At 37.9% G+C, this 72,089-nt stretch overlaps 1 protein-coding gene and 1 long non-coding RNA gene across 3 annotated transcripts; one reads left to right on the top strand and one right to left on the bottom strand.

The window, feature by feature from the left end:
* Positions 1-16,021: 16,021 nt before the first annotated feature.
* On the bottom strand, positions 16,022-19,523 carry LOC140879872 (WAT1-related protein At3g28050-like). 2 transcript variants are annotated; one of them, XR_012149540.1, is made up of 8 exons: positions 19,271-19,523; positions 19,135-19,200; positions 18,891-19,004; positions 18,153-18,387; positions 17,725-17,883; positions 17,306-17,457; positions 16,306-17,231; positions 16,022-16,241 (listed from the first exon to the last, which is right to left on the bottom strand). XR_012149540.1 is itself a non-coding variant. In XM_073283820.1 (7 exons), the coding sequence occupies exons 1-7, from the start codon at positions 19,468-19,470 to the stop codon at positions 17,078-17,080; spliced, it is 1,080 nt and encodes a 359-aa protein (XP_073139921.1). In that variant the 5' UTR covers positions 19,471-19,523; the 3' UTR covers positions 16,022-17,077. The 2 variants fall into 2 exon arrangements, 1 of the variants encoding a protein (XP_073139921.1); XM_073283820.1 differs by having other exon boundaries at positions 16,022-17,231.
* Positions 19,524-21,120: 1,597 nt separating this feature from the next.
* LOC140879873 (uncharacterized) lies at positions 21,121-25,941 on the top strand. The gene is made up of 3 exons (XR_012149541.1): positions 21,121-25,092; positions 25,274-25,352; positions 25,625-25,941. It is a non-coding gene; the product is annotated as an uncharacterized lncRNA (long non-coding RNA).
* Positions 25,942-72,089: the final 46,148 nt, after the last annotated feature.

The following is a 72,089-nucleotide window of genomic DNA, read 5'->3' as shown; positions in this document are numbered from 1 at the left end:
GACAGAGATAATGGCGCACCCGCGCTGCTATGCATGCAAAAAAATACGTGGACAGAGAATATCGCGCCCGAGCGGCGCCTGAGCATGACTTTCTTCCGCTCGAGCGCGATGCAATTAAGGAAAATTATATTTTAAAGAGGAAACTTGGTTGGGAAGGATTATAGACTTTAAATAACTCCTAGCACTCGAATTTTAGGGGCTTTTTATCATTTTTTTTACGGCAGAAAACGTGAGACACCTCTTGCCGGCTACGTTTCTTTCCTCTTGTTCTTAGATTGAATTTATTTCTTCAATTTTTCTTGAGATTTCATGAATTTTAGTGGCTAAATTTTAATACATGGTAGAGGAAGATGAATCCTTGAATTTTTATTTTTCTCGTGAGATTTTTGATTTTCATTATTTGATTTAGTGTTTGAGTATCAAGAGTTTTTTTGGATTTATTTATCATATGCTTGTGTGTTTGATTATTAGTTTGATCAACTAATGGTTTTTCATACAATCTAAAGCTAAATTAGATATCGAATCCGTAATTGTTTGATCCCTCTAATTTGTGAGGCAACTATGGTTAATAATTTCTTCTTTTAAATTTATTAATTCGTAGGAACAACGATTGACTAGATTAAATATGACCGCTTGTGTTTATGTTGTCTAGATTCATCAATCTCACTAGTTTGAATGCTACCTTGGATTTAAATCTTAATCGCTTGTATTTTGGTTAATTCATTGGTAAGGGTTAATTTAGAACGCTTGTGTCTAATTAACTAAGATTAAGGTGAGATAGAAATTAAATTTTCAATGATGAATATTCAAATGTGAATTAATTATTTTTAGAGAATCGATGATCGAGTAAATAACTTCAAGGACGTAGTCGACCGATACCAAGGCTTGTTTAATTAATTGTTTCGCTATAAGTTTAATCTTGCATGCTAGTTAATAAAATTTTATTTTATTTGGTTTTAATTTTTAGAAGTTAATTTCAAATTCAAAAACCCCATTTTATTTACTTTCAGTATTTTTAAGAACACAATAAATTTCACCTTATTTGTGAAAACGATCTCTACTCTCGCTACTACATTTTTATTTGTCTGAGTTGAGTTGGGTTAATTTGGGCATGATACGACTAAGCACTACCATTGTCATGGAATTAGTACCAGTTTTCGTGTAAAAAATGTCAAATTTTTGGGGATTTTGATCCAATTTTGTAATTATGAATTCCTTCTTATTAATTTGATTTGTAAATTTTTTTGGAATTTTTTTTATGAATATTTGATTTTTTATTTTTTAGAAATGACCGAAAAAATTAAAATAGTAATGTTAGCGATGATGGGAGTCGGTCAACTGGAAAAAAAAAACATTCTCACATAGTTCTCCACCATTTTTTAGAAAAGTGATCGAAGAATTAGTTCCAAAACTCGGTGAAAGACAGCTGAAGAGAATTGAGGCTACGTCACTTGCGTCTTGGTTGAAGATGCCAAAACTATGCATCGGCACATTTAGAGTTGATGTTGTCCTCAAAAGATTCCAAGTAGAAACGTCGAGTTTTTGTTAAGGCTCAAATAAGATGTTGTCTTTTACTTCAAAAAAATTTTCTATCGTAATAGGATTTTAAAATACTTCTTGTTTTTTTATATATATGCTTGGGTGTATGAAAGAGTTCCTGTGCTTGGTCAACCATGTTTCAGACGTGATTTTTCAAGGTTGTTCAATTGGTGTGGCAGCAGAATTCCAATTAATGTTAAAACCACAGATTATGCATCCTACTCGAATACTTAAATTCATAAATCGAGTATTCTATATGACTCTAGGCATAATCCCGATGGTATTTGGATCGTCAAAATTTTTACTAGTGTTTGTTGTAGTGATAAATAAATGAGTAACACTCCTGTGAGACGGTTTTGTTCGTGAGACGGGTCAACTCTACCCATATTTATAATAATAAGTAATACTTTTGGCATAAATTGTAATACTTTTTAATGAATAACTCATACAAGATACCCGTCTCATAAAAATGACCCTTGAGACCGTCTCATAGAAGTTTTTGCCTAAATAAATTTATTATATTAGATTTCTTTGTAATTATAAAACTAAGACAATTTAGAGATGATCCAATATTTCTTCCTCATCAATGGGTACGACACTTTAATTCAAAAATCTATTACTATTTAAACCGTTTTGAGTACTTATGCATCCTATTTGAGTACTTAAATTTATAAATCGAGTACTCTATATGAATTCTAGGCCTAATTTCGATGGTATTTGGATCGTAAAAATTTTTACTAGTATTTGTGGTAGCGATGAATAAATTTATTATATCAGATTTCTTTGTAATTATATAATTAAGACAATTTAGAGATGATCCCAATATTTCTTTCTTATCAATGGGTACACACTTTAATTCATAAATCTAGTACTGTGTAAACCGTTTTGAGTACTTATGCATCCTATTCGAGTACTTAAATTCATAAATTGAGTACTCTATATGCATGCTAGGCCTAATCCCGATGGTATTTGGATCGTCAAAATTTTTACTAGTATTTGTGGTAGTGATGAAGAAATTTGTTATATCAGATTTCTTTGTAATTATATAACTAAGATAATTTAGAGATGATCCCAATATTTCTCAATCATTATTTCTCATTAATATTATAGTTTGTCATATTAGATGATCTCATTCTAGCAATCGTTCTCATAAAGTTATAGATTTTCATTAAGAATGAATGAAAATGGTATTAAATTCATGGAAATTTTATTAGTGTTTGTGATAAATTTTCTATCATATTCCTTTATAATTACATAGAAGTTAGGAAATTTAGATGATCTCATTCGTCTCAATTATTTTCATTAGTTGTAACACCTTCACAAGACACATTAATTCATATATAGAGTACTATTGAAATCCATTTGAGTAATGGTGCATCCTATTTGAGTACTGCAAGACCGAAATTGAGCATTAAATTCATTAAATTTTTATCGGTGTTTGTGATCTTTTCTATCAGATTTCTGTATAATTATATATTTGTTAGGCAAGTTAGATATCTCATTCCTCCCAATCATTCTTTTAAGTTATAGCACGTTGACAAAGCACTTTAATTCATACATCGAGTACTATTTAAACCATTGAGAGTACTATTGTTTCTTATTCGAGTACCGATATTCAGAAATGGAGTATTATATATGCTTACTCTAGACCTAATCTCAATGTTATTTCAGTTGTCAAAATTTTTACTAGTGTTTGTGGTAGTGATAAATAAATATTTTATATTAGATTCCATTATATAACTAAGTAATTTTAGATAATCTCATTTATCCTAAATCATTCTTTCACATTAAGATTATATTTATTCATGTTAGATGATCTTGTTCATCTCAATCATTCTCATTAATTAGATTTTCATTTAGAATGAATAACTATGCATCCTATTTGAGTACTGCAAGACCGAAATTGGGTATTAAATTCATTAAATTTTATCGATGTTGGGTATTTTTCTATCAGATTCATGTATAGTATAGATATTAGTTAGGCAAGTTAAATATATCTTTCCTCCCAATCATTATCTTAAGATATAACACATTGACAAAACACTTTAATTCATACATCGCGTACCGATATTCAGAAATGGAGTCTTATATATGCACTCTAGACCTAATCTCAATGTTATTTTAGTTGTCAAAATTTTTACTAGTGTTTGTAGAAGTGAATAGTGATAAATAAATATTTTATATTAGATTCCATTATATAACTAAGTAATTTTAGATTATCTCATTTATCCTAAATCATTCTTTACATTAAGATTATAGTTATTCCTATTAGATGATCTCTTTCATCTCAATCATTCTCATTAATTAGATTTTCATTAATACTGAATAACTATAAATGAGACAAAGTTCGGGGGAGTATAATTAGTGTTTGTGATAATTTTTCTATAATCATATTTCCTTATAATTACATAGGAGTTATGAAATTTATATGATCTTATTCGTCTCAATTATATCGAGTACTATTGAAATCCATATGAGTACTGGTGCATTCTATTTGAGTATTGCAAGACCGAAATAGGGTATTAAAAATAATTAAATTTTTATCGATGTTTGTGATAAATTTTCTATCAGATTCATGTATAATTATATATTAGTTAGGCAAGTTAGATATCTCATTTCTCCTAATCATTCTCTTAAGTTATAACACATTGACAAAGAACTTTAATTTATACATCGAGTACCATCCCAATACACATGAGTACTAGTGCATTGTATTTGAGTACTAAAAGATAAAAATTGGGTATTGTATATGTACTCTATGCGTAATGCCTACGGTATTTGGTTCATGAAATTTTTATTGAGTGTTTGTGATAAAGTTTCTATCATATTCCTCTACAATTACATAGTAGTTAAGTAATTTAGATGATCTCATTCGTCTCAATCATTCTCATAAGTTATAGTACATTGACACACATTAATTCATATATCGAGTACTATTCAAATCCATATGAGAGTACTATTGTGTCGTATTTGAATAATGAAAGACAATTTGTGTATTGTATATGTATTCTTGGGTAATTCCAATGACATATTAGTACTAAAATCGAAGTCAAAATATCGATATTGCCCTTGTCTTAAAATTGATAAGAAAGTGCATCTCCTTCTCCATCTGTAAATTCCAATCAACACCATCAAACCTATCAACGAGAGCATTTGAAGAAATTTTCACTAGGCCACATGCAAATTTGAAAACAAATTTGTCACGAGTTATTGGCAAAGGTAAACATCAACCAATATCAATCATTTCAACCAAGTCTACAATACTAAAAAAGTAAACCAATATTTATAACACAAACCAAAGTATATTACAAAGTTTAACAAAATACACAGAGATTGATTTATGACAAAATTACCTAAAGTATTATTATTTAGTTGATCAAGATGAGCTGGAGAATGAATTAATGAACAAGAAAAATATGATAAAACAAAGGCAATATAAATAAATTAAATTCAAAAAAATAAATAAACGATTGTTAGGATCTCGGTTCACCTACCCTTTAATCTTCTCTAATGATTGAATTTTAATTCTCAAACCATGCTTTTGACAGAATTCCCTAGCCTATCAATATACTCTGTCGAGCTATATTAATCTAATTACCAAATGCAATAACCAAGTGTTGGAATCCTCTAGTCTTCGACATATTGGACTATGACTATTAACATGTACCCAACCTCATATGTCTATGCAAATTGTAGATCCATGGATTAAATTACTCTATCATGTTATAAAATCTCTTTTCAGTCTCAGCTATAACATATAAAATTATTTTGAAGTTGATCAATCTCCAAAGATTCAATAAACACAATAATATAATCAAGAATGCATAAAATCAAATTCAATCTTCAAAAAAAAATCAAAACATAGTTTTCGGGGTAAGATCCCCTAATACCAAAAAATAGAAAAGATAAAAGAGAAAACTAGTGTTTGTCGTTCTTTATTCTTCTTGAGTTCTTCATGCGGCGTCCCTCTTCTCCAGTTCCTCTTAATGGCCACCTCTCTTCAATTCAGCCGTCCAAAAAATCCACCTAAGTGTTCTTTTCTATCTTTTTTATATGTCCTTGAAAGGTCGTCAAATAAAGCCCACAAATCAAGACTTTTAAATTTTCAAAACTGTATTTTTTTCTTTTCCGCGCAGCTCGCGCCTAGACCCCAAAAACTGGCTCCTAGGTGCCCAATTTTTCTCCCAGGGGCGCTGGAGTGCCCCTCCTGCAGCGCTGGGGTGCTGCAGGTTACTCTGTATTGGCGCTGGGGCGCCCTTCCTTCCGCCTAGGCGGAAAAAGTTCTGTCCGGGCCTTAGAATATGCCTTCCCAAGATCCGATTTCTATATTTTTCCTACAACAAGTCTTAAATATATGAGTAAATACCATAATGCTCAAAAACTCGAATTTCGGACAAAACCATGGAATACTCAAAATTCGATGTCTATAATGTACCAGATATTGTTTTAATTTTTTATGAAAATTCCAACTCTACAATTGTCTCACACGACACACAATAACATAGTAGAGCAAAATAAATGACAAATAAATTATCAGATTTATGTTTAGAGGCATATATCCTCCACTCACAATTAGTGTCAATACAAACAATAATAATCTTCTCAATATCATTTTTATGAAAAGACAATGAGCGTTTAGTAGCGATAGCACAATTTCTAATACAAATCCTGAATTATGTTGTGTCTTTAAATGTTTTCCCTACGCCGCGTATGCATTGAATCCATGAATCAATAGAATTGCTTACACTTTCAATTTCGAGCGGACTGTCACCGGTTTAATTTATGTCATCTTCGATTTCAACCCTTTATCATTTTAATATAAAATCAGTCTAACATACATTGATATTCATTTAACCAGAATTCAAATAAATAACTAAATAATTGATACTTAAGCATGTTTCGCAATCAATAACACAATGAATAATAAGTGTCTACATACAAAACATATATATGTATGAAAATAGACTCATGCTCAAAAACAATCACCAATAAAGAAGCATCTTACCCATCGACATTTCTACTGCCCTGACTCTGGTCGATTTTTCTTGCGGCCTTCAAATGAATTACTCTCAGTTTCAAACACATATAAAGATTTATCATATTTCGAACATTGTCATCGTCATTCAAAGTGACATCAATCTTTTCATGGGGAGCTATGAATTGCAATGTAGTTAATTGGGAATTAATGTGAAACTCGGAACTTGGCCTCCAAGTTTATTCAATTAAGAAATAAACTCTCAACATGAAAGCCAAAATCTTTCCTTCTTGTAATAACATAAGAATGGCTGAAAATTTGGACGCAAATCATCGTAATTTCAGTAAACAAATCAAGAATTAAAGTTGTTTATTTCCTTGCCATATACACGAGATCAAGACTGATATTATAGCCTCCTCTATAAGATCAAGGAAACTTCCTCATTCGGTCATAAATCTCTTCCAATCGATCACACAAAATCCTCCTTCACACCCTCAAGTTTCGAAGCAAGCTGCTATTTGGAGTCAAAGAATCAAGTGGAGACAAGAGAATTGGAAATAAAAAGAAGAATTTCTAAGGTTGGTGCTCGAAAAGTGTCAGAATTTGTCCACTTTCTCTGCCTAACTTTCAAACCTTATAATACTAATTAAGTTCACTAATCTGCCATTTTGTCCCTAATTTCAAAGGTTAGTGGCTTAGGAATTTGGGAAGAAATATTACTCGGGGATCAATCCAATTTCTACCAAATTCCAAAAATTCAAATCTGAATTTTTGAGAGATTTGCTTCTTATTTTTGGTCAAAGCTTCACATTTTCAAGTTACTGATATTTGCACGAACCATCTCTGTAAGTGGGCTTTTGTTTTAAAATATTATGTATGCATTAAAATTTTGATCCTTCATGATAATCTTTGGAATTTTGTTATATAATTACTATTCTTGATGAAACTCTGTTAAAAATATGTTTTGATACTGTGATGACTCGAATTAAGAGTGGAAAAGAAATTTTCGAACCATGTTATGTTATGACCCTGATGCGATGGATAATAATAAATGTTCCATGACCTCACCCCTTAGAGGGATTACATATAGGATATTGATCAGTTGGCCACAAATAATGAGAAGAAATTCAGTGTCTGGCCAAAATAATGTTATGTTATGTCATGTCAAATATGTTAAGATGATGTTCATGCTATGCTATGTTGGGACATGATATGAAATATTTACGATTTGAATTATGTTATGAGTTTTTGAAATAAATATATATATGTACATATTTTGGTATGATCGATCGGCCCCCCACTTGCTGAGTGTTTCCCAAAACACTCACCCCTTACTTTTCCCCTTCCAGATGATGAAGATGATGAGTTAGAGAACCGAAAACAAGATATGTTTTAGGGATGGTTATAGAGGAACATTAAGATTGAATTTTTTTATTTTATTTTTGGGATTTTTGCAATAATATTTTGTTATTATGTTTTGACGCTTCCGCATTTGTTATTAATTTTGGATTATCGAGTTGTAAAGACAATGTTTTGGAACTTTTATTTATGAGAAAATACTGGTTTGGTATACACTGTACTACGAGGCTTGTTGTTTTATAATTTGTATGAATTTGAAACGCGGGTGACATGACTCGGTCTCGGGACGTGACATTGAAGTGGTATCAGAGACACCAGGTTCATAAATCCGGATGGGATTCCGTACCGAAAAATTTGGCGTTGTCAAATTTTGACCCAAGCCCAGCGTATCCTGACCCGAAACGATCCTCTAAGTCAAACACATACTATGTATGACCAGTGATGCTTTAAGCCCAAATTCAGTCGTTTGAACCCTCGAATTCGCATTTTTTTTTGGAAATGTCTGTATTGCCTATGACTTTGTGTGGGAAACTCGGAATTCGATTCCGTCGATTGTCTCATACTCCTTATGATCAGTAGTTTCAATCCTAGGAGAATATCAAAATTTTTTATTTTTGGAAATTTTTTCCGAAAAATCCCCTATCATGAGAAATTGTCCACGAAATAATAATTTTCCTACTTCTGATATTATATTTTGTATCCTAAGTCTTTCAATTTGTACCTTTCAGGAAATGGCACCAAGTTTTCCTCGTACTCGTGCCCATGCCATCTTTCGCATGAGACAACTCGTCATTGATAATCAGAAGCTAAAGATCACCCGGCTTTATGCTAAATCAGTGGACGCTAGGCGTGAGCAAAAGGATTGGGAGAAAAAGGGCAACAGGTTCTTCCACGATTTGGAACAAGTGAGGGGTGATAACATCTATCTCCGAGATGACATTGACCTCAATCACTTTCGAGAGGAGGCTCTACGCAACCAGGTTATTAAGTCTGAGATGGAGCATGAAAAGACAAAATAAAAATGGAGGTGTTTGTAGTGGAGCACAAGAAAATGAAAGAGAGGATGGAGGCATCTCATGACACCATATCTGAACTCTCCGGTGTTGTGAGCCACTTGGCCAAATAGGCGGATCATGAGAAGCACATGAGGCAGCAGTTCGATGCCGAGCAGGTGTTGATTCGTCAACAAATGCAAGGTCGCATCCAGCAACTAGAGGATGAAGTTCAGCAACTACAGAACACGGTGGCAGACTTGAATAACAAAAATGCCATACTGATCAATGTTGTTAACCAGCCGCAAGTAGACGAACCGGAAGAGGATCCGAAGGAAAAATCGAAAGAGGATCCGGAGGAAGTAGAGATTGAGGGCCCCGTGGAAGCTGTGGAGAATGGAGAAAGCATAGATTAGGCTATCACCGAGCTTAGTTCTTTTATTCAGTACTGTTTTAATTTTTCCTTTATTCAGCATGGTTTTGATATCTTGGTATTTTTTAGAATTAGCTTGTTTGTTTCGTTCACCTTCATGACATTTTGAGAATCAATAAAATAACTTTTATTCTTTTGATTAGTTATTGATTCTTTTATTCCGCTATTTCCTTTCTTCATAAAATATCGTGTTTCGACAAGCTCTTAGAATTCCCTTCATATAGGAAATGGCCGGAGTACCCCTAAGAAACACGCGCAATAACACGAACCAAGGAGGAGGCGAGAATCCGCCGCCAGGAATCAATCATAGCAGAGAGGACCTTGCGGCTATCGCAGCAATAGTGGCAACGACCCTCCAAGGGATGGGAAATACTAATGGCAACGGCAATGGCAATGGCAATCCGTCACCTCCACCACCTGCTCAGAATGGAGTCAAATTTCATTATGAGTACCTCCGTAATTATCGAAATGAAATGTTTAAGGGAGATGCCGACCCAGAAATGGGAAGAAATTGGATGAAGAAGATGAAGGATCAACTGCATTTACTTGAAGTTCCTGAAGCACTAAAAATAGAGGTGACGATACCTTTCCTCGAAGACAAAGCAAGTAAGTGGTGGGAAGCTGTCTCACCAGCCATGTTAGCGGCAGGACCAATCACATGGCAGCAGTTCCGTACCGCGTTCCTGAAGCAATATTTTCCAGCCGAGGTTCGAATGCAGAAACTGAGTGATTTTGAAAATCTCACTCAAACTCCATACATGACAGTGGTGGAATACATCTCCAAGTTCAATGAGCTCGAGTCATACGCCCCAACAATGATTGGAGATGATGATCTGAAGTTGCACCGTTTCAAAAAGGGGTTGAACAGTCGAATCCAGTCGACATTAGAATTTTATCAGCCTGCCAACTTTGCAGATCTAATGGGAGCGGCTATCCGAGCTGAATCGGATATCAAGTGTCGTGAGAATAACTTCCACAACAAACGACCTCTGACGGGCCAATATTCTTCGAACGGGCAAGTGTCCAAGCGTCCAAAACAGTCTGGTGAATCATTCAAGGAGACTTATTCTGCTCCCAAACGCCCACCGATCAAGCTATGTCCTACCTGCAACTTCCAACACGAAGGGGAATGTCGTCGAAAAACTGGCGTTTGTTTCAACTGTGGCAAGTTGGGACACCAAATGTCTGATTTTCCTGAAATCGTGAAGCCAAGGATGGGGCCAATTCCTGGTACCACTTAGAATCCACCGAAGGAAGCTAAGCCCAATGCTCGTGTGCATTCCATCACACAAGAAGAAGCAGACGATGCAAATAAAGTTGTGGCAGGTACCCTTCTAATCAATAATAAGTTTGCATACTTTCTGTTTGATTGTAGTGTCACACATTTGTTTATATCTAAGAGGTTCGCTAAGAAGTTAGGGCTTATACCTGAGAAACTGACTGAACTATTTAGAGTAGCGACCCCTAAAAGCAAGTTAACTCAAGTTTCGAGGACGAAACTTCTCATAAGGAGGGAGGGATGTGAAACCCGGAACTTGGCCTCCAAGTTTATTCATTTAAGGAATAAACTCTCAACATGGAAGACAAAATCTTTCCTTCTTGTAATAACAGAACAATGGCTGAAAACTTGGACGCAAATCATCTTAATTTCAGCAAACAAATCAATAATTTAAGTTGTACATTTCCTTGCCAAATGCACGAGATCAAGGCTGATTTTATAGCCTCCTCTATAAGAGCAAGGAAATTGCCTCATTTGGTCATAAATCTCTTCCAATCGATCACACAAAATCCTCCCTCACACCCTCAAGTTTCGAAGCAAGCTGCTATTTGGAGTCAAAAAGTCAAGTGGAGATAAGAGAATTGGAAAGCAAAAAAAGAATTTCTAAGGTTGGTGCTCGAAAAGTGTCAGAATTTTTCCACTTCATCTGCCTAACTTTCAAAACTTATAATACTAATTAAGTTCACTAATCTGCCATTTTGTCCCTATTTTCAAAGGTTAGTAGGTTAGGAATTTTGGAAGAAATATTACTCAGGGATCAATCCAATTTCTGCCAAATTCCAAAAATTCAAATCTGAATTTTCGAGAGATTTGCTTCTTCTTTTTGGTCAAAGCTTCACCTGTTCAAGTTACTCATATTTGCACGAACCATCTTTGTAAGTGGGCTTTTGTTTTAAAATATTATGTATGCATTAAAATTTCTATCCTTCATGATAATCTTTGGAATTTTGTTATATAATTACTATTCTTAATGAAATTCTGTTAAAAATATGTTTTGACACTTTGATGACTCGAATTAAGAGTGGAAAGGAAATTTTCGAACCATGTTATGTTATGGTCCTGATGCGGTGGGTAATAATAATCTTTCCATGACCTCACCCCTTAGAGGAATTACATATAGGAGACTGATCAGTTAGCCACGAATAATGAGAGGAATTTCAGTATCTGGCCAAAATTATGCTATTTTATGTCATGTCAAATATGTTATGATGATGTTCATGCTATGTTATGTTGGGACATGATATGAAATGTTTACGATTTGAATTATGTTATTAGTTTCTGAAATAAATATATATATGTACATATTTTGGTATGATCGATAGGCCCCCACTTGCTGAGTGTTTTTCAAAACACTCATCCTTTACTTTTCTCCTTCCAGATGATGAGATGATGAGTTAGAGAACCGAAAACAAGATATGTTTTGGGAATGGTGATCGAGGAAGATTAAGATTGATTTTGTTATTTTATTTTTTGGATTTTTGCAATAATATTTTGTTATTAAGTTTTTGACGCTTCCGCATTTGTTATTAATTTTGGATTATCGAGTTGTAAAAACAATGTTTTGGAACATTTATTTATGAGAAAAGGCTGGTTTGGTATACACTGTACTATGAGACTTGTTTTATAATTTGTATGAATTTGAAACAACGTCGGTGACACGACTCGGTATCGGGGCGTGACAATTAATGTCACTCCATTTTTTTCCTAAACTCTGGAATACCTCCATTAACGTGACACCATTAGGAATTAAAATTAGATAAAGACCCTGGAGCTATCGACAACTACCAAGAAATGAAAAATTCATGCTTCCAGATCCGGACTCCATATTTGTGGCTCTGAAAAATTGAACAAATAATATGAGATTTTAAACTATGTAGAATGGATCTTAAAAGGTGTAAAAGAGAAAGGACACTAGTTAGAGTAAAAGCAAAAATAAAACATGCGAGATTTTTAAGCTGTAAAGAACGGAGCATGATAATGCACAAAATGAGGCAAAAATCCATAAAAATTAAACACAAATTGAAACTTTACTTCGAAAGAGGAACTGTGTTTTTTTGATCCACAAAATCGGGAGATTTTCAGAAAAAAAATCTCCCAAATGGTTTTCTTTGAGAAATGGTGATGGCAAACGAGAGGGATGAGATTACGTTATCATAAAATGTGTTTCTCACGTGCCAAAGAAAGGTAAAGATGTAATTTTTTAGCTTAGGGAGTTCAAACTAAGGTTTAATCTTTGTCAGGGACTGAGTTTTAAAAATATTTGTGTGGGGACTGATTAGTAATGAAACATATAGATGAGGGCTTTTTGAATAATTAGCCCCTATAAATTTCATTTTAAATGTAAAATGACTGACGCATTAAATAAGTTCTGAAACGCTTTTCTGCTCCAAATTTGTCTGTCATCTGTTCCTCTACTATATTTAACTTTTGTACTTGAATTGAATTATATTTATTTTTTTTGAAAAAAAGAAATAAAAATAAACTAGAAGCCAAAAATAAAAGTCTTGGATAATTAAGAGTAAGCATAAAAAAGTCAGGTGGATGTAGACTCTGGTCGTTTTAAAAAATAGAGCCGTACAATTGGGCCTGAAGTGGGCTCAGAGGGCAGATCTTCGAAACCCATCTGTCTCCATGAGAACTCGACAGCTATTGTACGAACTTCTGGGCCTTTCTGTTCAAATACCAGCTCCAAAAAGGGGCCCAAGTATCATCATTGCGCACCACATATTTAAATTCATTATTATTAATTTATTTGCTGTAAATTACTATCAATACTTAAATCCAAACATAAATTCATTTTTTAGAAAAAATATTTTTTAAACTCTCTGGGTCCACATAATTTTTTCGAATGAAATTCGGTACAAAACGTTTAAATTATGGTACGAATACATGATATTTGAGTATCAACTGTTTCAAATCTGGTTCAAATATATGATTTTTGAGTACTCAAATATGTAAATAAATATTGATATTAATGACCCATTATCTTCTTTGGACGAAAATCGGTACAAAATATCATAAATACGGTACTAATATATGATATTTGAGTATCAAATGTGTTAGATCTGATACAAATATATGATTTTTGAATACTAAAAAAATATTTATATTAATAAAGATATTCAAATTTTATACTCAAAATCTTATGTTTTATATCCGATCTTGAATAATTAGTGCTTGAATATCATGTATTCGTACCATATTTTCAATATTTTATACCGAATTTCTATGATTTTTGAGTATTCAAACATATGTTGCAAGTTCATATTAATAAAGATGTTCATGTTTTATACTTAAAATCTTATTTTTTATACCTGATCTTGAACAATTAGTGCTCGAATATCATATATTCGTACCATATTTTCAATATTTTGTATCGATTTCATCCGAGAAAAAAATGTGGGCCCAGAGATTTTAAACAAATTTTTTTCTGACAGGGGACTGAACGTGTATAAGTGTTTAGGTTCAGGGACTGAATGCTAATTTACCCTTGCCAAAAATTATTTAAAAAGGAAAAAAAACATTAATATCTTGTAATATTACAATTTAATAATACATATTGTGATTGTTATTGTATGAATAGAGGCATATATTGATCCATTCCCGGTAATAAATTCGAAAAATAATCATAAAACACAAAAGGAAAAATTTTAAAAAAATAACCAATATTATCCCAAATATCACAATTAAATATCAAAATATTCCGCTTAAAAGTTCTTAATTCTGATATATCAGTTGAATGTTCTCATAAAAAAGTACTTAATACCAAAAAAAATGTTGTGTATAAAAAATTTCAATTTATACACGCATGTGCATGGACTTATTAGTTCTAATTAAAGCAAGGGATCACTTGGGAATAACAAAACTATCGTGAAATAAAGTTATTAAGATGAAAATACTATATTTGCTCAAAAACAAAACATGAAAATACTATATATTTCGCACAATTACCTTGTGCATTATCAAAAGAAAAAAGTTTACAAATTTTGTTAGTAGAGGTGCCAAAATGGGTTAGGTCCGTCGGGTTGGTCCATCCTGCCATACAAAATAGGTGGTTGGGTTGATAATTTCCCAATCCGCCCATAAGGTGAGCCGGCCCGCCCTGCCCCACCTAATGGTGGGTTGGGGTGGGTTGCGGGTTGGCCCGCCAAAACTCGCCAAATTAAATGTAGGCCCGCTAGGTTGGTCCGCCCCGCCACCTAAAATAGATGGGTTGGGTTGGTGTTTTTTCAACCCGTCTAAAGATGGGCCGGGCCGGGCCACCCAGCCTAATGGTAGGTTGCGACGAGTAATGGGTCAACCCGTCCCGGTAGCCTGTTTTGACACCTCTTTTTATTAGGCTAAATTTTATAATTTGCATAAATTATGTTCTAGACTTGCAAAATGAATACAATGATCAGTCATTGTGGCATGCTAAAACACAGGTGACAAACCAAGTGTTCAGGTTCGCAAAGAAGGCTGGGGCAAGCTACATCAACAAGCCCAAGATGCGCCACTACGTGCATTGCTACGCGATGCATTGCCTGGACGAGGACATCTCCAACTCGATGCGCAGGACGTTCAAGGAACGTGGAGGAACGTGGCGAGAACGTTGGGGCGTGGCGTCAGGCTTGCTACAAGCCTTTGGTGGCCATAGCTGCGAGGCAGCGCTGGGATATTGATGCCATCTTCGACGCTCATCCTCGCCTCTCCATTTGGTACGTCCCCACTAAGCTACGTCCCCACTAAGCTACGTCAGCTCTGCCACGCGCGTAGCAGCGTCGCTGTCTCTACTTCCATGATGGCAGCGGGGCCGGAGGAGATCAATTGCTTTTCTAGTTTGTCACTAGGTAAGAGTGCAAAAGTCATGTCTTGAGGGGATACATGTAGTAGTAGTAGTAGTATTACTTGTGGTAATCTGTCACTTTGGAATGTAACTTGTAAAAGTAACTTGAATTTAATCAATCCAGTAGCAAGTCTAAGTTTGTATGTTTCTATGGTTATGGAAATTTATTCCATATGTCCTTTTCATTTATGATTCAGCATGTAGAGTGTGGAAATTTGCATTGAGACGCTCGCGCGTGATTCAGCATGTAGAGTGTGAAAATTTGCAAGTGAGATGTTCACACAAAAGTTTGTATATTTCTATGGATATGCAAATTTATTCCATATGTACTTTCCATTGATGATTCAGCATGTAGATTGTTGAAATTTGCATTGAGATGCTCGCATGTGATTTAACATGAAGAGTTTTAAAATTTGCAATTTAAGACGTTTGTGCGAACATTTGATCGCAAAATAAAAAAAATACCGATAAACCTCACTTTTGTGTTGAAGTGAGATGTTCGCATGAACATCTTATACAATAAATAAAACAGAGAGTCCTATTCCTGGTGTAGCATAAACCGACCGAGTGTGGAAAGATTTCAGTATGCACGGTGAAATCAAATGTCATCCAATTAAAATTTTAGCAAAAAAATATTCTCAAATTTATAGAACACTAAGGAGAGGCGAAAATCACATTTCCCTACACCTGAGGTTGTTCCATCCATAAAATTTCTTATCATAGGCTACTAAGTTCCAATCTATAAGTTTCTATTCGAAACTTTAGCACATAAACCAAAATCGCCTAATACCTTCTCCCTCTCTTGGTATCCGAATCTTCTATGTAGAAGGGAGTTCTATCTGCATGGCATAATTATTGGTGAAGCTCCCATTCAGCATGTATACTAAAGCAGGTGACACTTACCTTGTTGACATCAAAGAAGCATTTGGGATCTTATGCGCAAGAACCTTAGCTTCCTTCCTCTCCTCGATCAAGAATGCCCGTGTGACCAACTCCTTGAGGCAACAGGCGAGTACTGCACAACTTATCTGCGCATTGATATTTGTTGCACACTGTATACAATAGCAGAAGAAGAAAGAACTTGTATTGTCTTGAGCTTGACATTTAATACGTTGTACTTGGCCGTCTAATTCGGTATTTTTAATGAAAATGTTTCTATTTGTCTCGCGAAGAAACATTTTGTTGCAATGGTAAGTAGTTCTGACCAAGGAAACATGTATCTATTTCATGATTCTCATCTTTAACTTCCCAAGATATGCACAATCATGAACAATATGAATCAAAGAAGTGACTGGAAATAATCGAAATCAAATTACAACAGAATTATTTTTCCATTCACCATATTTAGGATGACGAGGATCTCATTCTACAATGGATCCAGCTAACAATTACAAAAAACCACATGATGTAAATGCAGAATCTTCGCCTACAGTTGCTTATCATCAAAGATCCGTCCACCTTATATAAGATTTTAAGCTTTCTTTTTGTTTATGTATACATTTAACACGCTCTAGAGTTCACCATAATATAGTTCATCTCAATTCAAGGTGACTAAATTCTTCAATCTCATGGTGGAAGGAAATGAAGACGTTTTTATTCTAACTTCAGAAAATTTACATTGAGAAAGAATCAAACCGCTTGTAATTTGCAATCCAAGGCCTTCAGCACTGAAATTTTATGTGCTATCATCCCTAATCGGCAAAAGGGGAGCTTTTTCACCGGTTGATTCGGAATTTCTTTCTATACCATTCTGAATCACCAAGATTTCTTTTGTCTTGCCCCACATCACGGAGTAGAATCCGACAACAATAATAATGGAACCCATTAAACTGCACAAGATTCAAATGATTTCCATTAAATTTCTTTAAATTTCTTTTACAAATCTTAGACACAAAATACTCACCTTCCAAGATATAAAATATCTCCTAAGAAGAGAAAACCCATCACAGCTGCTATTACAATGCTCAGTGGATGAAACACAGCAATGAAGAGTGGACCCTTTCTTCCCAGACACCATGCGGTTACACCAACTTGGAATGCAGAACCGAAAACTCCCTAAAAGAAAAGCAAGGTTGATGTATTTTCTTTTTTTTTTTCAAAAAACAAAAAAACAAACTACCTTTTAAAAGTATGTTAACCCAATACCAGAATTGACTGGAACCGGTGCATTTTGTAAAATAACATTTAAGAAAGTAATCATATTTCTTTAATATTGATGAACACCACAGCTTAAATTCAACGAAACTGCATGAAATTAATGCTCATTTGATGATATGAGTGGGATGAAAAATATGGATCTCAAATGAGACGGAGAAATGGTACCGAGTACAGAACAGCGATCAATCTGATGTTGGGCTGCAATGCCCATGCATTTAGGTCTCTATCAACAATCAGAGAAACTGCTATAGATAAAATGGAAGCAAAGAAGCAATAGAAGAAGACCACAATCAACTCTGCTGGGTATTTCTTAAGAATTAGTGCCTGCATAAAAAAAGTTCATAGATTGTCACTAAGGGAGAGTTGTTGGGAAACTCGGCGCATTTAATTTTTACTAACGATTGCTTCACAGTTCTACTAGCTTCACGAAGGTGATCCGCCCAAAATACTACAGTACACCATTATATAATCTGCTATATTATCACATTCATCTGCACAAACAGAGGCAAGTTTCTACAACAATCGCGGTGAGAAAGTTTCACCTCCACAAAAGGCATCTAATCACTTATTTATAATCTTTTATAAAGCAATACCTGTACGATTATATAGCCAGAAGACAATGCACAATCCACTGCAAGGAACATTCCTCCAACTATCCAGTTTGATTGTGACGATCGAAGATGCATATTTTTCGACTCTGAAGATGATAGGGGGGCAAGGATTTGAGGGCCTTTGTATAGAGTGACAATAAAGGCACCAGTAATGGACACTACTGTTCCAATGGCTTTTGCCATAAAACTTGAACTTCTACAAGCTAGCTTTTCCATCCTAACAACCACCAAGTTAAAACATACACGTGATCAAAAAGTAAAAGAAGAAATAACATGCGAAGACACGAATTGAAGACATAACCTTTATTGCGAGATCATCTGTAAGTTCCGTTAATCTCTTTAAGATAGTCAACCAAAATAACATGTTCAACATATTATCATTCCTTCAAGGGATAAGATTGGAAATGAAATAAATTTGGTAATGTGAGGTGAAGTACTAAACTTGCATTAACAATTTACAGAGAATACCACAGCTCAAATCCAAATTAAAAAGATTCGGAAAGGCGACAAAGATTTGAGAAACTTCTATGTTAATCTTTCTACCATTTGAATTAGTATGGGTAGAAAGCAAGAGTGCAGTCGAAAATATAAATCTACACAGCTTTGCCCAAGTACCACAAACAAGTCCCAGTTCAAAAAGGGACACTAAACACACGCACAAAAAAAAAAACAAAAAAAAAACAAGGGCCGACAATTGAAATTAAGATGAGAATAAGAAACCCGAAAATGAGGGCCAGTATAAAGGTGAATCCCGGAATGAGATTAAGCATGGCTGATGCAAATGAAGCATTAGTCAAATTAATTCCAGAATAGCCAGTCAGCTGCGCCGAGCATCTGCAAAGTGAAAGATAATAAACCAAAGACAGAACTCCTTTTCCAATGTACTTTCCATTCAAAAGACAAAAAGAAAAAGAAGAGAGTCTTAGCAACTCTTCAAATTAAGCAACGGTATCAAGAAACATACCCAAAAACTCCCAACATAAAAAAGCCACAAATGAGCCAGGCAGTAAGCAGAGGCCTGTTGGAAGACCTGCAAATCATAGAGTCATGAAAAAAACCATAGCCAAATCTAAACAAACCCACCAATCAATTGATGGTACCTGTGAATGATGAGAGACAGAGGGAGGAGTATAAGGGAAGCAAGAGCATTGGAATAGGCTACAAAAGTGAAGGTAGTCATCCCAGTGGCCATGGCCTTCTTGCTGATTACAATTAGGCCCACCTGAGCAGTTGTGGCCAGCACCATCCCCACATACGGCGTCGCTGCGCTCTCCAGCAACCCCATTATCTTCACTATCATCTTTCTTGTAGGGCATTTAGTTTTATTACCTCCGCGTTGGAATGCTAATTTGACCAAATCTTTTATTTTTTATAAATAACCTTTCTTTTACATTTTCACATAATTAATTCCCTCAAAAAAATAATAATAATGAAAATTGGGAAAATTTGGTCGGGTCATATACCACGTTTTCTCGGCAATTGTTTTTTTCACTTTCTTCCCACCCTCTTCCTCGTGCATTTTCTACCTTTTTTATGGGAAAATTTTTACTTGTTGCAGAGTAACTTATGATATGATAAAAACCTATCATATATTTATTTATATTTTAAATATATATCATATATTCAATGGATATACATGAATTTAATTGTTTTATACATTAAAATTTTATATGACACTATTTTTCTATAAATAAGGGTCTCTAACTCTTATTAAAATATGATGTTTTTACCCTCTTTTACACGCTTTTTTACACTCTTTCACACGCCTCCCATGTTTTTCTATACGTCTTACATACGCCTTTTACACACTTTTTTCACGTTTTTCAAACCTTCCAATTTTCATACATTTTTTTTATTAAATCATATATTGACTTGAAAAATCGGAGTAATTTCGTCTTTGGACGAAGTCATCCCACATGTTTTCTTTGATACATAGAAATATTTTGAGATCATTCGTCTTCGTTTATTGAAAAAATTAATTCGTTGATTACCAGTTCGAGTTAACTTATTTGATGTGAAATTTTTGAATACATTAATTGGCGCCATAAATGGGAACAAAATTGAAACTCATGATTATTTTCTACGACGAGTAAAGAAAAAAAAACGGCCTCGATGAGAAATCGGAGAACACGATCAATTTGGTTGGTCGTCTCTGCTACTGAGCACCCATCTCGCTTGCCAACTAAAAAATTGTTGGAGATATGTCAAAGGAAGGAGAAAAAAATAAAAAAGAAGGTTACCGCATATCTAAAAAATATTACCATGAAACATGCCGTCACCAAGACCACCACATGAAAGTCACTTTGAACCGCCGCCTGCAGCCACCGCCGGGCCAAGTCCGACCTACCACCGCGTAGCCAACTCACAGGCGCATCTCTCAGACCAAAAAGCCCCATCAATGTCGCTTCTATCTTCAATATTTCGCCGAGGAAAGTCGCGGGTCTCGCAATCGGAATTGTCTTGGGTCTTCTGTTCGATTAACTGGATGCACGTAAAACTGGTGCAAGCCAACCATTGTAGATCTATCCTACACGTTTTCCTTCAGTAATACACCGATCACCGCCCTTTACGCCGCCTGAGTCTTCGAAAATTAAAGTAAAACTTGAATTATCCATGCGCGCGAAACCGGGAATCGAAGATAAAGTTGTCTTCGCTAATGGATCACCCCAGTCACTCGTGGAGCTCCTACCGCTTCTCTCCATCACTTCGTGCAGGCATGTTGCCTATAAAATTCCTGAACCAGGTTTGAGTAGTGAATTATTCTTTGAAAAGGGAACAATGTACGCACGTTCTCTTCATTGTCTTGATTGATTGTATGTTGGAGCATATGTGTGTGTTTATATATATATATATATATATATATATATATATATATATATATATATATATGTATATAGCTGGATAAAAATTCCAATTCCAATGCAGACCATCACTGATGTAGTTTCGATTGTCATATATACATGGCTTTGTGGCTTAACGAGAAGTAGAATTGCTTTTGTGAAAATGAGGTTTTGCCTACGAAAGCCACATCACACTTGCACTCAAATATTTTAATTTCTTATTGGCTTCACTTGTTTTGTTTTACTTGAACTTCAAAGCATTGATCTTGAACTTCAAAGCATTGATTGGTCACCCACTCTATATTTATCGGTGCTTTATGTGCTAAATCTATCCAAGCAATTGCCTAAAATTTTTGTTCTAAAATAGTATCATACTGCTTGTTATTACATGTCATTTTTCACATGTGTGGAAATCTATCATGAAGAGCTACCAAAGTTCGATATTAATATTGTTTGAGGAGGTCTAGATAAGATCACGGCCTCGTGGATTTTTTGAGTTGCCTAAACTCAAATGTAAATTACTCGATAAATGCTCTCGATTTAATCAGAGAAGCTACATGTTTTCCTTTACTGCATTCGATCAAGGAGTGAGATGGTTCTGTTGAAATTTTTATTTTCATATATGCTCTTGGTTATTGGTACGACCTTATCAAAGCATGAGATCTCTTAATTCCCTTTGGTACTAAATTTGATAAAAGTTCAGAATGCCACAGACAGTAGGCTTTTAGGCGGATTCAAGACTTTTGATTTTCATGTTATTTTATGTTAGTAACATGTCATCTTGAAAATTAGTTCTTATTCTCATTCGATTGCTAGTGCCTTAGCCATTGAAATGTTAGTTCACATAATTTTTACTAACCAATTACTTTACTATATTTTCTTGCCCAAACTAATATATTTTTGTCGGTTACACATGTTACTCAGCATGTTCTGCTTTGAAGCAAGATTTTGACGACCGGTAAAATTACGTTGTTCAAGTTCATGTAACATATATCTGACCTTTCCTAGGATGTGCACCCCCATCACCGTTCACTCTCCACCAACCCTATTACCTTCAAGGGGTTTTCTCTTTCCATTTGTTATTATGAGTATTATTATTTTATGTGTTGCATGCCGATGTCATCTCACATGCTTGCAGTACTCATATTTTAGTATGCTTCTTTATTGCACGACTCACTTGGTTGGTTTTTCCATTATGGGCAACGTTGACCACCACACGCATGTCTTGTGCTTTTCGGCCTCTTAAATGAACCTTGCTTAGACTCAACTCATGGCACTTTTATTGTCGGGCACCTTAGCTTAACACCTTGTGATAACCTAATCAAGCCTATTTGGCGACTCGAGAAATAAAGATAAGTTTTCTAGTGTTTTTATTTTTGGCATACTATTCTTGTTGCAACACATTTCCAATCTTGCTGTAAGGCTCTATTTTACGTTATCAGGTGTGCAATCTTGCAGTAAGGCCTCAATCTACAGCTCGATACTCTCAAAAGCCCGATCTGTTCGCTACCTTGTAAATCCACGCAATTCATGGTCATCACGTAAATTCACAACTCGTGGTTGTCTCAAAAGCCCGACCAGCTCGAAACCTTGTAAATCCACGCAATTCGTGGTTATCACGAAAATATACAACTCGTGGTTGTCTCAAAAGTACGACCAGCTCGGCACCTTGTAAATCCACACAATTCGTGGTTGCCACGTAAATCCACAACTCGTGGTTTTCTCAAAAGTCCGACCAACTCGGCACCTTGTAAATCCACGCAATTTGTGGTTATCACGTAAATCCACAAATCGTGATTGTCTCTAAAGCACGACTAGCTCGACACCTTGTAAATCCACGCAATTCGTTGTTATCACGTAAATTCACAACTTGTGGTTTTCTCAAAATCTCGATCCGTTCGGCACGATATAAAACCACTCCACTCGTATTTATCTCAAAAGCCCGACCAGCTCGGCACCATATAATTTCACGACCAGTCGTGGCCCCCCAAAAATCCCGATTAGCTCGGCACTTAAAGTCCATTTAACTTGGCACATACAATAGTAGTTATTCTCTACGACTCTTTATTTGATCTCGGTTCTAACCATATTTTCATCTACATATATTTATTTGAGATTGACTTTCAAATGGATTGGATCATCATCATATCAGACTATATTTCTGTTGGGATCTCTATTGACTTTTTGTGGCAATCGGTATTTTCTTGGACTCCGTCTTATGTCTAGTTTTTGTTGGTTTCGGTATTTTGACCCGAATACTTATTAAGAGCCACATCATTCGGCACATCTCAGTAAGCTCACTCCGTCATGAACGTTCAAAGAAAATTACAAGAGACCAGAATTTTGTCTTACATGTTCTAAAATATAAAGTCAACCACTTCAAAGTTCCTCCTCAGTTCATATGCTTAGAAATTGATCAATATCGGATTTGCGATATCTCAAGATAAATTTTTTATTTGAGGCCACGTGTGTAATTAATCTGATATTGTATTGGACTTCAATTGCCTTATATTTTTGTTTGAGTCTTTTTACAGATATTGGACATGCAATCTCGCAGTAAGACCCTATATATTTTACGTCATTAGGCATGCAATCTCGCTGTAAGGCCCTATTTTACATCATCAGGTGTGCAATCTCGTAGTAAGGCCCCAATCTACAGCTCGATACTCTCAAAAGCCCGATCCGTTCGCTACCTTGTAAATCCACGCAATTTGTGGTCATCACGTAAATCCACAACTCGTGGTTGTCTCAAAAGCCCGACCAGCTCGGAACCTTGTAAATCTACGCAATTCGTGGTTATCACGCAAATCTACTACTCGTGGTTGTCTCAAAAGTACGACCAGGTCGGCACCTTGTAAATCCACACAATTCGTGGTTGTCACGTAAATCCACAACTCGTGGTTGTCTCAAAAGTTCGACCAGCTCGGCACCTTGTAAATCCTGGAAATTCGTGGTTATCACGTAAATCCACAAATCGTGGTTGTATCTAAAGCACGACCAGCTCGACACCTTATAAATCCACGCAATTCGTGGTTATCACGTAAATCCACAACTCGTAGTTGTCTCAAAATCTCGATCCGTTTGGCATGATATACACCCACACCACTCGTATTTATCTCAAAATCCCGACCAGATCGGCACCATATAATTCCACGACCAGTCGTGGCCCCCCAAAAATCCCGATCAGCTCGACACTTAAAGTCCATTTAACTTGGAACATACAATACCAGTTATTCTCTACGGCTCTTTATTTGAGCTCGGTTTTAACCAGATTTTCATCTACATATATTTATTTGAGATAGGCTTTCAAATGGCTTGGATCATCATCATATCATACTATATTTCTGTTGGGATCTCTATTGACTTTTTTGGCAATCGGTATTTTTTTGGACTCCGTCTTATGCCCAGTTTTTGTTGGTTTCGGTATTTTGACCCGAATACTTATTAAGAGCCACATCATTCGGCACATCTCAGTAAGCTCATTCCGTCATGAACGCTCAAAGGAAATTACATGCAACCATAATTTTGTCTTACATGCTCTAAAATATAAAGTCAACAACTTCAAAGTTTCTCCTCAGTTCACTCGTCGTCACTTTTTTTCGGGAGGTAGTATTGATGATATGATAAAAATTCTATCATATATTTTAGAGATATATCATATATTGCATGGATATGTATGGATCTAGTTGCTTTATACATTAAAATTTTATATGGACTGAAAGTCTCATTCTATAAATAAGGGGTCTTTAACCCTTATTAAGTATTATATTTTTACCCTTTTTTAGATGCCTCTCATATGTTTTTACACGCTTTCACACGCCTCCCATATTTTTCTACACTTCTTACATACGCCTTTTACACACTTTTTACACGTTTTTCATACCTAGCAATTTTCATACATTTTTCTATTGAATTCTATACTGACTTGAGCGTCGGAGTGACTTAGCCCATCTCACATGTTTTCTTTTATTCACAGATATATTTTGGGATCATTTGGCTTGATTTATTGAAGAAATTGGTTCGTTTATAACCTCTGTGTTGGAATGCTAATTTGATTAATGACCTTAAATTTTTTTATTTTGGTAAATAACCTTCTTTTTACATTTTCACATAATTAATTTTCTCAAAAACAAAATAATAATGAAAATTGGTTGGTCGGGTCATATACCACGTTTTCTCTGCAATTTTTATTTCACTTTATTCCCACTCTCTTCCTCGCGCCTTTTCTACCCATTTTTATGTGGGAAAATTTTTATGTTGCAGAGTGACCAACCAAGGCTGATAAATTTCTCTTTTTTCTACCTGCATCGGATAGCAAGAAGCGGATTTCACCCATTTGAAAGTGAGTTTATTTAGTTTAATCATCTGGTTTGCCACTCTATTTTCTAGTTTTACATAACATATTTTGGAATATGTATTATAAGTAAACATCATATCGGTCGCCGTGAACGTAATTGTGGCTGCTGAAAACGTAGTGTCTTTCGCCTCATATGTAGTATCGGTCGCCTTTCATGTAATATTTCTTTTTAAAAACTTTTTTCAGATACACACTTTTGTTTTTTGTTGATCGATTCCAACAATATGCTTTTGATTATTTTATTGTGTTTTATACAGGTAATGAAATTTACCAATATTATATTTGAATTTGATGGTGAGTGGAGAATAGATGAACAAAGCATTTGTAAGTGGTGTCCGGGATCCAATTCTAAATGGGCAGCAATCACTGTGGATGAGGATAATTGTTCATGTGAAGAAGTGGTGAATTTGATAAGTAAAGTTTTGGGATTGAATAGAGATGAATCGAAAATGACATTAAGTTATTTGCCATTTGTATGGGGTTGCATCGTCCTATTTATATTAATAATGCAGTAGGTGTAAAGACATATTTATGTTTTGGTGATTCACAGAATAGGTCTGTGCTTCATGCAGAGTTATCGAAAAATATTGATGTTTAAATTGATATGATTGTATATGCTGCAAGGTTTGAGAGCATCAAAGATAGATTTGTTGATGTGAATGATGGAAGATTATCATGTGATATGTTAGTTGATCATAATGATAAAGAGTTGCATGATGGATATTTTGATCGGGTTTTTATCCTAGACGATGCATCTAGCATGCAAGAAGTAAATGATTAAGTCAATGACGACATGGTTGCAAAATATAGCAATGAAGCCACTCCGACAGATTTGCCAAGACAATATGATGAACCTGAGCCTATTGAGGATGAACAAAATATGTTGCTTGTTGGTGACAACGGATGCTGTTTCACATATGGATCAAAGTTAGCAATTGGTCAAGAATTTGATACCAAGGAAGAGGTTAAAATGTATTGTCCGAACTTGCCATTAGTGCCACTTTTGAATTTGATGTTGTGAAATCAACTAAATCACTTTAATCAATCAAATGTGTAAGTGATAAATGCAGCTGGAGAGTACGATTTAAAAAAAAAAAGGAATTCGACCCGATTCTCCATTCGAAAGTATTACAATACACACACTTATGATCTTGCTGACAGACGTAAAAGACATCGCAAGCGAGTGCTGCTGTAGTATCAAAGATGTTCCACCCCAACACCTAAAACAATAATGACAATGATGCAGAATATGGGTATTAATATTGTGGGGACCTCGGGTGCTAATCTAATCTTACAGGGCAATTAATAACTAAAAATATTCAATCTGAATATTAATCTGTTTAATAATCAAATAAATAATACAAGACATTTGGCGACGCAAAACCTAACATTTGGCGACGCGAAAACACGTCGCGAAAGGAATAATTTTTTTTTTCGGGCAGACCACACACGGACCTTGGTCCGGACCCTGCATGGACCAAAGGCACGGGGTCCGTGCCTCTTCTGGACATGGGTCCGTGCCCAAGGCAGAATTTGAAAAAAAATGGATTTCAAGGCAGAGTGCACCCAGACCCCTGTACGGACCTTGGCACGGGGTCCGTGCCCTGTACTAAAAATTCAGAATTAAACATTACAAGGCTGTAAACATGAGATATACAACTCTTACTCAATTTCAAACCTCATTTACATGCATTCTTATTCAACTACACAGTCATAAACATGTAAACTACATTAAGCCCTTCTTCTAGGATACACGACATCAACTATAAACGAGTACTCGCAAACATATATACAAAGGTTCTTGTTTGTTGTTTGTGTTCTAACATGTTTAACAACTCAAAAGACATGTTCTCTTGCTTAAAACCCGAGTCCTCATAGGCTAAAACTCTATCTTGAGCTATCCACGTCGAGTCTGACCAGCTCCTGCCCCACCTATTGCCATGCACACATACAAAACACAGCAATAGCCGGATAACTCCGGTGAGAATAAATACCAGTATAAATAACAAAACATGCAATATAATAAACATGAATGCAATGCATGTTTCAATGGAAGGCTATCAAATCTGATTTCAACTGAATATTAGTTCTTGGGATCCCGAGGAAATAAAATCTTAAACTAACACCAACTCACCCAATCGAGGTGAAGTTAAGTATTTTATTTCCTCTGACTTTCGCGCAACTATAGTGAGTCTTTTGTCTCTGGAAGTAACTCTACATTCCGTGCCACTCAACTACAGCCCTCCAAACGTCATATGCACTCTAGGCCTTTCAACCCTCTGTGCTTTTCAGGCTGGAGTTCAGGATGAATGCAACATAATCTGTATGCATTAAAGACTGTAAAACATCTTGAACATCTAAGCACATAAGCAAATAAAGCAACAAAATCATCAAAAGCACATAAAGACATATGATCAAACAGGTATGTGATTAACAAGGAAATACTCGAGAATAATAGTTATTTCGAGCGTTCTATCCCCTCTGGATTAGCTTTCATTTATACCTTTCAATATCACGTCTGAAAGTACTTCAAATATGCAATTACATCAATGATAATTCATATCAAAAGGCTGCTCAACTTCTCAACTCAATCTCAAGTGCAAATGCTAGCAAACCTTGCTTCAAATCCTTCTCGGTTCGAATCGGAGATCTCGAGTTCGGAAAACTTTTGATAAAATCTGAAATAATATGTATACATTCTAACAAGATCAGATTGACATTCAAACCATACTTCTTTCAAGTAACAAGATCAAAGTCTTGACATTTTGCGAATCGGCGGCGTAACGGCTACAAACCGGCGATCCAAACTCAAATATAACAACATATCAATCATTTCCCAACTCAAACCAACATATATCAGTATGTATATACACGTCCAAACATCAATTCAGAATTGGAAGGTTTTCAAATTTGCTTCAATAAATCATATCAAATTCAAACTACAGTATTTTTTCGAACCGTCTGCGAATACAAATCGGTACAGCTCATATATGCATGTATCTTAAAATCATGAATTTCCATCTTCAACATAAAAATAAAATCTGAGAAAAGTGAATGAAACTTTTACCAAAACGTAGCTCTCAGAGCGGTGATCGCAGGTATATATTTATCTCGAATTTCTGACGGCCGGATCACGATTTATCGGAGCTTTTACGGATGAAAATGGCGTCTTGGATAGGTTCAGCCGTGTTCTCTGCCTTTTCCTTTTTAAATCTGATGCTTCACGTTGAAAAGGGCTGAAAATAGATATATCTTTAGATAATTATTAGCCAAATTTCAGTTTAGTCCATGAACTTTTGGCTATTTGCAATTCAGTCCCCGAAAAAGTGATTTAATTCAATTTCAATCCTTATTCATTTAAGACTATTAGAATTTAATTCTAAACTCTAAATATTCTCAAATTAAATATTCTTGGATTAAAATTAAATAATCCTGGGCCTTATAAATATCACCTATTACAAGGTTTGGAAAGGTAAAGAACTATCACTTAATCAGCTAAGAGGTGATCCTGAGGAGAGTTTTAGATTTTTTAATTTCATTATTATTTGAAGAGCTAATTTATGGTTACTGATTTTCATGTTCATAACAACTGTTTCCATGTTCATGGCTACTGATGCAAAGTAATTGACAACCATTTTCATCTTCATGGCAACTGTTTCCCTGTTCATGGCTACAAATGTTTCTGGCTCAGATAGAAGACTGTCTGCTCGAAGCATGCGTTGCTTGATTTCTTCAATCATGTATTTCTGTTTATCAATATGATCGAGGGGAGAAGGACCAGACGAAGATGGATTGCTGGATAAAAGAACTAACACAATGTTTAGTTCAACAGTGGATTCAGGTACTGGAGCTGAAGGAGAGGATGCAGAGGCAATAGTATGATCGTGAGTTTCTGCATTCAAAGGTGTCTCCTTAGTAGCAGCAGCTACTGCCTGCATCTCTTGCTGATGTGAAGTAGAAAATCAGGCAAGATCTGGAATGATAGCTTCAACTTCTAGAACGATGACTAATGAAACTTCTGGTAAAGAAGTGGGTTGAGGTACCTCCCTTGAGTCTGGTGTGGCCGGTGTGTCAGAGGACGTGGAATATGAGCATCTTCAAGTGAAGTAGAAGTTTCTGGTTCCTTGACAAAAGAGTTCACAACGTCTTCAACTGCGGAGAAATCTCGAAAAGACACGAGTGAAGATGTTTGTTGAATAGAAGGATCAATCACTGGATTCTGCTCAGGGGTTGATAAGTGTATTTTATACACTTAATTAATTAAGATTTTAATTGTTAATTGTTGGTTTCGAGCAGATTTATGTGTGGATTTTGTTGTTTTTGTGTTCGTAGGGAATTATGGACATTTGGTGGAGAAAAGAAGAAATTAATGGAAAAAAAAAATTATTGTGGAAGAAGAAGAAAAGTGTGTGAGAAAAAGAAATTAAAAGAAAATAAAAAGAAAAGAGGAATTAAAGAAGAATAAAAGGAAGAAAAGAATGATCAGACAAGAAAAGAAACGACAAGAAAGAAATTGGCTTTTTCAATTTGGGCCTTAAAGTCAACGCTTGTCTTTAGCGCCTGAAGAAGAGCTAACCCGCTATGTTTTTGAAAAATTGAAGAATCGATTACAGAGAGCTATGCGCGCCCGCCTTTAGTTCTGGAGTGCCTGCGCCGTGTACTGAGCGCCCGCCCTACGAAAAGGAAACTTTTGTAATTTTCATGGGCTTTTTCTTGGGCTTTTATTCTACATATAAAAGGGGATTTTGATCGTGCAATTAGAGGGAGCCGCCACAATCACACATTACATATAGATCAGAGATCGTGATTGTGAGATTTCTGGGAAAATATTCTGGAGCTTAGTTGAAGACGGAGATCGATAGATCGGACACGGCATCGCATCGACGGATTTGTTTTTCTATATTTTATTTTATTCTGAATATGTTTGGATTTTTGAAAATGATTTGTTTTATTCAGAATTTTATTATGAACTAATTTTTTAGAGTCTAGAGGTCGGATGGAACCTGGTGTAGACACTTTCATGAATTTTTGATTTTATTGAATTGAGTTTCTTCTAGATTAATTGTTTTTTTTCTAGAATTGATTGTCTTTTCAATTATCTAATCTATAATTGATTTGTAATATTTATTTGAAATCTGGCACTCGGGAGAGGAGATTTTGAATAGGACCAATAGAAAATACACTGTTATTTATTTATATCGCTTGGGAGAGTGTATGATTTTAACAGAGCTTTAAAAAAGAACATAGTTTTGAATTGATCACTGCAAGTAGATTCTTAATAGGGATATTGGAATTGAATTGTAGTTGATATATTTTATTCGGCACTCGGGAGAGGGAATAATACACTTAAGTGTTCTTGGCTATTAATTGATTGAAATTCATGAAGATTAATTAATTAGGATTGATTGTTGTTGAAACCAGGTGAAATCTATACCTCTAGACCATTTTTCTCTGACTGATTATATCTGAAAGTTGTGTGCGTGCTATCAAGAACTCATTGATTATTTTATTTTTCTGCAAAATTCTGAGATTTTAATTTTCTAAATAAAGTTTAGACTATTTTAATTACAAGTATTGAATATTTTCATTTTACTCCATGTGTGATCGATATCTGATTTTATCACTATATTAAAACTTGACACTCGTACGCTTGCGAGGAATTTTAACAACAAGTTTTTGGTGTCGTTGCCGGGGAGTAAATTTTGATTATTTTTTAGTCTTGTTACCAATTAGTCTAGATTTTAATTTAGAGTTTTTTTTAATTTATTTTAAGTTGCTAATTGATTTTTTTTTATTTTTAATTGCAGTTTATGCGACGATCTCAAAGTGCGAATTCATTACTTTTTGATCCGGAGATTGAGCGCACTGCACGTGCTTTAAGAAGAGCTAGAAGAGAAGAAATTAAAAAAATGGCTGAACAAGAAGCACAACAAGCTCCCTTGGTGCCAATCAGAGATCACTTTAGGCCAGTAATCCAGGCTCACTACTCTGGAATAGCTCGAGGAACCATCAACGCCAATAATTTCGAGCTAAAGCCGGCCTTGATCTGTTGGTGAACGGCGATCAGATCAATCAGAATTGATACCCGGTGCAGCGGAAGTTTAAAAATTTTATATGGAACGATTCCATAATGGGTATCAAAACTTTACGATTAAATTGTGTGTGTAAAAATTAAATAACAATTATAAATTTTTACCTCCAATGTCGAATCGAGATTATGGACACCAACAGATTGCTCTGCTCTTGTTGTATCTCCCAGGAACTGATGGACGAACTGTTCTTCAATCAGGTCCACGAACAGAGATTTAATCCCTCTGATAGATTGCACTAGAAAATTTATCAGAAGTTTCTACGAAGAGAATTAACGAATTTGATCCGTTAAACCAGACTGTAAATTCAAAATTCACAGGCTGGGTTTTTCGAGCAGAGAGGGGAGAGGGGGGCGGCGGCCACTAGGTCTCAAAACCCTAGTTAATTTCGAAAATTATGTCTCTGTTCTCTAATTTCTGTACTGCAATAACTTATTTATAATATGGGCTGCTAACAGCTTAGGGCCCATTAGTCATAAGTTCAAGCCCGACAAGCAAAGCCCGCATGTTCAGAAATTAATATAAAATTCATCGTGACTCTGATTGATAAACCGATGTTACCAATGTTCACAGAAACCATTTCTGCACCTTTTAAAGTCAAGATAAATTTTTCTGAATCCGAATTCAGTGATTTCCAAAAATGCCCATCCTTATGTCATTTTAGGAAATCTTACTCCTCTACTCTTAAATAAGAAGTCCAACTTCTTTGTTCATTAAATTTAACTTTTTGAATTTAACTATCTCAACGGGGATTATAAATCCATTACTCAGTGTGACGCTCAATGGTTCAGGGATACAGCTAGCCGTGGGCTCACAACTCCTTGTGACTCGGAACAACAATTTCCGACTTGCCCAACGAATCATGGTAAGAGCGCCTAGCAACATCGCCCCATGATTCCCTAGGTATCACTGATAGTGCCTGCAAGAACCAATAGATTTTGGTTAGCGTACAGTACGGTCCCTTCATCCATATATCCCGATCGAATCAACAACCATTGGTAAATCGAGAGTCGTTCGAGATTCGATAACTATACAATACATCTTGAAGATCAAATAGTGACATCGCATGTGCTACTAAGAAACCATTTCTTAAAATACATCATGTACTCTGGCCAAAGATTCGTCACACTAATATCTCCTCAGATCGCATAGGATATCCACACTCGCAAGTATGTGGTGAATCCTTGACAACAAAGCATCGACTCCTATATGTGTTGTAACTGTACCCAATCCCGACACCTGATGACCCCAATAGAGTCGGTAAACGAGTCAAAGCACAGTACTAGCATATAGAGTCTCAATGATGTTTCAAGTAGTAAGGACTAATGGTGTACAACCAAAACCGCGGATTTTATCCACTCGATAAGTGATAACCACTTGGAAAGTCCGGATAGGGTAGTTCGATCATTCATCGTATGAATATCCATTTGCATGCTTTGAACATCTCTATGTTCCTTACCAATGAAACGTGGTACTCTGCATCGCAAATGCTAGTCTCAAACTCGAGCGATCCTTATCCTTATTATCGGACGGCTCAATCGACTAGGAACAGTTTAGAACATACAGTGACTATAAGATGTGTTTCATGATAGCCATCCCCATGTGCTACCACATCATACATACACTATAGTATATTCAAGGTCTTTATCAAAACAACAATAGTATATCACAATATAACAATATGAAGAAAGATAAAGTCATTGCCATTAATAAAAGTGTAAATTATATTAAACAAAAGATTGTTTATACAAAGAGTCATCAAAGCCCTTAGCCACAAGTTGGCTCATCGGGCACCCACTCTTTCAATCTCCCACTTGCCCTAAAGCCAACTAGTCATACTACGTAGACCCATTGCTTCGCGATGTTTGTCAAAGAATGGTCCTGACAAGGGCTTAGTAAGTGGATCAGCGATATTGTCTGCAGAGGAATCTTTCGACAGTGATGTCTCCTCTTTCCACAATCTCCCGGATGATGTGGTATTTTCTCAGTACGTGTTTGGATCTTTGATGAGACCTTGGTTCCTTTGCCTGAGCAATGGCACCCGTGTTGTCACAGTACACCGGGACTGGACCATCAACTTCAGGAATGACGCCCAACTCTTGGACGAAATTCCTCATCCAAACGGCTTCTTTAGCAGCAGCTGATGCTGCAATGTATTCTGCCTCAGTGGTGGAATCCGCTGTGGTGTCCTGCTTGGAACTCTTCCAAGAGACAGCACCGCCATTGAGCATGAACACAAATCCAGAGGTTGACTTCGATTCATCCACGTCACTTTGGAAGCTAGAGTCGGTATAGCCTTCCAATTTTAGTTCTCTTCCTCCATATACCATGAACATATTCTTAGTCCTTCGTAAGTACTTAAGAATGTCCTTCACGGCTTTCCAATGCATTTGACCGGGATTAGCTTGATATCTGCTCGTGACACTCAGAGCAAATGCTACATCCGGTCTGGTAGATATCATCCCATACATGATACTACCTATGGCTGACGCATATGGTACATGTGTCATTTTCTCTATCTCTTCATCAGTCTTGGGACACATAGACCTGGATAGAGAAACTCCATGACACATAGGTAGATGTCCTCTCTTGGACCCATCCATTGAAAACCGTTTCAATATGGTGTCGATGTAGGTTGCTTGAGTGAGTCCTATCATTCTCTTAGATCTATCTCTATAGATCTGTATCCCTAGAATATAGGATGCCTCACCCAAATTCTTCATCGAGAATCTACCTGATAACCATATCTTTGTTGACTGCAACATCCCTACATCATTCCCAATGAGTAGGATGTCATCAACATAAAGTACTAAGAATGTCACAACATCCTTAACTACTTTCTTGTACACGCATGGTTCCTCCGGGTTCTTGATGAAACCAAAATCCTTTATTGTTTCATCAAATTTCTGGTTCCAACTTCTTGATGCTTGTTTTATACCATAGATTGATCTCTGAAGCTTGCATACCTTATGCTCGCTTCCCATGGATGTGTATCCCTCAGGCTGCGTCATATAGATCTCTTCCTTAATGTTTCCATTAAGAAATGCAGTCTTCACATCCATCTGCCATATCTCATAGTCATACCAAGCAGCTATGACAATAAGGATTCTTATGGACTTGAACATTGCAACTGGTGAAAAGGTTTTATCATAGTCAACTCCTTGTCTTTGAGTATAACCTTTCGCCACCAATCGCGCCTTGTAGGTCAATATCTTACCATCAGGCCCAAGCTTTCTCTTGTAGATCCATTTACACCCTATTGGAACAATTCCATCGGGAGGATCTACTAAAGACCAAACTTGGTTTGTATGCATCGAATCTATTTCCGACTGCATAGCTTCAAGCCATAAATTTGAATCCGCATCAGAAATTGCTTCCTTGAAGTTTCTTGGATCACATCCAAAGTCGGGTTCATCTTGATCCCCTTCAAGAAGAAGACCATATCGAATAGGAGGTCTAGAAGTCCTCTCGGATCTTCTAAGTATAGGCGTGTCCATCAATGGGTCCTGAGGTGTAGGAGCATTATTTTATATTTCGGGTTCTTCTCGAATTTCTTCGAGTTCCATCATCTCGCCTTTCTTATCCAATAAGAACTCCTTCTCCAAGAAGGTGGCATTCCTTGAAACAAACACCTTTGTTTCAGCAGGATGATAGAAATAATATCCGATTGAATTCTTCGGATACCCTACAAAATAACATAAGGTGGATCGACTATCCAACTTATCTCCCACTGTCTGCTTCACGTAAGCAGGACATCCCCAAATCCTCAAGTACGAATACTTAGGAGCTTTGCCATTACATAACTCGTATGGTGTGTTGTCCACTGCTTTGGTGTGGACGTTGTTCAACAACAACACCGCCGTTTCAAGCGCGTAGCCCCAAAACGAAGGTGGAAGCTCAGTGAAGCTCATCATGGATCGAACCATGTCCAACAAAGTTCGATTACGACGCTCCGATACACCATTCAGCTGTGGTGTCATAGGAGGAGTCCACTGAGAGAGAATCCCATTCTCTTTCAGATAGTCCAAAAACTCGGTACTTAAGTATTCTCCACCTCGATCCGATCGAAGTGCTTTAATACTTTTACCTAGCTTGTTTTCTACTTCAGCCTTGAATTGTTTGAACTTTTCAAATGCTTCAGACTTATATTTCATTAAATATAAATACCCATACCTTGAATAATCATCAGTAAAGGTAATGAAGTAGGTGTGGCCATATTGAGTACCAATTCTAAATGGACCACAAACATCTGTATGGATCAAATCCAACAGATTTTGACTACGCTCAGGTTTCCCCTTAAAAGGAGATTTAGTCATTTTTCCTTTCAGGCAGGATTCACAAGTAGGTAGAGAGTTAATATCAGACATATCAAACATGCCCTCTCCCACTAGCTTGTTCATCCTCCTTGAGGAAATATGACCTAGCCTAGCATGCCAAAGGTTTGCCGGGTTTTGACTATCGATTTTCCTTTTGTTTGTTGTTGCCGATTTATCAACATAATTTATTGGAACGTCTTTTAGTTTTAAGTTATATAGATCGTTTTCAAGTTGTCCATTTCCAATCAAACATTCATTCTTGTAAATATTGCAAATTCCATTCACAAAATTGCAAGAATAACCATCTCTATCAAGCATAGAAACAGAAATAATGTTTTTAATCAAATCTGGAACAAATAAAACATCTCTCAAAAGTAACTTAAAACCGTTCTGCAAAATTAAATAAATATCTCCCACAGCTTTAGCTTCAACTCTGGAACCATTTCCGAGCCTCAGCTGGGTCTCACCCATTCTAAGCCTGCGACTTCTTGTCATCACCTGCAAATCATTGCAAATGTGAGATCCACATCCGGTATCTAATACCCAAGAAGTAGTATTAAGTGAAACATTTATTTCAATATAGAACATACCCTTCGCAGTTCGCAACTGCTCTAGATATTCCTTGCAGTTACGTTTCCAATGACCGGGCTTCTTGCAGTAATGACAAACATCTTTGGACTTTTCCATGTTTGAAGCCTTTGTCTTGTACTTCTTCTCCAGTTCGGTTTTCTTGGGTGGGGCAGAACGTTTCTTACCCTTTGTACTTGGCCCCTTCTTAGCAGAAGAAGAGGAGCCCACCAAGAAAGCCGGTTTATCCTTCTTTAAAGTGGATTCATATGTTACAAGCATATTGACCATCTCTTCAAGGGAGGCCTCTATCTTGTTCATATTGAAATTCACCACAAATCCGTCAAACGAAGAAGGAAGAGATAGAAGTAGTAAGTCCACGTTGAGTTCATGCTCCAACACCAAATCAAGCGTTACCAACTTCTGTATGAGCCAAATCACTCGTACCCCATGATCACGGACCGAAGTCCCTTCATGCATGCGACACGTCATTAGCTCTTTTACAGTAGCGAACCTTTCAGCTCTCGATTGAGCCCCAAAAAGTTCCTTGAGTTGTACGTGAATGTCAGCAGCATTCACGGTGTCCTCAAATCGCCTCTGGAGTTCATCAGACATCGAGGCTTGCATATAGCATTTGGCCTTGATATCATGGTCCCACCATGTATCAAGTTTGGCCAACTCTTCCGGACTTATGTCAGCTGGTGCTTCCTTCGGAGAAGATTTTTCTAACACGTAGAGCATCTTCTCCGAAGTCAAGACAATTTTCAACTTACGGAACCATTCCGTATAGTTTGCGACAGTCAGTTTATTTTGTTCGAGGATAGAGAATAATGGATTACGCGAATTCATCTTTATGAAATACTGAAAAGAAACAGACAAATATCAGTGATTGTTTAATTAATTTACTAAGACATAAAATAGGCGAAATTTATTTTATGAATCTCACTCCCACTATTTTAATGATTTCACTACCCTCTAGTGAAAACGGGAAACTGTTTTCCTTAGTGAGAACATGGAGTCCAATTGACAAACTATGGTCCCGAATAATATCAGCCAACCATAATTTTCAAAAGGTAGAGCCCAATTGCTTCCAAAGCAACCTCCACGTTTTTACCTCATATCCAATAAGGGCCCAATAATATGACGCCGTCTATTGTGACATGTCAAGATGACCCATCAATATTAAGTTGTGATGGACGGTCGCCATGTGGATCCCCCAATAATATGAGCCGATCCCATGGGAGTTCCACCCAACTTACAACATGTGTCGATCCAATGTACAGCTTTCCGACGAACGGGCCCCCCCAATAATATGAGCCGGACCGTATCCGCGGGTAGCATCTCATACATTGATCGTTGATGGAAGGTAGGAACATTTAAACAATTTTAAATTTCCTTTATTTATCTTGATATCAATTTTAAATCATATTTAAAATGAGAGATTTTAATTTTGAAAATTTGTCTCATCATTTTAAAATTTTGTATGCTTGCCGGATTCACACAATTTAGTCTAAAACATGCATACAACAATAATATCATATATTATATAGGATGATCGATTCCATTTCTAATCGACCCGTGGTTGCCAATCACGAGTCTTAGTCCAATCCTAGGTAATATGCAGGTATGCAATGCAATCCTATTACATTGTGCTTTCAATTTACATTTCTTCTGTCTTTATTGTCTGCTGGGCCCACCTCCGTCTTCTAATCTTCATCTCCCACTAAATCTAATGTATTTACAATAAATAACAATGACAAGTAGGGGATATATTTTCAGGGGTGGGAACGGGCCATAAACCAGACCCACTTTTATTACATATGACAATTCATATTGGGCCATAAACCAGACCCATTAATAAATCCAACAACAATAAAAACAAATGTAAATTCCTAACATACACCTACAAAATTGGTCATGGAAATCGTTCATCCTTATCCAATAATATTTAATTCAAAATTAATTTATTGGATAACATGCAATGGCAATTTAAATTAAAAGGATAAAATCATATTCCATATATAAAATCTTATTTTACATACAAAATCATATTTTATCTTTTTATCAAATAAAATCATATTTTACATATAAAATCCAATTTTATACATAAAATCATATTTTACTCAATATTTCCATAAGATCATATCTTATCATCAATTGTACCAAAAATAATTAATTTCATAAAATCTGATTTAACGGATAAAATCTATAAATTTTCCAAAAATTCAAATTTATCCAAAAATCAATTTTAAAATTTTTGAACTCGAACAATTCGATCCGACGCCTCGTGGACCAATCAAAAAAAATTTTCGATCGGACCAAAAATAGAATTTTAACATATTAAAATTTTAATTTTAAAAATTAAAAATTAATTTTTCCGTGGGCCGCCCGGGACGCTCCCGGGCTGCCCGCGCCCCAAAGGGCTCGGGCCGGGCAGCCCGGCTGCCCCTAGGGCAGCGCTGTGTGCTGCCCCCCGGGCAGCGATCCAATCGCTGCCCGTGTTTTTGCCCGAAAAATTTTTAATTTAAAAATTTATTTTGTTTCAAAAACCGAGGCTTAAAAATTTTTGTACAATCGATTAATTTAATCGCTTGATCTGAGCAACCTGGCTCTGATACCACTGTTGGTGAACGGCGATCAGATCAATCAGAATTGATACCCGGTGCAGCGAAAGTTTAAAAATTTTATATGGAACGATTCCATAATGGGTATCAAAACTTTACGATTAAATTGTGTGTGTAAAAATTAAATAACAATTATAAATTTTTACCTCCAATCTCGAATCGAAATTATGGACACCAACAGATTGCTCTGCTCTTGTTGTATCTCCCAGGAACTGAAGGACGAACTGTTCTTCAATCAGGTCCACGAACAGAGATTTAATCTCTCTGATAGATTGCACTAGAAAATCTATCAGAAGTTTCTACGAAGAGAATTAACGAATTTGATCCGTTAAACCAGACTGTAAATTCAAAATTCACAGGCTGGGTTTTTCGAGCAGAGAGGGGAGAGGGGGGCGGCGGCCACTAGGTCTCAAAACCCTAGTTAATTTCGAAAATTATGCCTCTGTTCTCTAATTTCTGTACTGCAATAACTTATTTATAATATGGGCTGCTAACATCGCCCCATGATTCCCTAGGTATCACTGATAGTGCCTGCAAGAACCAATAGATTTTGGTTAGCGTACAGTACGGTCCCTTCATCCATATATCCCAATCGAATCAACAACCATTGGTAAATCGAGAGTCGTTCAAGATTCGATAACTATGCAATACATCTTGAAGATCAAATAGTGACATCGCATGTGCTACTAAGAAACCATTTCTTAAAACACATCATGTACTCTGGCCAGAGATTCGTCACACTAATATCTCCTCAGATCGCATAGGATATCCACACTCGCAAGTATGTGGTGAATCCTTGACAACAAAGCATCGACTCCTATATGTGTTGTAACTGTACCCAATCCCGATACCTGATGACCCCAATAAAGTCGGTAAACGAGTCAAAGCACAGTACTAGCATATAGAGTCTCAATGATGTTTCAAGTAGTAAGGACTAATGATGTACAACCAAAACCGCGGACTTTATCCACTCGATAAGTGATAACCACTTGGAAAGTCCGGATAGGGTAGTTCGATCATTCATCGTATGAATATCCATTTGCATGCTTTGAACATCTCTATGTTCCTTACCAATGAAACGTGGTACTCTGCATCGCAAATGCTAGTCTCAAACTCGAGCGATCCTTATCCTTATTATCGGATGGCTCAATCGACTAGGAACAGTTTAGAACATACAGTGACTATAAGATGTATTTCATGATAGCCATCCCCATGTGCTACCACATCTTACATACACTATAGTATATTCAAGGTCTTTATCAAAACAACAATAGTATATCACAATATAACAATATGAAGAAAGATAAAGTCATTGCCATTAATAAAAGTGTAAATTATATTAAACAAAAGATTGTTTATACAAAGAGTCATCAAAGCCCTTAGCCACAAGTTGGCTCACCGGGCACCCACTCTTTCATGATCAACATGGTTCAACAGAACCAATTCAATGGGAGCACCACTGCTGATCCTCACTTACATCTACGCACCTTCTTGGAGATAACTGATACGGTAAAAATAAATGGTGTGTCTGAGGATGTTATTTGCTTATGCTTGTTTCCGTTTTCTCTCAGGGATCAAGCCAGAAGTTGGTTGCAATCGCTGCCGCTAGGAAGCATCACTACTTAGGAGGGGATGACAGAAAAATTTCTTGCGAAATATTTTCCACCTGCCAAATCCACCCAGTTGAAGATAGAGATCAGCACCTTCCGGCAGATGGACACTGAACAGCAATACGAGGCATGGGAAAGGTACAAAAAATTACTTAGACATTGTCCTAACCACAATTTTGCAGACTCGGAACAGATCGAGTGGTTTTACAACGGACTAAATGCGCCTACAAGGATGAATGTGAATTTCTGCTTCTGGAGGGACTATTTTTGCAAAGGACCCCGCTCAAGCCTATGATATGCTGGAACAGATGACGGCCAATAGCTTTCAATGGCCATCTGAGCGTATGGGAGTAAAGAATCCAGCTAGAGTGTATGCAGTGGACCCTCTCACATCCATCACTACCCAATTATCTGCACTGACTACACAGGTAGCTTCTTTGAAGAAGATTATTGTTGCAGATTCAATTGGAGTCGAAGGATCACATACCCCAGAGGAAGTTAAATATATTAATCCTAATGGTTACCGAGGTTATGGAGCTTACAGAGGTAATCCTGTTCCAATACTTATCACCCTAATTTGCGAAATAATGAAAATTTTTCATATTCTAACAATACTAATAAGGGTGATGGTAAGTTGTCTTTGGAGGATGTGGTTAGTACCTTTGTGCAGGAATCAGGTAAGAGGATGGCGAGAACCGAGTCTTGCCTTGACAGCTTGGAGACGCACATGGACAACATGGGCGCAGTGTTGCAGTCCATGAAGACTAGCATTGGGCAGTTGGAGAACGCACTGAAGGATAATAACAGAGTCCAGTTTCCGAGCAACACTGAGGTTAATCCCAAGGAGCAGTGCAATGCCATCGAGTTAAGGAGTGGCAAAGAAGTTGGAGTCCAAATCCCTACTGTTGCGGAGAAGAAATTTGAGGAAAAAGTCGAGGAGAAAGAGAAGGAGCCTGAACTTGACTCGAAATCGATGTACAAGCCTTCACTCCCCTACCCACAAAGGTTCAAGAAGAAGGCGTTGGATGAGCAGTTTCTCAAGTTCTTGGAGATTTTCAAGAAAATTCACATCAACTTCCCCTTTGCTGAAGATTTGGAACAAATGCCGAATTATGCGAAGTTCATCAAGGAGGTGATGTCCAAGAAGAGGAGGCTGCTAGAGAACGAGGTGGTAAATCTAACTGAAGAGTGCAGTGCGGTGCTACAAAAGAAGATGCCACAAAAACTTAAGGATCCAGGGAGTTTTACTATTTCTTGCAAAATTGGTTCTTCTTATTTTAATAATGCACTTTGCAATTTAGGATCTAGCATTAATTTAATGTCTTTGTCTGTTTTCAGGAGCTTAGGACTTGGTGAGGTGAAGCCCACAATGATCGCTTTGCAGTTGGCTGATAGATCGATTACATATCCGCTTGGAATTATTGAAGATGTTCTGGTAAAAATAGATAAATTTATTTTTCCTGCGGATTTTGTTGTGCTAGATATGGAGGAGGATACAAATATGCCACTAATATTGGGGAGACCATTCTTGGCCACTGCGGATATCAAGATCGAGGTAAAGAAGGGTGAATTATCGATGAGTGTGGAAGGCGAGAGAGTGATTTTAAATTTGTTCAAGAAGACACCTAATCCACCCATCGAAGACTTATGCTCAATTGAGCCGGTTATGAAGTTGGAGGGTTGTCAAAGAACCGATTTAGCGGTTGATTCGTCAAAGAAGAAAACGCCAAATTCAACTACAAAAGCCACGAAAAAGAAAGAAAAATTTAAAAGGAGGTTCGTGGAATTTATTTGGCGTGTGAAAGAGAAAGGAAAAACTTAACACTGGTGAAAGTCGGGCTGACGACTCTAAACCAAGCGCTTTTTGGGAGGCAACCCAAAATTTTTGTTTTATTTTATTTTTATTTCTTTTATATTTTTATTCAATTTCTGCTTTAATTTTGTTTTTGTTCTTTAGTTATTTTTTGTTTTTTAAATGCATTGTTGGGAATTTTGGAGCTTAAAATTATAAATATTTTTTTTTTTAATTTTTCAGGAGTTTAGGAATTCTGGCAGCAGCTCATGCGTGCCCGCCTCTCCTCTACGCATTGATGCAAGCCCAACAACACAAGAACTAGTGCAAACGCGCACACAATTGGCGCCCACCTAAGCGCTATCGCGCCACCATCAACAAATTACCCTGATTAGCCCACCCAAGCGCTATCGCGCCTCACATCTCCCCAACCGCGCAACCAATAGCACTATCGCGCTCTAACCCTCTCCATTAGCGCCCTCCATGAGCGCTATCGCGCTACATCCCCCCATCTGCGCTTCAACTAAGCGCCATCGTGCGTCCCACCATGCCAACAGCGTGGGTTCCATGCATGCATCAGATTCATCATCCATGCTCGTTAGCTGCCTTATATCATGATTCCTGACCAGCGATAAATTGGATGTTCATGTTGAGCTTATCACCTCTCAAATGGTATTGCGACTGCGAAATTATTTTCCATCAATATGTAGATGAAATTGATAACGTCGAGTACTAATGCTCGGTGTCGAAGGTATGAGTCTCTTGCTCTTTTTATTGATTTTTAATCATTAGGGACAATGATTACATTAAGTTTGGGGGGTGAATCAGTGTTTGATATTGTTGGTTGGTTGATAGTTGTTTCGTTGAGCTTTATTGTGTTTCATGCTTCATAGATAAAATCTTTTGTTTGAGTTTAGTAGTATGAGTTGAGTTGAGTTTAAATGAATTCGAGAAAGAATTGGATGCATGGCTGATGAAATTTTTTTTTTTGTGCTATTACAGAAGTCCATGATTGTCTGCCTATCTGACAAATATTTTTTGGAAAAAATGGAACCAATTAGATGAATAATTTCTTATATACTCTGTGGTTAATACTTGAATCTGATTTTGAGACATACAGACATAGATATGATTGAGGCATTGTTTGAAATTTTTGGGCCTGATTTTTACTAAAATTTATCCTTAGTTACCCATTTGAGCTTACACGTATATTAGTACTTTGAGGTACAGAAAAAATCTGAATTTTTGTTGTGAAAATCATTGTTTACTTCTGATGATTATTCTTTACTGCACTGATTGGAATTTGTATGATTTGATTGTGGATTGAGACTTGTCTAGAACTAGTTCGGACATTCTTCGAGGCGAAATACGGGCAAAAACTGTGATTATGAATGATTTAGGCGATTTTTCTGAATTCGTTTGAGCCTTTCAAGCTACCTATTTATATATGTTTCCCTAGTCCTTGTTTGAGCTTTATTAAAAATTGAATGACATGCGTGTAAACGTGTGATTAAACCCCCATTCGTCATTATTTCAAGGTCCTACTTTGACTACCTGAATAGCCTATACACTAATTCCTACCTTTAAGGGAGTAATTTGAATATTAAAATTTTATATGCTCCTAGGTTTATTTGTGAAAATGAAATGGTGTGGTGGATGATTTGAAAAGAGATGAAAAGAGGTAGTAGAAAAAAAAAAGAGTTGAAAAAAGGTTTGAAAAGTTAAAAAAAAATGGTTGAAAAGAGTTGTGAAAGAAGTTGTGAAAAATTTGAAAATTCATTGTAGTGAAAAAAGAATAAGTGTTAAAATGTGAATGAAAGGAGTTGAAATTAGAGTTTATGCATTAAATTACTCCTTATTTTGAATTCTTATTCCTTCATTTGTAGCCATGAGCTAGGCCTTACATTATAAGCTAATTAAGTCCTATTGACCGAGTCTCAGTTGCCCAATATACTAGCGGAGAAGAGTTGCGAGAATTTAGCCTATGAAATGTTGATTGATGTTTTTAATGATTATGAATTTTGATCTAAACAAGCACACACTATTATTCTTTGCATTTACCTGATTGTGAGTGTTTTCGAATAATATCCTTAATTTTGATCCTATGCTACCTTGAAAAATCCTCATGATCTATGAATGTGTGAATTAAACTTGGATAAGGGTGTTTTGAAACGTGAGTTGCGGAGATTGTGAGTTTATGAGGTTATTTTGGTTATGATTAAAACTTTCAAGTGTTAGTGGGTTGGATGAGATTGGATTTGAATTTTTTGAAATCATTGCTGAGGCCATTGCTCCATAATATTTCTTGACTATTTTTGGTGATTTGAAATTTTTGGAAGATTAGTGATTTGAATAGTTTTGCTCGGGACTAGCAAAAGTCTAAGTTTTGGGGTATTTGATAAGTGTATTTTATACACTTAATTAATTATGATTTTAATTATTAATTTTTGGTTTCGAGCAGATTTATGTATGGGTTTTGTTGTTTTTGTGTTCGTAGGGAATTATGGACATTTGGTGGAGAAAAGAAGAAATTAATGGAAAAGAAGAATTATTGTGGAGGAAGAAGAAAAGTGTGTGAGAAAAAGAAATTAAAAGAAAATAAAAAGAAAAGAGGAATTAAAGAAGAATAAAAGGAAGAAAAGAATGATCAGACAATAAAAGAAACGACAAGAAAGAAATGGGCTTTTTCAATTTGGGCCTTAAAGTCAGCGCTTGTCTATAGCGCCTGAAAAAGAGCTAACCCGCTATGTTTCTGAAGAATTGAAGAATCGATTACAGAGAGCTATGCGCGCCTGCCTTTAGTTTTGGAGCGCCCGCGCCGTGTACTGAGCGCCCGCCCCGAAGAGATTTCTGAATTTAGAGTTTTATCCGGATAGGAAACTTTTGTAATTTTCATGGGCTTTTTCTTGTGCTTTTATTCTACATATAAAAAGGGATTTTGATCGTGCAATTAGAGGGAGCCGCCACAATCACACATTACGTATAGATCAGAGATCGTGATTGTGAGATTTCTGGGAAAATATTCTGGAGCTTAATTGAAGACGGAGATCGATAGACCGGACACGGCATCGCATCGACGGATTTGTTTTCTATATTTTATTTTATTCTGAATATGTTTGGATTTTTGAACATGATTTGTTTTATTCAGAATTTTCTTATGAACTAATTTTTTAGAGTCTAGAGGTCGGATGAAACCTGGTGTAGACACTTTCATGAATTTTTGATTTTATTGAATTGAGTTTCTTCTACATTAATTCTTTTTTCTAGAATTGATTGTCTTTTCAATTATCTGATCAATAATTGATTTGTAATATTTATTTGAAATTTGGCACTCGGGAGAGAAGATTTTGAATAGGACCAATAGAAAATACACTGTTATTTATTTATATCGCTCGGGAGAGTGTATGATTTTAACAGAGCTTTTAAAAAAAAACATAGTTTTGAATTGATCACTGCAAGTAGATTCTTAATAGGGATATTGGAATTGAATTGTAGTTGATATATTTTATTCGGCACTCGGGAGAGGAAATAATACACTTAAGTGTTCTTGGCTATTAATTGATTGAAATTCATGAAGATTAATTAATTAGGACTGATTGTTGTTGAAACCAGGTGAAATCTATACCTCTAGACCATTTTTCTCTGACTGATTATATCTGAAAGTTGTGTGCGTGCTATCAAAAACTCATTGATCATTTTATTTTTCTGCAAAATTCTGAGATTTTAATTTTCTAGATAAAGTTTAGACTATTTTAATTACAAGTATTGAATATTTTCATTTTACTCCCTGTGGGATCGATATCTGATTTTATCACTATATTAAACCTGACACTCGTACGCTTGCGAGGAAATTTCACAACAGGGGTGCTAGACACAACATCATTTGGAGGAGAAGGCTGTTGGGATTTCAGTGTCGGAGGCATAACATGTGGCAAATTGGAGTTAGAAGGGGTAGTAGTAAAATCAGCTTCGAGTTTGTGTACCTCAAGATCCAAAGTTTGCAAAATAGTATCCAGATGGTGAATAACTACATCGTCAAGATGTGCAGTAGGACCTCTTGGATCGAATTTGCTTCAAAGAACTATTAAAATTTTTGAAATCTTGGCTACCCTAAACTTCTGTAGAATGTAGTGCCGATGATGTAATGCTACAATAACAGATTTTGTCTTTGTGGAATCAAATACTTGACTCTCAAGACGCAGAGCTTGAATGAACTTGGATTTCTTACCCTTGAATTTGGATAAGTTCTGAACTGTTCGAATGTGTGCCCAATTGTCAATGTGTGAACCTTTATTTTCAGCATAAAGATCAACTGGTTCCATTTGTAAATTGACAGCTGTCTGAACAGAGGTCAGGACATTGTCATCATCTTCATCATCATCTAGAATTTTCGAAAGAATGGATTTGCCCTTTTCATTTGGTGCAGGTATTGAAACTAGATGCTTATGAGTGGCAAAAGGCAGCTCTTTGATTGTGATTCCAGGTAACGGGCTTTGAAAAACAGTAGATTTACCAGAGGGTTTGGCAAGAAATGGTGAGGCAGTGGCTCTTGTTATGGTAGTGGAGGATGTGGTAGGGTGAGAGAAAACTTGGTACAGTTTCAAAGAGTAAGTTTGGTCGATATCAGCTACGGCCACTGTTTTCTGAATGGGCTTGATTTTCAGTATGGGTCTGGATTTTGTTCGGTTTGCTTGGGTGAGGGCTGATTGGGTGCAGTAGATTCTTCAGATAGAGTTTGCTCCGAGTCACTAATGACAATAAGCTTTCGTTTGGGTCGGGCAGTTTTTGGAGCAGTAGTCAGTTTGTCACTGGTTTATCGTTTAACAACAACAGACAAAAATGCAAGTGTCTTTGGCCTTAAAGCCAACACATTGTCGGCATCAACCATAGGGGCCTTAGAACCATCTTATTAGAAGTGAAGTCAAACCCAACATCCCGTAACAACTTACTGATTTGTATAGCAAAACCAGTACTCTTCTTTCGCAGCATCTCACACAGAGTTTTAAAAATGATAGAAGACCAATTTACAGGTATATTATCAGTGATAGTCATCATTACCTGTGCTTTTTATTTCATTATTCTGTCAAATGTTCCGCCTTTGACAAGTATAGCTTTGGACACAACCATCAGCCAAAATTTGAAATTCAATCTTCATAATTTTCTTGAAGCAAGAGGTTGACACTTCTTCTCCGGTGGCTGAGAATTTCTTCATAGCAGATGAGATGGATTATTTGGAGATGGTAGCAAAGTAAGTTGTGCCTTCGCAAGGGAGAGATAAATCAGTAGCGAATGATTCTTTGTCAATCGTGAGAGATTTGCTTTTGGATGCAAATGAGATTTTGTTGTCATTTCTCACTGTTATTTGAGCATAGAATTCCAACAGGGGTATTTTGTACATGATTTCATTCGTCTCTAGAAAAGTGCGTAGCCCAGATGTTTCCTACGATTTGAACATGTTTACAAGAGCTTCATCTTTGACGGTGTATATGTTTGTACATGATTTCATTCGTCTCTATAAAAGTGCGTAGCCCAGATGTTTCCTAGTATTTGAACATGTTTACAAGAGCTTCATCTTTGACGGTGTATATGGAGGCAAAGTAAACTTGATAAGCACTAAGTGTATATGATGCCATGGTGTTGTTTGATGATGATCAAATCAAGGTGAACTCTGAAACATAGAGAGATATCGGTAGCACAGGGTAATTGTAGGTGAATAATTGATGCGTAAGAGAAGAGTTATGAAAAGATTTAAAAAAATTTATACACGCAATAAGGCTTACGTGTCAGAGAGTGATTGGTTGATTCACAAATCAAAAGAAAATTGTAGGTCGTACAATTAACTGCCAAAAATTATATTCAATATTATTTAAATTAATAAATGCAGCAACAGATGAAAGTGAACAGTCGTGTGTAATAATGAATAATCTTGTAACGTTTACACTACCCTAAATTTCTTCTATCAAAGCAGAACAATAGATGTGCACAAAAACACACAATCTCCATCATATTAGCAGATAAGCAAATTGATTTACAACAGAGAATATGTCCACAGAAAGTTCATCCAAAGGTCTGCCATAGTCGGATCCAGCTGCAGAACTAGAACTGTTTAGAGTGGAGGAGGGGAATAAGAATATGAGGAGATTGTATTTCAGAAGACAATGAAGACCTGGTTTCGGATCAAAAGGCTCCAGGAGTTCAAGTATACTGCTTTCCCTCTCTGCACTCCATCTGCCTATAGGGAGCAGGTGGCCAGAGAGCAATGTTACATGCGCTGGTTAGGCACCATCATTGCTCAGGACATCTTCAAACCTAAAGGTGTCCTACTCCTGATGCTCTTATCAAAGCAGAAGGAGATAATGAAGATCTCTAGTTCTGAGGAGTATGAGAAGTGTAGGAACCTAATTGGGGGGGGGGGGGGGGGGAATTAGGTTCTATAGGCAACTTTAGCAATTTAAAACGATTTTGCAAAAAAAATGCAAGTGGAAGACTTAGGGCAGTCAAATATAAATGCAGTAAGTAGATAAAGTAAATGACGGAAAGTAAATAAATCAGTAAATAAGAAATGATATGTTTATGGAAATTCGACGATAAATCGTCTAAGTCTCCCCTTCTTGGTTAAGAACGATTAACCAAGGTTCCACTAGCACGTCATCTTGGCCTTGATGGCTCCAAGTTAGCCGATACAACAATAACACAATCACCGTGTCTCTTGGTGTTGAATCCGACATTTTGGTGATAACAAACAACAAATCATTGTATAGGAATGTGCTGCCAATCTTTTGTATTTCAGGAATCTACTACAACTCCTACCGCAATCGTCTAAACCCTTCAAGTTATCTACCGGAAGCTTTTCAACCGCCTTTGTCTCTCGACCGGTTGCAGTCACAAGCCTATCGACTGGTTATTCAAACCAGCAGAGGATAAATCTATCTACCGGTAGAATGCCAACTGCTTATCAAGATATCTCAAGACAAATACTTGAGACAAGACGTTCATTGCAAGATCTTTTATCAAAAGCAGAACCGACGTATCAGAAGATCTGTTGACTCTTGCATCGAGACAACAGGTTGCACTAAAATGGCAAAAACGCAGAGTGGCTACAGATAAAGCATTCGACCGTTTTTACCAGTTTTGGACCCTGGAAGTTGTCTGCATTTAAAGAAGTGTACGATCTTCATGCAGAATCATCAATGCATTTATGAAGCATTAAATGTGCATTCAATGCAGCATCAGAACGTTCAAAATAAAGACGTTGATGATTGACCTATATAAAGGGAAGATTGCTCAAGAAGTGAAACAGAGACAAGCAACACGAAAAATCTCAATCAACTCAATCACTTGAATACTATCAGAAGTCCTCATCTGATATACTGAAGCAATACTTGAGCACACTTACAAGATCATTCACTTGCTGCTCAAATAAACCCTCGCCTACAGTTTACATATCTGATCTTCAAGGATCATCCTAGGGTTTCCAAGCCTCTCGACCGCTTTGCAGTTTGAGAAGCTCAACCGGACTGTATTCATTATTGAAGAGACTTGAAGCTACTCTGAAAGCTTCCACCAGTCTGATAAGAACTGAGAATCTTATCTGTGTAAATCTAGGAGTTTCGGATTAGGCATTGGATAAGTCCTAAGTCTGAAGTGGGTGTATTGCAAGACGTTGTAATAACCAAAGTCTTCTAGTGAATTCCTTCCTAAGTGGAAGAAGGGGAGACGTAGAAGGATTAAGCCTTCGAACTTCCATAAATCGTCCCTTAGTCTTTACTGCATATTCATTTTATATATTGCTCATACATCGTGTTATAACTTGCCTTTGCATCACTAAAACCTCTGAACTATTTCCGCACTATTTAAGTTGTTCAAACCGTTTTAGAAGTTGAGAAAACAGATTAAGAACTAAACTTCACTTGATCATTTTGAAAAGAAAGAAAATAAGTTTCAGAGTGTATTCACCCCCCCTCTACCCTCTGAACCGATCCCAACAAGTGGTATCAGAGCGGGTTCCTTTCTCAACTGCTGATCTAAAGTTTTAAAATCATGACTTCTTTCAACAAAATTCCTATGTTTTCTAAAGAAGATTATGATGACTGGAAAATTCGCATGCAGGCACATCTTGCAGCACAGGACGATGACATGCTATATGTCATAACAGACGGTCCTATCAAAATCATGAAGGTCAACCCAGCTCTAACCGATGGTGCAGGACAAATGATTGAGAAACCAAGAGCTGAGTGGACTACTGAGGACAAAAAGAAGGCCAATCTTGACAATGTGGCCCGGGACATCCTATACAAAACACTGGACAAGAACATGTTCAGTAAAATCAAGTCATGCTCCACAGCAAAGGAGATTTGGGAGAAGCTCACTCAGCTGTGTGAAGGAAATGACCAAACCAAGGAAAACAAGCTCAACATGGCCATTCAAAAATATGACATTGCCAAAATGAAGCCAGGGGAAACCATGGCTGATTTTGATGAACGGTTCAGTAGTATCATTTGTGACCTTATTGCTTTAGGAAAAACTTATACTAACCGTGAAATTGCTGTGAAGGTTATGAGAGCTTTGCCCAAAGAATGGGAGATCAAGACAGTGGCCATGAGGGAGTCAAAAGACTTAAGCAAGGTTGAACTGCATGATCTCTTTGCAGATCTCAAAGCCTACGAGTTCGAGCTCAACATGAGGACAGAAGATGAACCATCTACCTCTCAACCAACCAAGGCCTTAACCTCAACGGTGATGCGTCCACCGGTCGAGGAAGCTCCAAAGAGATCAGCTGAGCAAATCAGCAACGAAGCCATGACACTCTTTGTCAAGAAATTTGGTAGATTTATGCGTAAAAACAATTCTAAATTTAAAAATTATCATAAATCGGACCATACAGACGATGGTCCTACTTGTTTTAACTGTGGCAAGCCAGGCCACTTCATTGTAGATTGCACCAAGCCTAAGAGCAATGATCAGAAGCAAGTCTTCGAAAGAAGAAGGGGCAAGGAGGACAAGAGGACGTTTAGAAAAGGAAGAGACCAAAGGGTTCTAGTAGCAGACGAAAGCAAAAGCAAGTGGGCTGAGTCTGACTCTGACAACCCCAATATCGGAAGCTCTTTAGATGACAGCGATGATGAAAAGGTGGAATGCCTTATGGCTGACATCGAAGAAGAAGCTGAGGAGGTATTTGACTTTGGTTCACCTGAATTTACTCACAGTGATCTAGTTACTGCTTTACACGAAATGGCTAATGAATACAAAGCATTATCCAAGGAATTCAAGGAGGTAAAGGCAGAAAGAGCTGACCTAAAAGATAAGTCAAGCGAATCAAGCTGCATACAGCGAAAAGAGCTTGATGGTCTTAAGGTCAAGCTAAGTCTGCTGGCTACTGAGAATGATACCTTGAAAAGAGTGTTCCAAGCAACTTTGTCTGAGAACAAAAAACTACTTGAAACAATTAAGGCTTGGAATAAATCTTCTGTAACCATTGACAAGATTCAAGAAATCCAAAGACCGGCACATGACAAAACCGGTCTAGGGTTTGGAACAAATGAACAGTCTATGGAATCTTGTATTCAGTCAAGCCTGGACAAAGGCAATCTTAACAAAATAAGATTTGTCAGGTCCAGCACGATATATGAACATGATGAGTGCAGCTTTGACAAAAATCAGAAAGTATCTAACGAACGAAGCTCTAAGCATAGAGGGCTGGGATATGTGGATCCCCAGATCTCTAATCAAAGAGGAACTTGGGTCAAACCAAAACCTAATGAAAGAAGAAAGGGAAACCAATCTAATTTCAAAAGGCCATGGAATGAGTCTAACTACTCTAAGAGAAGATGGTCAAAGGAGAAGCCTTACCAGTACTTTAATTGCAGGCCAGTTCAAAAGAGGTACAGGCTAACTGATAAAGATCAAAAAGGAAAGCAGCACACAGCAACCTCACAAGCACACACATTTATTGCTTATCGACCGCACAGATTTCTGGACACACACACGGGCAAACCTGTAAGGGTATTCCAGGTGTGGGTCCCGAAAGGGCTAATCCGACCTGGACCCTACTAGATATGGGTACCAAAAGTTCTTCACTTTTTGCAGGTACTAAAAGTCCAAACGGGCGAGAAGACCACTTCTATCAAGGACACTACCTGGTACTTAGATAGTGGTTGCTCACGGCACATGACAGGGAATCCAGAACTTCTAACAGAAGTTGTGCTGTGCAAAGGACCAAAGATCAGCTTTGGAGACAACTCCAAAGGTAAAACCGTGGGTAAGGGTAAGATTATCCATGATAATATCATTATTAAAGATGTATTGCTTGTTGACAAACTGTGCTATAATTTGATAAGTATTAGTCAACTATGTGACAATGATCATTTGGTCGAGTTTCACAAACACACTTGCATCATCAAAAATGACAAAGGTGAGACTCTTATGACCGGTGTAAGAGACCTAAACACCTACAAGGTAAACTGGTCTTGCTCACATATTTCTTCACCTACTTGTCTTACTGCTCATCATGATAAACATTGGTTGTGGCATAAGCGGTTAAATCATCTAAATTTTAAGTCCATCTCTAACTTGAGGAAGCATGATTTGGTTTCTGGTCTGCCTGAAGGAGATTTTATAAAAGACAAAGTTTGTCCTGCTTGTCAACTAGGAAAGCAGGTGAGAGCAACCTTTAAAAATAAAGGGTGTATGTCTTCTTCCAAATTCTTAGATTTACTTCACATGGACCTATTTGGTCCTATACCAGTAAGAAGCATAGGGGGAATGAGATATGCTCTTGTTGTTATAGATGACTTTTCTCGATTTACTTGGGTCATCTTTCTCTCTTCAAAAGATCAAACTGCACCTCACCTGATTAAGCTTTTTAAACGCTTGCAAAATGAACAATCTACTGTGATAGATAGAATCAGGAGTGATAGAGGGACTGAGTTTTTAAACACCACTCTTATGACTTATCTAGATGATCAGGGAATCAAGCATAAGCTGTCAGCTGCTAGATCCCCACAGAAAAATGGGGTGGCTGAAAGAAGGAACCGTACTTTAAAAGAAGCAGCCAGAACTATGATTGCTGATTCAAATGTTTCTCAAAGGCTTTGGGCAGAAGCAGTTAACACAGCTTGCTATAATCAAAACAGATCTATGATTAATAAACGATTTAACAAAACTCCATATGAGATCTGGAATGGCACAAAACCTGATATTTCATACTTCAAAATTTTTGGGTGCAAATGCTTTATCCACAACAATGGCAAAAATCATTTGACAGCCTTCGATGCCAAAGCAGACGAAGGAACTTTTATTGGTTACTCAGCCGTTAGCAGAGCTTATCGAGTGTTCAATCAAAGATCACTAACGGTCGAGGAAACCATTTATGTTGTTTTTGATGAATCTACTCTTTGTACAGAACAAACTCAAGGGAGCATAAATGATCTGAGTCATAGACTGGAAAACACAAATCTACAGGAAGAGAGTGACAGTGATCCATATCCTCCAAAGAAGGATGATCCAGTTCCCTCTACCGTGTGTGATCAAACAAGGCCAGAAGAGGATCCACTAGTTGATAACGATCCTCCTGCCAATGATGATCCAGTAATCGAGGACGTTCGTCAACCAATTGATGACAACCCTTTAGGGAATTATTTTAGGTGGAACAAAGATCATCCACCTGGGTTGGTCATAGGTGACCCTTCTGCTCCTCGAAAAACACGTGGTCAAATGATTAATGAATTCTTGCATGCAGCTTTCATATCTCAGGTAGAGCCCAAGAAGATAGATGAAGCTCTATCAGATGCCAGCTGGATTGAAGCTATGCAAGAAGAGTTGAATCAATTCACCCGCAACAATGTTTGGTATCTAGTTCCTCGACCGGAAAATCAAAATGTGATTGGAACTAGATGGGTGTTTCGTAACAAGCTCGATGAACATGGCACTGTTGTGCGTAACAAAGCTCGACTTGTTGCACAAGGATTCAGACAAGAAGAAGGCATAGAGTTTGAGGAATCCTTTGTAAGAGTGGGTGCCCAGTGAGCCAACTGTGTGGCTATGGGCTTTGTTGACTCTTTGTATAAACAATCTTTTGTTTAATATTATTTACACTTTTATGGCAATGACTTTATATTACTTCATATTGTTATATTGTGATATACTATTGTTGTTTTGATAAAGACCTTGAATATACTATAGTGTATGTAAGATGTGGTAGAACATGGAGATGTCTATCATGAAATACATCTTATAGTCACTGTATATTCTAAAACCGTTCCTAGTCGATTGAGCCGTCCGATAATAAGGATAAGGATCGCTCAAGTTTGAGACTAGCATTTGCGATGCGGAGTACCACGTTTCATTGGTAGGGAACATGGAGATGTTCGAAGCATGCAAATGGATATTCATAGGATGAATAGTCGAACTACCCTATCCGGACTTTCCAAGTGGTTATCACTTATCGAGTGGATAAAGTCCGCGGTTTTGGTTGTACACCATTAGTCCTTACGACTTGAAACATCATGGAGACTCTATATGCTAGTACTGTGCTTTGACTCGTTTACCGACTCTGAGGGGGTCATCAGGTGTCGAGATTGGGTACAGTTACGACACATATAGGAGTCAATGCATTGTTGTCAAGGATTCACCACATACTTGCGAGTGTGGATATCCTATGCGATCTGAGGAGATATTAGTGTGACAAATCTCTGGCCAGAGTACTTGATGTGATTTAAGAAATGGTTTCTTAGTAGCACATGCGATGTCACTAATTTGATCTTCAAGATGTATTGCATAGTTATCGAATCTTGAGCGACTCTCGATATACCAATGGTTGTTGATTCGATCGGGATATATGGATGAAGGGACCGTACTGTACGTTAACCAAAATCTACTGGTTCTTGTAGGCACTATCAGTGATACCTAGGGAATCATGGGGCGATGTTGCTAGGCGCTTTACCATGATTCGTTGGGCAAGTCGGAAAGTGTTGTTCCGAGTCACAAGGAGTTGTGAGCCCACGGCTAGCTGTATCCCTGAACCATTGAGGGTCACACAGTGTAATGGAGTTTTAATCCCCGTTGAGATAGTTAAATTTAAAGAGTTAAATTTAATGAACTAAGGAGTTGGACTTCTTAAATAAGAGTAAGGGAGTAGGATTTCCTAAAATGACATAGGGATGGACATTTTTGGAAACCACTGAATTCGGATTCAGGAAAATTTATTTTGACTTTAAAACGTGCAGAAATAGTTTCTGTGCACATTGGTGAAATCGTTTCATCAATCGGAGTCACGATGAATTTTATATTAATTTCTGAACGAGCGGGCTTTGCTTGTCGGGCCCCAGCTTATGACTAATGGGCCCTAAGGTGTTAGTGGCCTGCATTATAAATAAGTTATTTCAGTACAGAAATTACACACAACAGGTCATAATTTTTGAGAGCTAATTTTCGAAAAACCCTAGCCTCTCTTAAGAATATTTCGGCCGCCCCTCCCTACCTCTGCCCGAGATTTTCCGGTCTGTGATTTTGAATCGCAGTAAGGAATAACGAATCAAATTCGTGTATTCTCTTCGCAGAAAACTTCTGATAGATTTTCTAGTGCAATCTATCAGAGGGATTAAACCTCTGTTCGTGGACCTGATTGAAGGCGTTCATCGGTTCCAGGGAGAGACAACAAGAGCAGAATTGTTCTGTTGGTGTCCATTAATCTCGTTGCGAGATTTGAGGTAAAATTTATTTAATTGTTATTTAAATTTTACACACACAATAATTCAATCGTTGTATGGTTGATACCCACACCATGGAATCGTTCCATGAGAAAAATTTTTAAACTTCCGCTGCACCGGGTATCAATCGTAATTGGTCTGGGAACTCGCCAGTTTTCCAACAGTGGTATCAGAGCCAGGTTGCTCAGATCAATCGATTGAATTAATCAATTGTACAAAATTTTTTGAGTCTCGGTTTTTGAAACAAAATAAATATTTTTAATAAAAAAAAATTTTTTTCGGGGGCGAAACCCGGGCAGCGATTGGATCGCTGCCCGGAGGGGGCAGCGATGGTCGCTGCCCCCAGGGGCGGCGCACGGCGCCGCCCAAAGGGGGCGCACGGCGCCGCCCAGGGCGGCGACCGTCGCCGCCCAGGGCGGCGCACGGCGCTGCCCAGGGCAGCGCTGTGCGCTGCCCAGCGCAGCGCTGGGCGCTGCGCAGGGCAGCGCTCGGCGCTGCCCAGGGCGGCGCTCGGCGCCGCCCAGGGGTGGCGCTCAGCGCCGCCCAGGGCGACGCACGGCGCCGCCCAGCGGCGGCGCCAGGCGCCGCCAGGGCAGCAAGTGTTGCTGCCCTAAGGGGGCAGCCGGGCTGCCCCGGCCCGCGCCCCGGGTGCGGGCCAACCCGGGAGTGTCCCGGGCGGCCCGCGGGAAAAAATTATTATTTTTATTAAAATTAATTTTAATATGTTAAAATTTTATTTTTGGTCCGGTCAAAAATTGTTTTTGATTGGTTCACGAGATTTCGGATCGAATTGTTCGAGTCCGTAAATTTTAAAATTGATTTTGGATAAATTTGAATTTTTGGAAAATTTTAATATTTTATCCGTAAATTGAATTTTGAAATCAATTATTTTGGTACAATTGATGATAAGATATGATCTTATGATATATTAGATAAAATATGATTTTATTTGTAAAATTGGATTTTATAGATAAAATATGATTTTATTTGATATGGAGATAAAATATGATTTTATATGTGAAATGTGATTTTATATATAAAATATGATTTTATCTTGTTTAAATTTGAATTGCCACAGCATGTTATCCAATAAATTAATTTTGAATTAAATGTTATTGGATAAGGATGATCGATTGCCATGACCAATTTTGTAGGTGTATGTTAGGAATTTACATTTTGTCTTTATTGTTGTTGGTTTTATTAATGGGCCTGGTTTATGGCCCGATATGAATGTCATATGTAATAAAAGTGGGCTTGGTTTATAGCCCGTTCCCACCCCCTAAAAATGTATCCCCTACTTGTCATTGTTATTTAATTGTAAATACATTAGATTTAGTGGGAGATCAAGATTTGAAGATGGTGGGCCCAGCAGACAATGAAGACTGAAGAAATGTAAATTGGAAGCATATGTAATAGGATTGCATTTGCATACTGCATATTACCTAGGATTGGACTAAGACCCGTGATTGGCAACCACGGGTCAATTAGAAATGGAATCGATCATCCTATATAATATGTGATATTATGATTGTATGCATGTTTAGACATAAATTGCGTGAATCCGGCAATGCATGCAATAAATTAAATATGATGAGACAAATATTTTATAAATAAAATCCCTCATTTTAAATATGATTTAAAATTTATATCAAGATAAATAAAGGAAATTTAAATATTGTTTAAATGTTCCTACCTTCCATCAACGGTCAATGTATGTGATGCTACCCGCGGATACGGTCCGGCTCATATTATTGGGGGGGCCCGTCCGTCGGAAAGCTGTACATTGGATCGACAAATGTTGTAAGTTGGGTGGAACTCCCATGGGATCGGCTCATATTATTGGGGGATCCACATGGCGACCGTCCATCACAACTTAATATTGATGGGTCATCTTGACATGTCACTTTAAACGGCGTCATATTATTGGGCCCTTATTGGACATGAGGTAAATACATGGGGGTTGCTTTGGAAGCAATTGGGCTCTACCTTTTGAGAATTATGGTTGGCTGATATTATTCGGGACCATAAGTTTGTCAATTGGACTCCATGTTCTCACTAAGGAAAAAGTTTCCCGTTTTCACTAGAGGGTGGTGAAATCGTTAAAATAGTGGGAGTGAGATTCATAAAATTAAATTCGCCTATTTTATGTCTTAGTAAATTGTTAAACAATCATTGATATATGTCTGTTTTCCTTTTCAGTATTTCATACAATGAATTCGCGAAATCCTTTATTCTCGATCCTCGAACAAAACAAGCTGACTGGCGCCAACTATACGGAATGGTTCCGGAAGTTGAAGATTGTCTTAACTTCGGAGAAAATGCTCTACGTGTTAGAGAAAGCACCTCCGAAGGAAGCACCAGCTGACATAAGTCCGGAGGAATTGGCCAAACTTGATGCATGGTGTGACCATGACATCAAGACCAAATGCTATATGCAAGCCTCGATGTCTGATGAACTCCAGAGGCGATTTGAGGACACGGTGAATGCTGCTGACATTCACACGCAACTCAAGGAACTTTTTGGGGCTCAGTCGAGGGCTGAAAGGTTCTCTACTGTTAAGGAGTTGATGACGTGCCGCATGCGTGAAGGGACTTCGGTCCGTGATCATGGGGTACGAGTGATTTGGCTCATACAGAAGTTAGCGACCCTTGATTTGGTGTTGGAGCATGAACTCAATGTGGACTTGTTGCTTCTATCTCTTCCTTCCTCATTTGATGGATTCGTGATAAATTTTAATATGAACAAGATAGAGGCCACCCTTGAAGAGATGGTCAATATGCTCGTTACATATGAATCCACACTTAAGAAGGATAAGCCAGCTTTCTTGGTGGGCTCCTCATCTTCTGCTAAGAAGGGGCCAAGTATGAAGGGCAAGAAACGTTCTGCCCCACCCAAGAAAGTGGAACCCGAGAAGAAGCAAAAGACAAAGGCTTCAAACGATGGAAAATCCAAGGATGTTTGCCATTACTGCAAGAAGCCGGGTCATTGGAAGCGCAACTGCAAGGAGTATCTTGGGCAGTTAGGAACTGCAAAGGGTATGTTCTATATCGAAATAAACATGTCACTTAATACAACTTCTTGGGTATTGGATACCGGATGTGGATCTCACATTTGCAATGATTTGCAGGTGATGACAAGAAGTCGCAGGCTTAGAATGGGTGAGACCCAGCTGAGGCTCGGGAATGGTTCCAGAGTTGAAGCTACGGCCATTGGAGATGTTTGTTTGATTTTGCAGAATGGTTTTAAATTATTGTTGAGAGATGTTTTATTTGTGCCAGATTTAATTAAAAACATTATTTCTATTTCTATGCTTGATAGAGATGGTTATTCTTGTAATTTTGTGAATGGGATTTGCAGTATTTACAAGAATGAATGTTTAATTGGAAATGGACAACTTGAAAACGATCTATATAATTTAAAACTAAAAGACGTTCCAGTGAATTGTATTGACAAACCGGCAACAACAAACAAAAGGAAAATCGATAGTCAAAACCCGGCAAACCTTTGGCACGCTAGACTAGGTCATATTTCCTCAAGGAGGATGAACAAGCTAGTGGGAGAGGGCATGTTTGATATGTCTGATATTAACTCTCTACCTACTTGTGAATCCTGCCTAAAAGGGAAAATGACTAAATCTCCTTTTAAGGGGAAGCCTGAACGTAGTCAAAATCTGTTGGATTTGATCCATACAGATGTTTGTGGTCCATTTAGAGTAGGGACTCAACATGGCCACACCTACTTCATTACCTTTACTGATGATTATTCTAGGTATGGGTATTTATATTTAATGAAATATAAGTCTGAAGCATTTGAAAAGTTCAAAGAATTCAAGGCTGAAGTAGAAAACAAGCTAGGTAAAAGTATTAAAGCACTTCGATCGGATCGAGGTGGAGAATACTTGAGTACCGAGTTTTTGGACTATCTAAAAGAGAATGGGATTCTCTCTCAGTGGACTCCTCCTATGACACCACAGCTTAATGGTGTATCGGAGCGTCGTAATCGAACTTTGTTGGACATGGTTCGATCCATGATGAGCTTCACTGAGCTTCCACCTTCGTTTTGGGGCTATGCGCTTGAAACGGCGGTATTGTTGTTAAATAACGTCCACACTAAAGCAGTGGACAAAACACCATACGAGTTATGGAATGGCAAAGCTCCTAAGTATTCATACTTGAGGATTTGGGGATGTCCTGCTTACGTGAAGCGGACAGTGGGAGATAAGTTGGATAGTCGATCCAGCTTGTGTTATTTTGTGGGGTATCCGAAGAATTCAATCGGATATTATTTCTATTATCCTGCTGAAACAAAGGTGTTTGTTTCTAGGAATGCCACCTTCTTGGAGAAGGAGTTCTTATTGGATAAGAAAGGCGAGATGATGGAACTCGAAGAAGTTCGAGAAGAACCCGAAATACAAAATAACGATCCCACACCTCAGGAACCATTGCTGGACACGCCTGCACCTAGAAGATCCGAAAGGACTTCTAGACCTCCAGTTCGATATGGTCTTCTTCTTGAAGAGGGTCAAGATGAACCCGACATTGGATGTGATCCAAGAAGCTTCAAGGAAGCAATTTCTGATGCGGATTCGAATTTATGGCTTGAAGCTATGCAGTCAGAATTGGATTCGATGCATACTAACCAAGTCTGGTCTTTAGTGGATCCTCCCGATGGAATTGTTCCAATAGGGTGTAAATGGATCTACAAAAGAAAGCTTGGGCCTGATGGTAAGGTATTGACCTACAAGGCGCGATTGGTGGCTAAAGGTTATACTCAAAGGCAAGGAGTTGACTATGACGAAACCTTTTCACCAGTTGCAATGTTCAAGTCCATAAGAATCCTAATTGCCATAGCTGCATGGTATGACTATGAGATATGGCAGATGGATGTGAAGACTGCTTTTCTTAATGGAGACATTAAGGAAGAAATCTATATGAGGCAGCCTGAGGGGTTCACATCCATGGGAAGCGAGCATAAGGTATGCAAGCTTCAGAGATCAATTTATGGTCTAAAACAAGCATCAAGAAGTTGGAACCAGAAATTTGATGAAACAATAAAAGATTTTGGTTTCATCAAGAACCCGGAGGAACCTTGCGTGTACAAGAAAGTAGTTAAGGATGCGGTGACATTCTTAGTACTTTATGTTGATGACATCCTACTCATTGGGAATGATGTAGGGATGTTGCAGTCAACGAAGATATGGTTATCAGGTAGATTTTCGATGAAGGATTTGGGTGAGGCATCCTACATTCTTGGGATACAGATCTATAGGGATAGATCTAAGAGAATGATAGGACTCACTCAATCAACCTACATCGATACCATATTGAAACGGTTTTCAATGGATGGGTCCAAGAGAGGACATCTACCCATGTGTCATGGAGTTTCTCTATCCAAGTCTATGTGTCCCAAGACTGATGCAGAGATAGAGAATATGACACATGTACCATATGCGTCAGCTATAGGTAGTATCATGTATGGGATGATATCTACCAGACCGGATGTAGCATTTGCTCTGAGTGTCACGAGCAGATATCAGTCTAATCCTGGTCAGATGCATTGGAAAGCCGTGAAGGACATTCTTAAGTACTTGCGAAGGACTAAGAATATGTTCATGGTTTATGGAGGACGAGAACTCAAACTGGAAGGCTATACCGACTCTAGCTTCCAAAGTGATGTGGATGACTCGAAGTCAACCTCTGGATTTGTGTTCATGCTCAATGGCGGTGCTGTCTCTTGGAAGAGTTCCAAGCAGGACACCACAGCGGATTCCACCACTGAGGCTGAATACATTGCAGCATCAGCTGCTGCTAAAGAGGCCGTTTGGATGAGGAATTTCGTCCAAGAGTTGGGCGTCATTCCTGAATTTGTTGGTCCAGTCCCGGTGTACTGCGACAACACGGGTGCCGTTGCTCAAGCAAAGGAACCAAGGTCTCATCAAAGATCCAAACACGTACTGAGGAAATACCACATAATCCGGGAGATTGTGGAAAGAGGAGACATCAGTGTCGAACGAGTGGCCTCTGCAGACAATATCGCTGATCCACTTACTAAGCCTTTGCCAGGACCATTGTTTGACAAACATCGCGAAGCAATGGGTCTACGTAGTATGACTAGTTGGCTATAGGGCAAGTGGGAGATTGTAAGAGTGGGTGCCCAGTGAGCCAACTGTGTGGCTATGGGCTTTGTTGACTCTTTGTATAAACAATCTTTTGTTTAATATTATTTACACTTTTATGGCAATGACTTTATATTACTTCATATTGTTATATTGTGATATACTATTGTTGTTTTGATAAAGACCTTGAATATACTATAGTGTATGTAAGATGTGGTAGAACATGGAGATGTCTATCATGAAATACATCTTATAGTCACTGTATATTCTAAAACCGTTCCTAGTCGATTGAGCCGTCCGATAATAAGGATAAGGATCGCTCAAGTTTGAGACTAGCATTTGCGATGCGGAGTACCACGTTTCATTGGTAGGGAACATGGAGATGTTCGAAGCATGCAAATGGATATTCATAGGATGAATAGTCGAACTACCCTATCCGGACTTTCCAAGTGGTTATCACTTATCGAGTGGATAAAGTCCGCGGTTTTGGTTGTACACCATTAGTCCTTACGACTTGAAACATCATGGAGACTCTATATGCTAGTACTGTGCTTTGACTCGTTTACCGACTCTGAGGGGGTCATCAGGTGTCGAGATTGGGTACAGTTACGACACATATAGGAGTCAATGCATTGTTGTCAAGGATTCACCACATACTTGCGAGTGTGGATATCCTATGCGATCTGAGGAGATATTAGTGTGACAAATCTCTGGCCAGAGTACTTGATGTGATTTAAGAAATGGTTTCTTAGTAGCACATGCGATGTCACTAATTTGATCTTCAAGATGTATTGCATAGTTATCGAATCTTGAGCGACTCTCGATATACCAATGGTTGTTGATTCGATCGGGATATATGGATGAAGGGACCGTACTGTACGTTAACCAAAATCTACTGGTTCTTGTAGGCACTATCAGTGATACCTAGGGAATCATGGGGCGATGTTGCTAGGCGCTTTACCATGATTCGTTGGGCAAGTCGGAAAGTGTTGTTCCGAGTCACAAGGAGTTGTGAGCCCACGGCTAGCTGTATCCCTGAACCATTGAGGGTCACACAGTGTAATGGAGTTTTAATCCCCGTTGAGATAGTTAAATTTAAAGAGTTAAATTTAATGAACTAAGGAGTTGGACTTCTTAAATAAGAGTAAGGGAGTAGGATTTCCTAAAATGACATAGGGATGGACATTTTTGGAAACCACTGAATTCGGATTCAGGAAAATTTATTTTGACTTTAAAACGTGCAGAAATAGTTTCTGTGCACATTGGTGAAATCGTTTCATCAATCGGAGTCACGATGAATTTTATATTAATTTCTGAACGAGCGGGCTTTGCTTGTCGGGCCCCAGCTTATGACTAATGGGCCCTAAGGTGTTAGTGGCCTGCATTATAAATAAGTTATTTCAGTACAGAAATTACACACAACAGGTCATAATTTTTGAGAGCTAATTTTCGAAAAACCCTAGCCTCTCTTAAGAATATTTCGGCCGCCCCTCCCTACCTCTGCCCGAGATTTTCCGGTCTGTGATTTTGAATCGCAGTAAGGAATAACGAATCAAATTCGTGTATTCTCTTCGCAGAAAACTTCTGATAGATTTTCTAGTGCAATCTATCAGAGGGATTAAACCTCTGTTCGTGGACCTGATTGAAGGCGTTCATCGGTTCCAGGGAGAGACAACAAGAGCAGAATTGTTCTGTTGGTGTCCATTAATCTCGTTGCGAGATTTGAGGTAAAATTTATTTAATTGTTATTTAAATTTTACACACACAATAATTCAATCGTTGTATGGTTGATACCCACACCATGGAATCGTTCCATGAGAAAAATTTTTAAACTTCCGCTGCACCGGGTATCAATCGTAATTGGTCTGGGAACTCGCCAGTTTTCCAACATCCTTCGCGCGAGTTGCAAGACTAGAAGCAATCCGCATCTTTCTTGCCTATGCAGCTTTCAAGGACTTTAAAGTTTATCAAATGGATGTCAAGTCTGCATTCCTCAATGGTCTACTTCAAGAAGAGGTGTACGTTGAACAACCACCAGGTTTTGTCAATCCTACTCATCCTCAATATATCTATAAACTTGACAAAGCCCTCTATGGATTAAAACAAGCACCGCGTGCATGGTATGATACATTACTAAAATTTTTACTGGAACATGATTTCCAAATTGGAACGGTCGATAAGACCTTGTTTAAATTTGTAAAAGGTGATCATGTGTTACTAGTACAAATTTATGTTGATGACATTATATTTGGGTCAACTAACCCCAAGTTGTGCTCAAAGTTCTCTAAGATGATGCAGGAGAAATTTGAAATGAGCATGATGGGCGAGCTAAATTTCTTTCTTGGATTGCAAGTGAAGCAACTTGAAACTGGAATATTTATCAATCAATCCAAGTATGCCAAGGAATTGGTAAAGAAGTTTGGAATGGAACAGTGCTCAACTGTATCTACCCCCATGAGTACATCAATCAAGCTTGATAAAGATGAAGGGGGAATCCCGGTCGAGGTAACAATGTATCGAGGCCTTATTGGCTCATTGCTTTATTTGACTGCCAGTCGACCGGATATCATGTATTCAGTTTGTTTATGTGCTAGATTTCAAGCAGCACCTAAGAAATCTCATTTCATTGCCGCCAAACGAATAATTAAATATATTAAAGGAACTACTAATGTGGGTCTTTGGTATCCCAAAGATTCAAATCTTAATCTTATTGGCTATTCAGATGCAGATTATGCAGGTTGTAGAATAGATCGCAAAAGTACAAGTGGCACATGTCAATTCCTTGGAGATAGACTAATTTCTTGGTCAAGTAAGAAGCAGACATCAATTGCTACCTCGACCGCCAAAGCAGAATACCTTGCTGCTGGCAGCTGTTGTGCTCAAATACTCTGGATTCAACAGCAGCTTAATGATTATGGAATCCGGTCGAGTGAAGCTCCAATCTACTGTGACAATACAAGTGCCATAGCCATCACTCACAATCCAGTGATGCACTCTAGGACAAAGCAAATTGATGTCAGGCATCACTTTATCCGAGATCATGTCTTAAAGAAGGAAATCAGGCTGGAATACATCTCTACCGATCAGCAAGCAGCAGACATATTCACCAAGCCTTTACCGGACGCTAAGTTTTCATATTTTCGAAATATTCTTGGCTTAGTAGATCTAAGTTAGTATGCATGTTTTTAGGGGGAATGATTGCTAGTATGACGTTAATAGCTTAGCTGTTACATTGCCATAAATGTTGGCATATCATTCGCCTTTAGCTAGTCTCTGACAGGCTCCGTACTAGCAACTTTGTGCTTTGAACCAAATGACATTAATTGGGCGCGGTGATTATACTCTTCAAAACTTTTTGAATTTCAAAAATACGTTTCATGACGTCACCCTATGACCCATAGGTTCCTATATATACCTCTTTACACTCGTATATCAACCTTTCACCGTTGCTAAAGCTTTCATATTGCATTAAAAGTTCTATCGTATTACTATCAAACTTTTGCTTACTCTCTGCTCGAGTTCTTATCTACAGCTATCATGTCGATCCAGAAGACTTGCCTTGCAATCAACTTTGATTCCGTTATTGAGGCAAACAATGCAGGAATCACTGAGGTCTTCACCATGCTTGAAGCCTCTGGACTGAAGAAGTTTTTGGGAAGCAGCGCCATTTGCGATCTGCCTGTCTTGAAGGAGTTCTTTGCAACCGCTCAAATCGAGCATGGGACTGTCAAATGCTTGATCCGGACAGAGTCCTACTCCTTCAATCAAAAGTTCTTCGCCAGCACATTTGATCTGCCCTCCAGGGGTTTGACAAAATGCGCGGATCTTCCCGATAGTAACTGCTCATACTGGTTGAAGGAATTCTCAACCACTGATGCTCCAATCAAACTGCCGGCTCAGAAGACAACTCTTAAAGCTCCATTCAGGCTATTGACCAACATCGTGGCCAAGAATCTTCTTGCCAAGGCTGGATCGTACGACAAGGTGACGATGGAGAAATTCCAATACATGGCTTGTATCGCCTCCAAAATCAACATCAACTGGTCAGACATATTGTTCACTACTTTATGTGAAATGATCAGGGGAAAAGGGCAATCCGAGGGATTTGCTCTGCAAATTTTCCACATCTTGAGTGTCCTTGGAGTAGACTTCTCCAAGACCGAGCCTCTGCATCCCACCAAATGGCTCAACAAGTCTACAATCTTCAAGTTTCTGAACAAGAAAGAGGTTGCGGTCGACACTCTGCCTTCAACCGCAAGTGTTGTTGCTGTCACTCAACCGCTTTCAACAGTTCCGGTAGCGGCCAAACCAGCCCATACCAAGAAATCTACCAAGCGTCAACTTATCATAGAGTCTGACTCTGAAGACGAATCACGTGAGAATGTTCCACTGATTCAAGCCTTCAGCAAGTCATCTCCTTCTGTCTCCAAAGTAGCTGTGCCATCCACGCCTGCAGGCGAGAAGAAGAGGCAGCACAAGAAGTTAAAGTCCCTTTCTGGACTTGCTCCTACCGTTCCAACACCAATTCTGCCAACGGTCGAGACTACTACCACTACTGCTACTACTGCTCCACGTCCTACCAAGGGTGTGATAATCAGGGAAGGTGCCTCATCAACTCCAAAGGTCACTCTCGCTGATCCCAAGGACAAAGGGAAAGGTGTGATGATCTACTCACCTAAGGCTCAACCAGCAGCTACTGTAGAGCTCAACTTGATCATCTCTCACGTTCTCCGCACTGTCAAGCGTCACCTACAGCGCTTTGACAGATGGCATCATTCCCATACTCACCTGACGCTTGCTCAAATATTTCCTAAGTGGAAAGCTCTGAACGTTATTGAGCAAAAGATGCTTCTTTTTGCTGACACTGAAGACATCATGGAGGCTCTAGGAAGAAGACAGCTCATCGACTTGAAGCTTCGAGGAAGCCTGTTATCTCTGCTGATTAATGAGCGTGTCAAGAACTTCAAATCCAAGAGTCCTACCGCCACCGATGACTTTGTGATTTTGACTGGACTACAGAATAGTCTACGTCAAATCACTCAACTACTTCAGCACTTCCAAGCTCTTAACAACGTAAAGACGACAGCTTCAGCAGCTTGTTTATAGGCTTATGGACTGGAAGCACAGGTGATGATGAAGACTTTTCTTACCCAAGATCAGGGTGAAGAAGACGTCTCTGCTATTACTCTTTCAGATGGGATTCTGACCGGTCTCATCACTGCTGACCTGTTTCAGTCATCCGCTCTAGGATCGATTGTGGGAGCATCTTCATCGGTCGACCCCGCCTCAACCGCAGTCCAAGCAGTAATTCAACCGGAAGCAGCTGTGACTGCTCACTCATCTCCAGCGGCGACCGCTCACACCTCTCCCAGTCGTCCACAAGATTCTTTCGAAGTGATTGAACAAGAAATTCCTGTCACCTCTGTGACAGAGGCTCCTTGCAGCAGTGAAGCAGTAGTGCCCCCAACAGAGATACCAAGCACTGTTGTATCACTTGCACCTCCAGAACAGCCAGTGACTGATGCTGACCCATCACTTCAACCGTCTCCATCTACTGAAACATTTGTGGAAGATCTCCTAATGGATGAACCGAGTGCTGATCCTGCTACTCCACCAACCATCTTGGCTGCAGTCGAGACCCCTACATCTCCAACTGTACCACTATTGGAAGGTCCATCAGCTAGCTCCCCAGCCAGATCACCAGCACCACATCATCTTGAGTCTGACCCGGTTTCACCAAGGAATGACACACAGAGTCAAATGCTTCAGACTAATGACTCATTAATTGAAGCCATGGCCGCAGCTCTGGATCACACTTTGATAAATAGGCTTCATGAGCTCATGCAAACAGTTCGATCCTTTTCACAAGACATCACAAACACATCCTTATCGGTTGACAATTCACGCCAGACGATGATTCGGCATTTTGAGACCGTGTCTCGAGACCTTGCTCATCTGTCCAAAGAGATCACTGCCCATCATCGCACTCAAATCAAAACGCTCTCTACCGTCTCTGAACAAGTTGTCAGATCCGAAAACCGCCTTCATAGGCAGTTGAATGATCGGATGGACACTATGCAAGCTACTCTACTTGCTCAACTAGATGCAAAAATTGATACTATGCAAGCCTGCCTTGGCACTCAACTCACTGAGATCATCCTTCGACTCAACCAAGGTGATGCCAAAAAGGGGGAAGAAGAGCAACGAAGAGCAGCAGAGGCAAGAAGACGTGAGGAAAAAGCCGACAGAAGAAGAAGAGAGCCAGTTGGTTCAAAAGATGAACAACTTGTCTCTTCTTTACTTATCGCAGTTGTATCTCATTTTGTTTTTCTTCAGTAGGTATAATAAGAATGCCTGTTGTAATTAATGAAATTCATTCTCTCAATGAAGTTCATTTTAATGCTTTCATATTGTTTTCGGAGCACTTAAGTTTTGTCATCACCAAAAAGGGGGAAATTGTTGAATCCGACATTTTGGTGATAACAAACAACAACTCATTGTATAGGAATGTGCTGCCAATCTTTTGTATTTCAGGAATCTACTAAAACTCCTACCGCAACCGTCTAAACCCTTCAAGTTATCTACCGGAAGCTTGTCAACCGCCTTTGTCTCTCGATCGGTTGCAGTCACAAGCCTATCGACTGGTTATTCAAACCAGCAGAGGATAAATCTATCTACCGGTAGAATGCCAACTGCCTATCAAGATATCTCAAGACAAATACTTGAGACAAGACGTTCATTGCAAGATCTTTCATCAAAAGCAGAACCGACGTATCAGAAGATCTGTTGACTCTTGCATCGAGACAACAGGTTGCACTAAAATGGCAAAAACGCAGAGTGGCTACAGATAAAGCATTCGACCGTTTTTACCAGTTTTGGACCCTGGAAGTTGTCTGCATTTAAAGAAGTGTACGATCTTCATGCAGAATCATCAATGCATTTATGAAGCATTAAATGTGCATTCAATGCAGCATCAGAACGTTCAAAATAAAGACGTTGATGATTGACCTATATAAAGGGAAGATTGCTCAAGAAGTGAAACAGAGACAAGCAACACGAAAAATCTCAATCAACTCAATCACTTGAATACTATCAGAAGTCCTCATCTGATATACTGAAGCAATACTTGAGCACACTTACAAGATCATTCACTTGCTGCTCAAATAAACCCTCGCCTACAGTTTACATATCTGATCTTCAAGGATCATCCTAGGGTTTCCAAGCCTCTCGACCGCTTTGCAGTTTGAGAAGCTCAACCGGACTGTATTCATTATTGAAGAGACTTGAAGCTACTCTGAAAGCTTCCACCAGTCTGATAAGAACTGAGAATCTTATCTGTGTAAATCTAGGAGTTTCGGATTAGGCATTGGATAAGTCCTAAGTCTGAAGTGGGTGTATTGCAAGACGTTGTAATAACCAAAGTCTTCTAGTGAATTCCTTCCTAAGTGGAAGAAGGGGAGACGTAGAAGGATTAAGCCTTCGAACTTCCATAAATCGTCACTTAGTCTTTACTGCATATTCATCTTATATATTGCTCATACATCGTGTTATAACTTGCCTTTGCATCACTAAAACCTCTGAACTATTTTCGCACTATTTAAGTTGTTCAAACCGTTTTAGAAGTTGAGAAAACAGATTAAGTGAACTAAACTTCACTTGATCATTTTGAAAAGAAAGAAAATAAGTTTCAGAGTGTATTCACCCCCCCTCCACCCTCTGAACCGATCCCAACACTTGGCCTTGAGGGCTCCAAGGATAACCTCACTACAACTCGAAACACTTGACCTTAAGGGCTCCAAGGACAGCCACAGCAACTCTATAAACTCGGCTTCACACTCGAGTTTACACAACAATAATTTTCAAGCACTTATAAAACTTGATACAAAAATATATATTGAGGGACTTTGAAATAGGCTTGAATAATCGCTCGAATAATGCTTGAATGCTTGAGAGAGTTGGATGGTTGTGTTGTATTTTAAATGGCCTCGGAATGCCCTTATTTATAGTGCTGAATCGTGTGAGATCAGACCATCCGATCTGGGCTTAGGAGCTTCCGAACTGTGCTGATTCAAATTCGAAAATGTGCAGTTGTGGCACTGTTCGGACCGTCCAAACTGGGGATCGGATCGTTCGATCGGCTGCATTAAATTCATTGTCTGTCAAAGTTCTTCCAACAAAATCTATCAACGCCGTAAAGAGATTGAGCCATCCGATCGGGTCTTCGGATCCTCCGAACAGGTACTTCGTGGCCTTCGATCTTCACTCCGAAGAATTTTAAAAGCTGGAAATATTTCGGAGCGTCCGAACGCCTGGACTTCGCAGCCTCCGAACCATCCTCCGAACATTTAATTAATTCATGGAAATCTTCTGACCGTCCGAACTACCATCGGATCGTCCGAAGTCTACAATTCCGAACACTTCATATTTTTCTTCAATTTTGGCTTTTGGTACTTGCTTCCAATATTTTTATTTCACAAGAATTTTTAATATCTGCAAATTTCTCACTTTAAAATATTAGTAACAATTAACCTAGTCTTGTAATCATCAAAAAGTAATATTTTGAGACTTGTTAATCCATTAAAAACATTAATCTCACATCTCGAGATTTGTATGCGTTTAATGCGTAACAATCTTCCCCTTTTTGATGATCACAAAATTTGGTTAAATAGAGAAATAAATATGCATTAAAATAAATAACATAAACATTTAATTAACACTTAAGCCTTTAAATAACAATTAATCATTTAAATATTTAAATAACTCTCCCTCAAATAAACAATATTTTTTTAAGTTAATTAATTAATTATTTAACCAATAATTCTTCCCCTTTTGCGATAATAAAAAAGACTAATAAATTAACAGAGAGAAATAAAACATAAAAATAATTTCATTAAACAACTTAAAAATTACATTTAAAATTTAAATACAACTTAAATGCAAAAATAAAATCTAAGTAATCGTGACTCCAACATAGCAACTCGAGTAGTTAGAGCATCGATAGACGATGTAGAGGTGGTGAAGTGACTGGACAAGCTATCCTCAATGCGACTAACATTCATCTCTAGATGATGTAGAGTCTCAAAAAGAAGATCAGAAGGAAATTGATTTTGAGGAGTTGGAGGAACTTCAGGAGGAAGAAAAGGAAGATCACCAATATTGGTTGGACTATGGTGATGACCGGAAGAAGAAGGAATGTCTTTGGGAGGAGGTCCAGAAGGAAATCCCTTCAACTGAACAGAAGGGCGAAAACTGGAATAGGGAATAAAAAAATCATTAACAGAATGAAATCTGGAGAAAGCACGAGTTGGGTCGTCAACCCAACGAGAAAAAACAGGGTTTCAAGATATATCCATCTTGGTGATAGTGGTATGGTTGAAGATGTGAGAATCAGGAATGGGTAAATGTTCCACCCCATCAAAAAAAAAATGTCGAAGCGAGTCAAAATTCGATTAATAAAGCAGCAAAAGGAAAACTCACTCACTTCGAAGATTTAGCCGTGTTATGCATAACCTGCATAACAAAGCACGGTAGGTTGAAAGGACGAGAGGAAACAATATGAAAAAGAACATAAAGGTCGAGATATTTGCAGGTGGAGGTGTCTCCACTACGAGGAACGATATAAGTAGTAATACGTTTTTGGACAATTTAAAAATTGGGACAGAGATGTTTGAGAAGTAGACGATCGTCAGCGGCAGTGGTCGGACGACCAAGAATAATAGATAGGGCCAAATCACGATAAAAAATAGGATCGTTTTGAGTCCAACTGTGAGGACCTCGGTTTCAATCATCTAAACTAAAATAAACCAATATATAAAAGCATACAAGAGCCAAGCTTAAAACAATAAAAAAATTTATTTTTTGATGAACAGTGCCTCGCTCGAGCGGCAAGAAACGCCCGCTCG

Source organism: Henckelia pumila, chromosome 2 (genome assembly GCF_033568475.1).
Source record: "Henckelia pumila isolate YLH828 chromosome 2, ASM3356847v2, whole genome shotgun sequence".
Lineage (NCBI taxonomy): Eukaryota > Viridiplantae > Streptophyta > Magnoliopsida > Lamiales > Gesneriaceae > Henckelia > Henckelia pumila.
This window is presented reverse-complemented; position numbering and strand designations above follow the sequence as displayed.

Excerpts from the sequence above, each read along its gene's own strand:
- LOC140879872 (XM_073283820.1), bottom strand. The coding sequence starts at position 19,470 with ATGATAGTGAAGATAATGGGGTTGCTGGAGAGCGCAGCGACGCCGTAT. Across the intron at positions 19,005-19,134 it reads TTTATGTTGGGAGTTTTTGG|ATGCTCGGCGCAGCTGACTG; the intron begins GTATGTTTCTTG and ends TTCACTTTGCAG. Across the intron at positions 17,884-18,152 it reads CTGGCTATATAATCGTACAG|GCACTAATTCTTAAGAAATA; the intron begins GTATTGCTTTAT and ends TTTTTTATGCAG.